This window comes from Sciurus vulgaris (assembly GCF_902686455.1).
Source record: "Sciurus vulgaris genome assembly, chromosome: 17".
NCBI lineage: Eukaryota > Metazoa > Chordata > Mammalia > Rodentia > Sciuridae > Sciurus > Sciurus vulgaris.
The window spans coordinates 27,707,623-27,768,394 of NC_136478.1; the positions used below are offsets into that span (position 1 = coordinate 27,707,623).

At 52.0% G+C, this 60,772-nt stretch overlaps 2 protein-coding genes across 18 annotated transcripts; both read right to left on the reverse strand.

The window, feature by feature from the left end:
- Positions 1-2,513: 2,513 nt before the first annotated feature.
- On the reverse strand, positions 2,514-13,430 carry HERPUD1 (homocysteine inducible ER protein with ubiquitin like domain 1). Of its 2 annotated transcripts, XM_079116985.1 has the most exons (8): positions 13,171-13,428; positions 10,139-10,216; positions 9,971-10,045; positions 8,371-8,501; positions 6,246-6,368; positions 5,400-5,750; positions 4,000-4,102; positions 2,514-3,273 (listed from the first exon to the last, which is right to left on the reverse strand). In XM_079116985.1, exons 1-8 carry the CDS (start codon positions 13,315-13,317, stop codon positions 3,109-3,111), a joined length of 1,173 nt encoding a protein of 390 aa, XP_078973111.1. In that variant the 5' UTR covers positions 13,318-13,428; the 3' UTR covers positions 2,514-3,108. The 2 variants fall into 2 exon arrangements, with proteins under 2 accessions (XP_078973111.1, XP_078973112.1); XM_079116986.1 differs by lacking the exon at positions 2,514-3,273 and having other exon boundaries at positions 4,000-4,103; positions 5,558-5,750; positions 13,171-13,430.
- Positions 13,431-26,744: 13,314 nt separating this feature from the next.
- Positions 26,745-60,053, reverse strand: SLC12A3 (solute carrier family 12 member 3). 16 transcript variants are annotated; one of them, XR_013760356.1, is made up of 28 exons: positions 59,728-60,052; positions 58,680-58,826; positions 57,396-57,471; positions 56,612-56,707; positions 56,262-56,401; positions 55,831-55,941; positions 54,752-54,863; positions 54,422-54,552; positions 50,767-50,851; positions 49,701-49,855; positions 49,514-49,621; positions 49,026-49,149; positions 47,359-47,460; positions 46,326-46,481; positions 45,790-45,889; positions 45,341-45,452; positions 44,968-45,108; positions 43,478-43,584; positions 42,172-42,254; positions 40,736-40,813; positions 40,015-40,116; positions 38,629-38,740; positions 35,784-35,870; positions 35,022-35,157; positions 33,246-33,313; positions 32,054-32,088; positions 30,917-31,049; positions 30,192-30,287 (listed from the first exon to the last, which is right to left on the reverse strand). XR_013760356.1 is itself a non-coding variant. In XM_079118349.1 (27 exons), exons 1-27 carry the CDS (start codon positions 60,007-60,009, stop codon positions 27,066-27,068), a joined length of 3,084 nt encoding a protein of 1,027 aa, XP_078974475.1. In that variant the 5' UTR covers positions 60,010-60,052; the 3' UTR covers positions 26,930-27,065. The 16 variants fall into 16 exon arrangements, 13 of the variants coding, with proteins under 13 accessions (XP_078974473.1, XP_078974472.1, XP_078974471.1 ...); XM_079118349.1 differs by lacking the exons at positions 30,192-30,287; positions 30,917-31,049 and adding an exon at positions 26,930-27,163; XR_013760355.1 differs by lacking the exons at positions 30,192-30,287; positions 30,917-31,049; positions 32,054-32,088 and adding exons at positions 27,027-27,163; positions 27,929-28,247.
- Positions 60,054-60,772: the final 719 nt, after the last annotated feature.

Consider the following 60,772-nt stretch of genomic DNA (forward strand, 5'->3'; position numbering starts at 1 on the left):
ATTTTGACCTACAAAAAAAAATTACCACAGAGCTCTTCAGCAGTACTGGGGCTCCCTCACAGCTGTAGTGAGGTGCCCCAGGGTGGAGAAGCAGACAATACTTGGTAAGTTCCCTTTAACACTGCAGTCTCCATCTTTGAGGCCCTTGCTTTAGTATACCAAAGTAGTTCTGGAATTCCAACTTCTTTTAGTGGAGGCCACCTTTTGATCCTGGGGTCAGTCAACCAGGCCATTAGAGCCCTTCTTAACCCCTCACACCAAAAGCATTGAATCGGGATCTCTGCTTAGTGAGCCCTTATCAATAAATTCAACCGGAACCAACTTTATGTTCCTTCCACCATTACCCTACATTCTTCTTCTTATTATTGTTGTCCTTATTTTCTGCAAGGTTGGTAATTCAGTTTGCTTTGTACTTCAGTCACTTCCAAGATGAGACTTTGGACTTGGTTTCAGACATCTCAGTCCTGCAGCTACACAGAACGCAAGGGCTTCTTCCAGGGCAGACATTGAAGCTTTCGAGTTACTTACACAGACTCGAGTTGGTAATTTGAAGCCTGGGCTTATTCTTTTCTTTCTCAACTGAAAGTCCTTGAAATTAAAATTGAGGTTCCCCTGAGGAAGAAATTAGGCCTGGGGACTGCATCACTAGCTCCTGCCCACGATTTCAGACTTGCCCTCCTGGCCCCCACAATCATGTAAGTCAACTCTGCAATCAATAGAAGTCCAGTTATTCCCTTTATCCCTAGGTTCCAGGTACCCATAGCTAATCATGGTCCAAGATGATCATATGGGAAATTCTAGAAATAAAAATTGCATACCCATCTGAGTAGCATGATGGAAGCTCACGGTACCTCAGTGGGATGTGGATCACCCCTCTGTCCCATGCCTGCACTCTCGGTGCACTACCTTTCCATTAGTCACCTGTAGTCATTTTGGTTCAGATTGCTTTCATATTACTGGGCAACTTTGTGTGTATGGTTCTGGGGATTGAACCACAGCTCAGGACAAGCACTCTCCCACTGAACTACAGCCTCACTCCTTTTTATTTTGAGACAGTCTAAGTGGCTGAGGCTAGTCTCAAACTTCTAATCCTCCTGCCTCAGCCTTTTGAGTAGCTAGGATTGCAGGTGTGCGCCACTGTGCTCAGTCTACTGGGCCTTAAAAATACGCCTTATGGATTCATAGAAACCATTGTTTTCTCTAGAACTGTGGTTGATAAGAGATTTGATGCTAACAGTAGTCCTAGAGGAAAGAATCTTGAATATTCTGAATTAGTCTGGGGTTTCAAAATTGTTTCTCTATCTGATTAGATATAATGCCATTGGTGACTCTTTCCAGGAGTTGAGGACACCAGTAGATCATAGTATGATGTGACCATATATTTGATGCCTCAGAATATTTTTAGTCAAACTAAGCTGTATGAAATTGGTTGGCACTATTGATCTGGGGCCGTGCAATGTGGAGTTTAGCTCCCAGAGACCACAGAGGCGTGGCCCTGCTCCTACAGAGACAGGAGATGGGCACCAGCTGCCTGGGGCCTCAGGCCCTTGGTCAAGGTGAAGCAACAGGCTTTTCCACCTGAGACTTTACGAATTCTTAACAACTGCCTTCTTCAATCACCAAAACCTAACTCCCAAACATGCCCAAATTCAGGTTTTTGGCAAGATGGGCAAGTCCCATAGCTGCCCTTTGAGCTTGCTGTGACTTTTCTCTAGCACTCAGCAAACTCTTTCCCTCATTTCACACCCACCTCCTCACCTATAAAATTCTTTAAATAAAAACTCCAGTCTTGAGCCTTTTCTTCCTTCAAGCAAATACCATCTTGCACAAGTTATCAATATCATTACTGCATCCTGATAGCTCCTGTTCCCAAGGCACCCTATGATTTGAAACTTTTTGCCACTTAATTCTACATTATTTAGTTGGCATTTGCAAGCACAACCATACATAAAACATCTGCATCCAGCAGCATCCTGCAATGGGTTGTTTAGGGGATGTCTATTTGATGCATATGATATTCCCAGTAAAGACTAAGTGATCATGACCATACCAAAGGCCACCTGACTTTGCCCAAAAGAATATGACTAGGCCTTTAGCATCTACCTGTAACATTACTCCTGTGGCAATATGTAGAACTATGCTTTTGAGATTAGTCACAAATTAATAAATGATTAAAATCATAAAAGTAAGGTCATTTTACAAAAGCTGCTATCTGAGGTGAAACTACTACAGAATTGTCATAGTGGAAGGTACTAAAGACCACTGACTTTCAAGTATGGGAATTTAACCTTGATAGGTTCCTATATAAGCCAGTAATATCTAAATCAGGAAATGGGGGCAGACACAGGTAGAGTCTTAGTAAATTAAAACTTTCATGGTCTTACCTCATCTTTCTTCATGGTACAAATAATCCTTTTGTGAAACACTCAGGCTACTTAAAAATCAGCAACTCAACTATTGACCATCCAACCACAATGGACACAGTAAACTGCAAGGATAACAGGAGTCTCTGCCACCGCCATTTATAGTAAAACTTTATTGAACAGAAAACCCAGCAAAGGTTTCCACCTCTGCAAAGTTCCCTGTGGTTTAAAGTAAAGCACTGCATTTTAAAAAGCAATTATACAGACTTCTTTCCTAGAAAAGTCCTGCTAACACGTCTAGCAATTTCATTGATTATATAAAGTAGTACACTTAGTGTAATTTAAACATTCCAACAGGAATCAAATCGTACCAGCAGAACCATTTCTGCATCTATGACTTCTATGTACAAACACACATGCAGACACGCACATCTGGGAAAGTTCCTCAGGCATAACATGCGACACCTAATGCCTTCTACTTACAATGCCTATTAAACTACATACAGAATATATTAAAGCTCTTCAGAATAAAGACATGAGAAGCCCTGGGCATTTTTTTGTTCATCAAATTGTATCATGGCTTCATGTCTTACTTTCTGCTTTTGCTTGAGCGCAAAAGCCTATCATCATCCTTGTGGATTTTTAACAACTGTGTCACGTTGTGTCCAGGTGAGGAAGTCTAGCTGGAATCAGCTGATCCAGTCCAGGCCTGTCAATGCCTCTGGCTGCTAGAGCACAAGCCCCATCAGTTTGCTATGGCTGGAGGGCCTTCCGGAAGAAGAGAGGCAAAGAAAGTCTTGAAGACAAGCCAGGCCGTGCTCATAAATGAAGGGCTGGTCTGCTGAGCATCTAGCACATCCCGGTCTGGAGGGAGGCGGTTGGGGTCTTCTGTTTCAGGATCTGCGCCTTCCTACAGGTGATGGAACACAAGAACAATTAGGCTCATGATGAACACCAAGTAATGTCAGGAGAGAGCAGAGCAACATGGGGTGAGGAGAGGCCAGAACCCAGAATGACATCTTTGGCTGCCCAAGGCTCCTCCGGGCTTCTATGACACAACTGCACTGATGACCTTTCGTGGTTTTGAATATTCTTGGCAGCATGTGTCAGAGCAAATGAACGAACCATTATTTAAGTAGCAATTAACCACTTCATTAAATATAGATATTCTTCTACTTTTGGCAGTACTCTGGGTTTAGAAACTGACTATAGAAACTGAAAACAGGCTTCTGAGATAATTTTTCTGATTAAAGTATATCCTTTAGGATCATGCATTAACCCACCTTTTAAAAATTCTATTTTCAGGAAATCTATTCTGTGAGATGTGCTTGTGCCCATGATCCATTAGCAATTTCCATTGTATAATAGCTATAGACCATTGTATAATAGCTATAAAACACTGAATTTCAAAATGTGGGTCTAAAAAAACATTACTTACATATACAAAAATGCCAAATTGATTTTAAGGCATATTCAACATTTTAAAAACAGTTACTAGTCTAAGAATTAATTTAAAAAACAAAAACAAAAAACCAACAACATGAAACACTTGGCCTAATAAAATGGTGAACCACAGAGCCAGAGATCTCCAGGCTGAGGACTGGAAAGCCTGGTGCAGCATGTGCAGCTGCCGTACCTGTAAGTTATTGTTGGGATCCTGATTCATAGCTTCTTGAGGACCGTCATTCGGGAAGTTTTGAACCGGCCTCTGTCTAAATGGAAACCATCCAACGTGATGCCTTCAAAGGAAGCACATAAAAACGTCAATCTTAGCTAACATCACAGTGGGACCTATCCAAAATCTAAGTCTCTGCTCCCCTAATCATGATGGCACCCTGATTTTAAGGCTATGGCAAGAAAAACTGCAGGGCCGTCTCACACGGCACTGGCCCCTAGGCTTCATGCGGGCCTGTCAGGTCCTTGAAGCAGGTGCTGTTTTGTTCATCAACAACAAAACAGCAGCTGGCACACAGAATGCACTCACTAGATGCTTGTTTATAAACTAAACCTTCCACTCAAAATCTGAACAGATGATGTACTCACCCAGAGATGTTTTATACATATATATACATATATACACACAAATTATTATGTGTATATATATATATATAAAATAATTACCTACATTGGTCACTTTAATATGTGATTTTAGGGACTATGATTTAGGTCACTTTAATATATGATTTTCTGAAGTTTTATTTGGAAAATCAAATTAAGTCTTGAAACACACGTGATGAAATATTAACAACATGGACATATGAGTTTCTATTACATTATTCTAAATGTTTCCTTGTTCAATTTTTAAAAACTAAAATAAAAATCCATTTTAATTATAAAGGAAAAACTTCTTTCAATTTCGACCACAAAGTCCTATCACTGTAGGCCAGGCTTCCTCAGCTCTGGCACTAATGACATACTGAGTTGCACATACCATCAGGAACTGTCCTGTACATTACAGGACATTTAGCAGCATCCCTTGCTCTACCTACTAGATGCCAGCAGGATCACCCGCTAGAGTTATGAAAATCAAAAATGCCTCCAGACATTGACATATGTCCCCTGGGGATGGAGGAGAAACAAAGTTACCCCCAAACAGGAACTACTACTCTAGACCACAACTAAAGCCAAACATCAGGTCTGTGAGGGCCCCTGGCCCTTCAGGGCTATGCTAACAGCCAGTGCCTGACTTTTATCCTGGAAGGCAGTTGTAGCTTGATAAAGAAAAATACAACCTTATTCAAAATAAATACAATTTTCTTTTCCATACCATACTATGGCTGTGTTATTGTGGTCTGTGGTCTGGAAGATAATATTGTTCTTCTTGTATTAGTACATATAATTAATGTGTTCTGAATGATATACAACCAAACTGTGAACTCCCTGAATTGAAAGTGCCACAATGGCCTACTGTTTAAATGCATCTCCTTCAATAATGACTGAAACTACTTGAAAGAGAAAATATGGACTTGATGAGTCCAACACGTGTAATTTGCAGTAAAGAAAAATAAAAAAAGGAGAGAGAAATCATCTGCTTACAGGTACATAACGACGGTGGCCCCCATGACCATAAGGAATCTGCTCAGGGAGGAGTAGAAGTACAGGATACTGAGAAAAACAGAAAATGTGGCTGCTGAATAGGTCCAGTCCAACCAGTCTCGATTTATCTCATCATCTTCTTCCACAATAGGGCCTCCTTGTGCGTTCATCCGCAAATTTTGATTGGCTCCAGGATTAACAACCACTTGAGGAGCTGCATTCTGATTGGCTGGCTGGTTTTCCACTGGAAACTGGTTGTGAATAGGGGCTGGAGCAGGTGTAGCAACCACAGGTATCTCTTGTGCACTTGGGGATGGGACAAAAGCTCCCGACGCAGCAGTGGCAGCTAAACTAAAATAAAGAGAGGCAGACACTGCTGAGAGCGAAGTCCTTTGAAGACTGTGGTCTCATGAATTTATTTATTTAGGAGTCATTGTTAAGAATTATAAGTAGGCATATACATACTTGGTTTCTCTTCAACTTAGTGAAGAACTTCTTCACTAACAGTTTAACTATAAATGCCTTTCCTAAGAAAGGCCCCAGGGTAAATTTCATCTGGAATTAAATATCAAGACCACTATAAAACATGGTGTATTAGCAAATTAAAATTTTCAAAAAACTTTAACAATACTGCTAATTTAAAAGGAGGTAACATTCTAAATAAAGGCATTAAACCAGGCAGCAGCTATTGTTCATACTGTGCTCCATCCTCAGAACCACAAGGAGCAGGCTCTGCAAGCACTGATGAAAACACACTCATCCCTCCATTGTGAGCTTATAACACAGATGGGGTTCCCTCAGCTCCCAGGGGACTAAGGTCACCCCAACAAGGTGGGAAGGACTCACTATTGCATGTAGTACTGTCGTGCATAGATCTGCTGGAACCAGGAGAGCTGCAGCCACCCGTAGGTTGTGTAGCCAGAGAAACCAGGCCCAAGGCCTTGGAATGCCTGCTGGACAGCTTCAGACCTACACAGATGGAAACAAAATACTCAGTTTGAGCTGGTTATCAATAGATAAAAATAAATTACAATCAGGAAGTCAAATCAGAGAAACAGAAGAATGGGTCCTAAGTAGTTACACAGAAGATGGCCGTGTGGTGCGCCTACATAACACAAGCGCAGAAAGTGCTGAGTGATAAGCCTTCCTATCATGATCCGCATCCCATGTAAAACAAGAGCCCTTGTCCTGGGCTTGGTTCTCATCATGTCATCAACTGGGTGGGGGAGAAGGGATACTGCCCCATGTTTTGTGCATAGACATGCAAATAAGCTGAACCTTTTTGGGTTAAGTAGGTCCCCACAGCCCATTTTGACTGAGTCTCACAGCAGACCTAAATTCACTGGTCACCCTTTAGAGAGCAGCTCAAAAGTCACATTTCCCCTAGTCATTCCTGGGAAAAAAATCTCTCCCCTCCTCCTGATGCCCACTTCCCCCCAAACTCCTATATCTGAATCTATCCTGGAGCAGTTATGTGCGCAGGTGGCATTGTTTGCACATTTACTAATTGTTGGCATCCTATGTAGGTTGATGGATCCCCAACAGCCTAATGGGGAGAGACCACACCCCATGTTAGAGGGGAGCTCAGGAAAGATGAGAAATCTGTACAAGATCATGAGGTAGGTAAGGAGCAGGGCTGAACTTAAGACATGTCTGTTTGACCCAAACTTCTTCAATCATGCAACAGCTTTGCAGTACAGGTTTGGGGAGTCACTGTGGGCTTTGTGCTTCTTATACAGTGAATTCTTGGCAGCACATCACAAAATTGAAATCAGAATGAACTGTGGCAAGATTACAGGTTATGTGGTCATTCCTGCAGGTCAGTTAATATGATTAAGCAAAGTTGTATGCACTAGCTGTTCAACAAATATTTGTTGAATGAAATCAAGTTTAAATATGGTAACATTCAAGCAGTCAGATGTAAGCCAATTCTCAAGTTATACAACCAGAATAAACAGTTTTAAGTTTTTTTATTCAATAATTTTCCCAATTATCCAATGTATATTCTGACAGTCTTCTAAACAAGTTCCAAATCCAGAATATTTCTAATAGTATTCCAATATAAGTAAGTCTTGGTATAATACTGTTTTTGATCATTTAAAAAGTTACAATTCATGAAAATAAGATGACAAAATCTTCTAAAGTTTGTTAGATCTGATGATGACGACATTGTTATGCAAGATAACTGTTTTTACAGGTATATTGTGAAGTGTGGGAGAGATAAAATGGCAAAACTTTGATCATTATTGAACTGGATAATGGGGTAGAGATTCATTATATAATCGCTCCTACTTTTGCATTTGATATTTCCATTAAAGAAAAATAGTACACTTCCTCAAACACCTGCTTTATCAAAAATTAAATATAAAAACTACTAGGAGAAGGAAGACAGCGGAACTCGAATTACAAAATTTCAATTTGTAGTTATCAGACTTTGCTATGAAAATCACTTTTATAATAAGGTGTTCCAAGAGCTATAAAATCCAAATGTTAGGGCATGTAATCACTTCTGTCTTTGCTCCAAAGAAAAGTTCTAATTGCCCTAAAGAAATGGCCCTTTCCCCTAGCGCCTCCAACACCATCCTTGGCAAAGCACTTCTTAGTCTCTTCACCTTTGCCACGCAGCAAAGCAGGTTGCACAATGCTTAGAACAACTGTTTCTTCTGCAACAGCACTAATTTCCCACCAGGAGTGCAACCAAGTGGTCAGCATAATGACAAGCACGCTCAAGTGGGAGGCTAACATGCCTCCATTCTCAGTACATGATTCTCCTATTTTTTTAAAGTTCCTACAAGGCTGTGTATTAAGAAAAACAAGAGATCTTTAATGTGAAGATCTTTATAAAGCAAAATTTCATACATATCTTAAAAGTTCTCTGACTATACAGTATAACCACACTATATTCTTAAATTGATGCAAATAAGCGACATACATTCATGTTATGTAAAACTGGCTCTTTATTAACACTTACCTTGAGATGTTCTCCCATCCAGAGGGAGAAAGGTTCCGAAGAACTTCCCTTTGCCTTAAACCATCACTTGAGGAATCCCCAAGATACTGTCCCTGATTAGGACCATCGGGCTGCTCTGAGGATTCAGCAACCTAAGTGCAAGATGAACACAAGAACAAAGGATCTGATGCAACTCTGTGAAACCTAGTTAAAAGAATTATTTTGTTGTGAATGGCATATGTCCCATCTCCACCTCTGAACTTGAAAAAATTAAAAGCCAGTGTTTGGTAAAAAATTTGAAATTTGTTCAACACAACTTTTAGAGGTGAAGCATACTAAAATTAAGGGTCCCTCGGAAATTGAGGACAACTTCCTCATGCTCAGAATAAAGGCTGAAGGGCTGCCCACCCTGACCTGAGGGATATCAAGGAAACTGAGAATGGACACTGCTCCCTAACCCAGAGCAGGTCTAGCACAGGCTGTTAAATTTACGAAGCGATAACACCTGGCTTTCCTTTCTACACATTGTAACAGCTTCTATAGAACCTGAAGAGATACAATCTATCTGCTTCTCCACAGTTTGGTCAAACTGCATAAAATTCATTTTTCCTTTTTCATCTTTGGCCTATTCCTTATGCAGGCAGGCAGCTGAATCCAGCTACTTAAGACCCAGGTAGGGTCCCTGAGTTAGGTTACTGGTAACATATATAATGGGGGCTGGGGATGTGGGTCAGTGGTATAGCAGTTGCCTAGCATGCACAAGTCCCTGGTATATATAGATAGATAAGAATATACTGGAAATTTTTTAAAAATTTTAAAGATTCAGAATTTTTCCTTTGAATAACTATGTTTCAGTTTCACTAAAATCTTCCAATGAATAAGATTCATTCCAATGAATGAAGTTGGTGAGAAAAGTTTTCTGACAATGCTGTACATCTTATGGTGCTAAACTCACTAATTCTAGAAATTAAATTTGACCAATGAGACTTATAAATACAAGCAACCTAAAGGAAAGGGAATTTCCTGTTATATTTAGATGTTTTAGGAATTCCAGTTGTAATACACATTTAGACTACACCACCATTCTAAAAGTGTAGAATATTTAAACTATGTATTCAAATAAACATTGTGAAAGGTAAAATAAATGCTTTTGACAGTCAAACAACTCTTTAGAGATCAAGTAAATAAAAACTATGGCCTTTTCCTATTCAAATAAAAAATCATGATAAAAATTTCCAAAGGAAATGTGTTTGCTTTTTTTCTCTTTATAAAAATTAATGATTCCTTAGAAGAAACTTGCTATGTGCTAAATTTGAAAAAAAAAAAAAAAAAAATTTTTTTTTTTTTTCAAAAGCCTTGCTAGTTGAGGCTTCTGGGTACACAGTAGTTATAGGTAGATGACATCCCTGCAGACAGTGTGACTATACTACTACTAGGGCAAACTCTCACATGTGTTGATAACACAGTTCCTAATTCCCAATACACTCTGGGGAAGAAACGAAATATGACTTTGGTAAAAAGGCTACAAAGTCTTTACCAGACTTTGTTTTTTTTTAAAACCAGACTTTTATTCTTTCCTTGAGAAACTGAAGGACACAAATATAATCATGGGGAAGTATACCTTTGTGCTGGTTTCTGCCATTTTTGAGGGACTCTTCACGTTGCATACCAGATGCAGAACATGCCGTTTTTCCTGCTAAAATTAAGAAAGAGGTACCTCAGGATCTGAATTCAACCTGGTAAGTGCTTAAAAACATTCCAAAGTAAATGATTAAGTGACACAAAGTACCTTTGGAAGCAAGTCCCTGAGACACTGATGATCCAACAACAGCTTCCCAGAATAAATTAATCTCTGGTCCTCTGGACGCTGATTGTGGAAAGAGTAACACAGGTCAGCATTGAAGCCCCACCAGTTCCCCCAACAGGAGAAACTGTTTCATACAAATTATCAGAATATGTGCATTTTCCCCAGCATCACAGGAAAACACTTTCTGAACAGTCTCATATACAAAACTTTTATTTAGAAAGTGCTTAACTTTAAACTGATCTAGAACATGCAAATAAAGTTAGGATGGGTAAATTATCTCCAGTCCACAAAAACTATGGCAACATACTTGACCTTTCAACCCCCAGGGAAACAGCTGCCACTAAAAACACTAACTCTTTTGGGGGGCTCCTACAGCAACTAACTCTAAAACCTTGTTTGGCCTTAGGGAAAACTCAAGACTCCCAAGGTCAGCCAGCCTTCATCAAAACTACCTAAGCACTGCCTCAAAATAACATTAAGCAATTCTAAACCTAAGCCCCACAGAGGATTTCTTGACTTACAAATGCAGTTAGAGAAATGATGTATGAGTCACCTGACTGTTAGGGGCCTGGTGGAGTGCAATGGTAGAGTGCTTGCCTAACACTCTCAAGGCCCAGTGCAGGAAAAAGTGGAGTGGAATGAGTGGGAAGGGAGGAAGAGGAAAAAATACTCCATGACCCTGCCAGAGCTGTTATCCCTATTTTAGGAAAGTCTGAGAAACTAACTAATCTAAGGGCACCTGCTGCAAAAGAGTCAAGATTTTAACTCCTACTCCCCTACACACTAGTGACTTTACATTCATTGGGACTCCACACACTTATACAAATCTCACTTTTTTTTTCTTTTCTGTAGTTGTATATGGATAGAATGTCTTTATTTTATTTTTATGCAGTGCTTAGGATCAAACCCAGTGCCTCACACATGCTAGGCAAGCCCTAGCCCCACAAATCTCACTTTTAAAGTGTATTTAAAAAAAAAAAAAAAAATTTTTTAGTTGTTGATGAACACAGTATCTTTATTTTTATGTGGCACTGATGATCAAATTCAGTGCCTCACATGTGTCAGGCAAGTGCTCCACCACTGAGCCACAAACGCAGCCCTTAAAAATCTATTTCTAATTAATTTTAAACTTAACTTTAAAATAATGGCCTCAAATAAATAATGTACATCCAAGTCATTACGTTGGAGGTCACCAACTTGTCAACCTGCTCTTGCCAGAATAACCAATTATGTAAAACGGAATAAAGTTATTCCTGCCAAGAAATCTGAGATTATAAAGTAAGCTGTTTAAAACAAAACAGCAAAATTTGCATCTACTTATCAACATACTTTCAGACTTTTGACACTTTACCTAAAAAAAATGCTATGTTGTTATTCTCACCACTGACTTAACAGGTAAATGCTATCCACATGAATTTGCAAAATACTATTGTAAATGTGGGTCAGTCATCAGAAAAGACTTGAAAATCACAGCTGCCTGTGATTTTAATTGTTTTCCCTTTTAAAGACATGAACTGGCATTATGTCCTCACCCAGAGGGTTGATTAGAAGGAAAAAAAAAAAAAAGTTAACAACTATTATAAAGGAATATGCCATTTTATACTTCAGAAAACAGATGATAAGTATGCTTCCACCCCTATAATTTTTAATCACAGATTTTCATTCCTGAGAGACCTTTCATTTACAATTGGGTCTTCAGGTTCAACAAACAGGAGTGATGTTGCTCACCCAAGGAAAACACTTCTCAAAATAGGGCCTTTTACAAATGATGCAACTAGACTACACCCGCTGTGCCTATCTGTGTATCTATCAGCCCTTCTCCCAGCAACAAGGCCACCTAGTTTCTTGGAAACACCTATGGTGAAATGGCAGAGTGCCAAGGTGAATTCTAAAGGACACCGGAATGGAAGCTTACTGAATAAATAAGAAGACTTCATAGTAACAACTCAGAAGGAAAACTCCTATCTACAATTCTTGACAATATGAACCAAAAACAAACCTACACATGTGCTACTACAGGTTGGCACTCTTCAGATGACATTCGCCCGCCTCACTTTGCCACTGGATGCCCTTTCCTGTTTGACCAAGAATTACACTCCTGGGCTGCAAAGAACACTGCTGACTCTTACATAATATCAGAGTACAAAGTAAATACAGGAAGGTCCAGCGCACAGCCTCCATCACGTGGTGGGAGGGAAGGAGGGCGGGCGGTGCTAAGGGTGCTGTTGACAAATGTGTCCACCAAAACAAAGCAAGCAAGTCTAATTGAAAGACCAAAGTCTTAAAACCAGACTTGGAGGCAACTCCTGCCTGTTTCCCTTCTAAATCACCCTTTGCTATAAAGCGCATGGGCTTCTCCCGGGGACTAAGCAAGGACTCCCGTGTCCCGCGTCGGGGAGGGGCAGCTAGGGGAAGGTGGACAGGGAGGGGCAGAGCCACGTCTTGCTTCTGGGCGTGGGACCTTAAGTACACTGTGACTGGGTGCTCACCCCGACTCTCCAGTCGCTGAACTGGGGTTGGCATCTCTTCGCCCCTCTCCCCACTGAGAACACTCGTTTTCAGTATTTTTTCCCCTTATTTTTATCCATTAGATACAAGCCTAATTAGGAACACCCTATTCGTCGCCAGTTGTTTGGGGGGAACTGAGGCTTGGAGGGTGAAATGATTCACCAAGGTCATATTGCTGTTTCCCTGCTTTGGCTAAAGCCGAAGGCCACACGTGGAGAACAAGGAAGGGGTCTAGGGAGTGGGGCAGGACAGTGACAGCGGTGGGGGTTTGGGGACCTGGAAAGGGGAAGTGACAGGAGTAGGCAGCCAGTCAGGAAGGCGGGGTGATGGCGGCCAGGAAAGAAGAGATGACAGCCTCTGGGTAAGGAGTGGGGGCGCCGAGGGCGGCAGGACAGTAAGAGGGGTGGGACAGCCCTGCGGTAGGTGACCGGGCGAGTACCCGCCGGCGAAGGGAGCGGCTACCGGAAGGGGAAGGCAGACGTGGCATCCCCAGGGACTCCTCTCACCGGACGCTCGGGGTAGACGAGGCTCAGGTGGGCCTTGAGGCGGCCCACGCTCCAGCTGCGGTCGCCGCTCAGCTCCAAGTCGCGGTGGCGCTGGTTGGGGCTCTTCACCAGGAGCGTGACCGGCTCGGGCTCCGGCTCCGGCTCCATGTCGGCGGCGCTGTAGACTCGGCTGCGGTCCGAGAAGCCAAGCAGACGGCGTCGCCACCGCCTAAGGCTCTGCAACGACGGTTCGCTTCTCCAGGGCTCGCGCCCCAGCCTCGGGCACCTTTTATAGGTGCCCCGCGTCCGGGCTCTGCGGCCGGACCTCTCTGTGGCTGCTCTCCATTGGCTGAGGTAGAGGTCACTGCCCAAAGTGGCCCAATCAGCGCCCGAATCGGGGCGGCAGAGGGGCGGGCTGAGCACGTAGGCGCGGGGTGATGCAACCCGCCGCCGTTGCGTCATCCCGAGTCGCGGCTGCGGCCGGGGAGCCGGGGTTCGGTGGCCATGTTTGGGTGCGCTGCAGCGCCAGCTGGACTCGGCCCTGAGGAAACGGGGCTTCCCAGCTGCGGTGCTTTAAGGCCCTGAGCCGGGACCATCCGGGCCGACTCCCAGTTTAGCAGTCTCTGCAAATTGTTTCCTCACAAAGCTGCACCCCGCCCCTTTTGACCCCAGGTGCCAGGCCCACTTCCTCCCCACGGCACCCGCCGCCCCACAGCCGCTCTACCCCGAAACCTCCCCACCCGACCCCGAGCGGCCTCGGCTCAAAAAACCGCCGGGCTGGACCCTGCCAGGCCCGTGCGAGCCTCTGCCCGAGGGCCCCCGACGCTCCTTCGCCTTAGAAGGGCCTGGAAGCAGCAGCCCTGGAATTCCTGGGCTGAGCGGGATGAGGCACCTCCTCCAGGTTTCCCATGGCTAAGACTTGCATGCTGCACCCTCAGGTGTGCGACAAGCCGGCCACAGCCCAGCTTACACTGGGAGACGCTCCTCAAGGGGCGTCACTTTATAGGACATCAGCGAGTGCTTCCTTTAAGTTGGGGCTCAGACAGGCAGGGCGCATCCTTTGATTGCTGAACCACGGCCACAAAGGCCTAGGAGGCATTTCCTCCCTCCCTCTGTAGGAAAAAAGACTTGAAAAACAAAAGTGGCATTGCCCTGGTCCCGTCCTTGTCCGATGCTGGAACGTGCTGTCCCGGTGCTGTTTTTCCAGGTGTGTCAGGAGCCCATCCAAGGCAGGAGGAGCCTGTTCTGGTTGAGGGGCAGGGGTTGGTTCGACTGCCATAAGGAAGTAGCACAAACCTAGTGGCTTAAGCAACAGAAATCGATTGTCTCACAGTTCTGGAAGTTGCAAGTCTGAGATCGAGGTTTTGGCAGGGTTGGTTCCTTCAGAGAACTGTGAGGGAGAATCTGTTCCCAGCTACCTCCTAGCTTCTGGTGGTTGGCTGGCAATCCTTGGCATTCCTTAGCTTGTAAGTATATTACTGCTTCCTGTTCACATGGCAGTCTGTGTGTGTGGCTTCACATCATCTTTGCAGTATACACATCTGTCTCTGTGTCCACGGTGTCCCCTTTTATAAGGACACCAGTCATATGGGATTAGAGCCCAACCTAATGACCTCATCTTCACTTGACCATCTACAAAGACTGTTTGCAGATACCATTACATTCATAGGTACTGGAACTTAGTACTTCAACATCTATTTGAAAGACACAACTCATCCCACAACTTTTGGGAGTTTGCTGGCAATTGGCCAGCAGTATATCACAGAAAATGAGGTCTTTCTCAGCTATCCTTATATTAAGAAGGGAAGTTGAGAACTTCGGAGATAAATTGTCCCTCTTCTCAACCTTGTCCGATTGCTTTTCCTCTGCTGAGGGCAGCTCTGTCCCCTTTCATCAAGGTCGTCTTCAAGGGCGAGGGACCTGTGCAGTTGGTCCGTAGGCCCTGTGCTTGGTTTAATGCCCTGCAGTTCTCAACTTAAAATTCTTAACACATTTTTTAACAGAAGCTCTGCATTTTCATTTTACACGGAGTTCTGAAGATGATGTAGCTTTTCATACATCAGGATGAGGGAAAATGACTGCCTATGATCTGGTAGTCTTGCTACTAGCTAGAAGTTAGCCAATGGGGCAAGACAAACAGAGGCTTTTGGGGAGGCAGCCAGGCAGGGGAGAAGGACTTCTTTGCCAAAGTAAGACTGCCAATAGTATGCTTTCCTCTGCCCTGTTGTGACAAAGCTCAGGGATGCTAAGGCAGGTCATCCATTTCTGCTCAGTAGTAGTAGCTGCTGTTGTTTTTCCTAGGGAAAAGGCCATCCATTTGTTTCCCTCTTGGGTTATCTCTCAAAGAGATAGCTAGATATGACTTTGGTGATTCTGCTTATAGTACATTTAGAAAAATATTAAATTCAAGCCAACAAATGTGCCAGGAATAGAAAGATAAAAACAGCATGACCCTGTTCTCCATGACCCTACAAATCTAGTGGGGCAATAAGAAAAATACAGAAACAAAAGAAAATCCAAAAGTCTCAAACACTTCTAAGGGACTTATGATCACACTGAACCAAGAACTGGTGAAGAAGTTAGAGAAAAGTCCATGAAAGAAATGAAATTTAACCCAGGTGTGGTGTGCATTTATAATCCAGCAATTTGAAGACTGAGACAGGAGGATCTCAAGTTCAAGACTAACCTAGGCAACTTAGCCAGATCCTGTCTCAAAAACAGAAGAAAAGAAAATTTAGGGCTATCTCAGTGACAGAGCACCCCTAGGTTCAACTCCAAGTAACACACACACACATACACAAACCCCCCGCCCCCAGGGTCAAATCCCATAATACTGAACACACAAACCCAGTTAGTGCACTAAAAGGAATGGACTCAAGAGAAAGAAAAAACACATCAAAGACTTCCACTAGAATGTTCACAGCAGCTTGTTTCATAATAGTAACCAACCCTGGGGATAGTGCAAGTGTCTATCAACAGGAAACTAGATAAATTATAATGTTTCTGTACAGTGGAATACACTTAGTAATAAAAAGGAACAAACCACAGACACAAGTAACAATGTGAATGAACCTGAAAACCATGTTGAACAAAAGAACTGGGCAAAATGAGCACGGCCAGTCCTTTGCATCCACAGCTTTCAATATACATGGATTTGACCAACTTCAGATGGAAAATATTTTTAAAATGTTGCATCTGTACTGAACAGCTACAAACCATTTTCCTTGTTCATACAGTTATAACATCTATTTACATAGCATTACATTGTATAAGGTATTCTAAGTAATCCAGAGGTGATTTAAAGTATTCAGGAGGATATGCATATGTGCTATGCAAATACTATGTCATTTTATAGAAGCCCTGGAGCATTTGAAGATTTTGGTATGGAGGGAGGTCCTGGAACACATTCCCTGTGGGTACCAAGAGACAACTGTATATATTATATCATTCCATTTACATGACACTCTAAGAGCAAGCAAAAATATTCTTGGGTGACAGAAAACAGTGGTTGACTGGGGATGGGCTTGGCTGGGGCATGGGGATGGTGTGCTGAAGCTGGCTTATCCTGGTTCATTGCTGACTCACTGTGAGCCTCTCTGCCCAACTCTGCCTTCAGTGACATCACCCTGACAGTTCCAGATGACCAGGATGGGAATATTTATACCAGGGGAGATAAAAGACATTAAAAATCAGAACATTTGCCCCAGGGAGCCAGTGTTAAGTTTTTACCAACTGCCACTGGACATGAAGGAAATTTCTGGGGTGATGAAAAAATGTTCTCTGTCTTGGAGATAGCTGGGGTAACATCAGCATCAGCATGGTCAAAAGTGATCAAATTGTACACTTAGAATTCTTGCATTTTACTGCATTTATATGCTGCTTCCATTAAAGAATGTAATAAAGAAAAAAAAAAAAAAAAAAAAAAGGACAGATGGTGTGTACCATTTCAAGCTCATCAAACAAGCTCTGATTAACCCAACTGGGTACTAGCTCAAGGGCTGGGTTTGGGAGCCACTAGTGAAGCGTGACAAGTACAGGGTATGTTTTTAGATCGTAGTAATAAGGTTAATGTCAGTGAGAGGTCAGACTGGAAAGGAGTTTTGGGATCAGCTCAGAAAGACTGAAGTTTGGGCCTTGCTTGGTAAGCAATAGAGGGTGGGGATAGAAGAAGGGACAGGGATCCAAGTCATTAAAGAAGGGGAGAGACTTGGGGCCAGCAGGCCTGAGGAGGTCATCCAAGAGGAAAGGTGGATCAGCACCGCGATGGACCAAACAGGAAAAGTAGAAGAAATGGGGATAAACGCCCTCCCAGAAGTAAAGCAGAGGGAAGGAGGCCTGTCATGGAGACTGGCTCGTGAATAGAAATCAAAGCTAGCGGCACAGAGGGCTCGCCAGTGCCACACACAGCTTCAAGGACCTTGCATGGCTTCATCCAGTCCCCACAGCCACTTCATGGGCTGGAAATGCTGTTACCATTTCCACCTTACATCTGGGGAAACTGAGGCACCAAGTATTTAAGTAAGTCCTACAGGAGCTGGTAACATTTTTGAAATTGGTATTTAACTAATACTGAGGTGTCATTTACATAATCTGGAGGGTAGGGTTTAAAAAGTTCTGGAGGTGTGTTCGCCTGTGTAACCCAGGCCTCTGTCACCATATGGAACGTTCCCAGCCCCTAAAACTTCCCGAGTGCCCCTTCGCCGTCACCTCCTTGGCCTCCACCACTCCTGCCTCACTGATCGGCTTCCTGCCATTTCAGTCGATCCTGTGTAAATGAAATCACAGAGCATATATTCTTTTGTGGCTCTCCAAGATAGACATTCCCGCAGACCAGGAAAACAAAGACTGTGAGTGGCAGGGAGATCTGTGTTCTTACACAGGATTTCTGAAAATGTGGGCATGGAAGCGCTGGCTGGGAAGACTTGGTTAACTTGCTTGTTCTAGCGCTGTGGCCGTGCTGTCTCACGTTCTGAGAAGGGGAGAGGGACCAAGGAGCCAAAGGCCTGTCTTATTTTAAGTCAGGCCTTGAGGATCTCGAAGGAGCCTTTCCAAAATCACAGCAGATTGAAGGTCCTCAACCTTGCCCGTTTTTACTTAAAACAAACTGGTATCTTAGGCCCAGCTGAACTTCTGCATTTTGTTTTTGGAACTCTTGTTTTTATCTGGTTTCTAGAGATCCCCTAAATAATTTAAATGTCAAGCCAGAAACTTTGCCTTTTATGGCCAGTTCTGAAGTCCTAGTGTGGCCACGCACAGAGGCCATCTTCGTTAGCCCCGGAAGTGGACCTCCTTCCTGTACTCGGGAAATCCATCCCACTGCAACTCTCCAGCCCACGCTGAGCCAGAAGCAGCTTTCTTTCCTTACCAGAAGTAGCTCTGGAGGCAAACACTGCTTATCAATTGTGGCCAGTGGTAGGGAAGTGTTTTAGACTATAAGGAGGGGGAATCTGGCACTGAGGTTCTGTGACATCTTTGAGGACCTGTGACCCTCACTTCCCTGTTAGTTCATGATCCAACTACTTGTCTCTTAACAATGCGTTTTACATACATTTTTTTTCAATCACAGGAAATCAAAACTGAATTGTTTTTTGAAAACCTCAGCATGTATCTCAAATAGGAGACCCCAAGGGGCGTGGCTGGTCAGGATTGACAATTGGTGCTAAGCTACACATGCGGAATAAAGGGGCTGACAGTTTATTGCAAAATGCACTTTTAAACTTGGTTCTCACAAGGTTTTAAAACGTACTCGGGGTTCTCTAGTGTGTCAAACACAGACCTAAGCTATGACCCAGCAATTCTACTCCTTGGTATATGTCCAAAGATTGGAAAACAGGAGTTTAAACAAAAATTTGTGTATGAATATGCATTGCAGCATTATATACAACAGTCCCCAAGGCGGAAACAACCCAAACATCCATCAGCTGATGATGGTCAAACACAGTATGATGCATCCACACGATGCAATGTCAGCTAGCTGGGGTCAGAACGAAGGACGGATACGCACAAAACAGGTCCAGCCTCGAAAACAGTGTGTCAGGTGAAAGTCAGACTGTATGCCGTATCTTCTATATGAAATCTCCAGAACAGGCAGATCCGGAGAGACGGAGAGCAGATTAATGGTTGCTAGGGAGCCATTTGGGGAACAATTGATTAATGGATCTGGGATTTCCTTGCGGGTCAATAAAAATATTTGGAGTTACATAGTGGCAATTTGTTGCACAAACATTGCGATTGTGCTAAATCCACCAGATTGTACACCTCAAAGTAGTTAAAATGGTGACTATTATGTTATGTCATTTACCACAATTGAAAAAACAAAGTCAGGCATGGTTGCACACGCCTGTAATCCCAGTGACTGGGAGGCTGAGGCATGAGGGTTGCAAGTTCAAGGCCAGCCTCAGCAACTTAGCAAAACCCTAAGCAATTTAGACCCTGTCTCAAAATTTAAAATAAATAAAAAGAACTGAGAAGGTGGCTCAACAGTATAGTGCCCCTGGGTTCAACCCCCAGATCCAAAAACAAACAACAACAACAACAAAACCCAACTATTTAGGTGGTTCTGTTCTGTTGAATGTTATGTCCAAGACTTTCCTCCAATGGAGGGAGGGAACCCCCATAAACTAACCACTACCACACAACAAAAATCCTTACCAATTTCCCACAAAAGGAACTTAGGCTGTAGGTGGGCGGGTTTCCCTGATTAAATAGTCTCTAGAGGAAAAGCCTGGCTCTGTCTGGGTTTCTGTGTATCCAGCCGAGGTTTATGGCTCCCTGGTGCTGCTTAGGTTTGACTTCGGAGCAATTAAGAATCAGGTGTCCTCCTGGCCAGCACTGAGGGCAGGGTCATAGCTGAGCACTGAGGCCCCAGGTAACCTTAGAAACCCACATTCTTTTTCTCCCATAACAGCCTCCCACCCTGTCCAGCCCTTACTGAGCATTCTGTTGTTTTGTTTTGTTTTGTTACCAGGGATTAAACTCAGGGGCACTTAACCACTGAACTACATCCCCAGAACCCCCATTTTTAGGAGGCAGGGTCTTGCTAAGTTGTGAGTATTCTGGTTGCAATCCAACATTTTACTAAAGAGGAAAATTTTTTCTTTTTGAATTTCATGTATATTTTCTAGTACAGCCTTTTCGGTACCTGGAGTGGAATTTTGATTGTGTTAGTTTCTTCCCACACCCCCTCCACTTCCAGCAAAACTCCCACCCTGGCTGGGGTGTAGCTCTGGGGTGTAGCACGTGCTTAACCCGCGTGATGCTCTGGGTTCAGCCCCATGAAGAAACAAAAACAAAACCACCTTCCCCAAACTGCTTTCAGACCAGACCTGGCAATTCCGCAGAGGTGCTGGAGACCACAGAAAGAGCTTGCAGCAATCTTCTTGCTAAAATGGTGGGATTTTTCAGTCTCTTCCACGAGTTTATTTCTGCTTGCTCAGTCTCCCCATTCTACCCTGCTCTTTCCCTCCTGTCCTTCTCAGCCCAAGCACACCCCTCCAATCATTCCTCCAGCTCTCTGATCTCTGACCTGGTCAGGTCAGCCCTTGCCTGCCAGGCGTCAGTCGTCCTGGTCGTAGAAATTAACCCCTGGGTCTAGCTCTTTGTGAAAAGAATTCACAGCCTCCTCCCCTGTATCTTGCCCCACTACCCCAAACCTCCTCACCTCAGCCAATCCCACCTTTCTCCAGGAAAGGACCCCTGAACATCACCCCATTCAAGGAGGCTCCACACCCACCCCACTCCCCTCTGGTGCCTGGAGACTGATGTCGTCGACAGCTCGCAGCGGTCTCTGAACCCAGACCTACTCAGCAGCTCTGGAAACTGGCCCCCAGGCCTCGTTCCACTCCCGCCCCTCTTCACGACTCCAGCGTCCCACTCGCTCACCCTTGCTCCCACAATGCTCAGCTCCCCCGACCTTCCTCTCGTCTGCTTCTGTTCCCACTCCTATGTGTAGAATCCATCCGTTTGTCCTTCCTTCATTCACTGCCTAAACATTTATCGAGTGCCTACCTTGTGCTGCATACTAGGGCTTAAAGGTGACCCTGGTTTGCTCACCAGCAGAGCTGACCTGCAGCCACCTGCCAATCCAGTGGTTAAGAGATTGCGATGCCCCTGTGCTCCAAGGACCATCCAGCTGCCTGCCCACCAGGGACCTTCAGGCCTCCCTACTGTCCACTCACTAAAAGGCCCAACCCAGTTGCCGCCTTTGAGGAGCTCATAGTCAGATGGGTAGTCAGATGGTGATCCTCCTAGAGGTTGATAGTGTTCAAAAATGGTCGCCCCCTCCAGAACGTCAGACTCAAATGCACGCACACCGGCCACTGGTCCTTTATTCTCCGTCCTGCTCTTTCCCAAACCCAGGGCGCAACCCAGCCCTTCAGCTCTGCTTCCTGCCCCGCCATCTGCTTGGAGCTCATGGGGGCCACGTCCAGGTTTGTGTCCCCGTCCTTCCCTTGTGCCTTGCCCTTCCATTTCTCTCGCTTGGCTGGCTCCACTGTTGGAGAACATGTCACCCTCTCTCTCCACATTTGCTCTCTGACCTGGTGCTCAGGAGCCCTCCAGACGTCCCCGAGGGGTTTTCAGCCATGTGCCACCGACGGCACCTGTGCTTTTCCTGCCTACATCTTTGCTTCGCTCGGCCTCCTCCCTCCTCTGTGTTCTCTTCCTTGCATCTTAAATCTCCCCCATCCGACCTATAAGTCCTCTCTGGTCTCTATTAACTCATCCCCACCCCATGACAGGGACAGTATTGACTGATGGGTAAGGATTCCTAGGTTCCTCCTGACTTTCCCAGCATCCTTTGCAGCACCACGAGGTGCAGCCATAGCACTGCCTGGCTCGCGTGGGCTTTGAGAGGAGGTGTTTCACTTCTGGGCCGACTGTTTAAAAGCCAGAGCATGCCCCTCTAGCTCTCCTTTCCCTTTTTCCAGGAGCTGGAAGCTGCTGGCTGAGGGGGTCGCCTTGTAAAATGGAAGTAGTTTTGCTCACTTAGTCTTGACATGGAGGGCCCTGAAGAGCGGCTGACCATCGTAGGAATATTTGTAAAAGAGAAACAGATCTTTGTCCTGCAAGTCACTAACCCTCAGAGGGTCATTTGTTACTGCAGCACAGCCTAACTTCATCGAGACCAACAGGGCCCCGTGAAGACCACAGACAAAGCACCTGCCCTTGACAACAGAGACCCCCTCCAGGTCCCCCTTCTCCCTACCTCTCTTCATTGCTGGTTTAAGCTCGAAGCCTGCGAGCAAGCTTTCTGCTTTCCTCTCCTCTCCACACCTCTGTCCCTCACCGCCTGGCCCCGGACACACTATTTTACCAAATTATTCCCTGCCAGGTCCCAGGGATGCCCAGAACCCCAAACTCAGCAGCGCGTGCTGTGGCTTCAGCTCTTTGCAGCTACACGGGGCCTGCTCCGTCCTCTCCGCCCTTCTCTGGCACCCTCTTGCTATTCGAGTTTTCCTCCTGCCGCTTGGGGCTCTGAGGCTTCTCTGATGGCTGCCTCTCCTTCCCACTGCCCCTTAACCAGAGCCCTCCCGAAGCCTCGCTCGGCTCTCCATCCTTTGTGCATCCTCACTCCGGCGGCCCTAAGCGTGGCTTCAGTGCTCCTGACGTGCGTGTGACCCTCACATCAGGCATGGTCACTGCTCTCGCAGGGCTTCAGGCTGGCGATGGCATGCCCCAGCTCCAGGACCACGACTCTGACCACCTCCAGGGACGCGCCTTTAACCCTCCACGCCCAGGCCTACTTTCCCTCTCCCCGCCGCATGAGGCGGCAACCCTGCCCCCGCTGTTACATGGTTCCTTTATTCTCATAACTGCCCAGGCTCAACTTCTGGGGCCCTGGTCTCCGTCCATGCATCTATCTGGGCGGTTCCCAGCTCTGGAAGATTCTGTTTCTTCTGATTCTCCTCTCTACCCATCTCCCCACCTCTCTATTCCATCCACCTCCCTTGGAGTGCTGAGTCTCCTTGCAGGACCTTTAGAACTCTGCACAGCCTCTTCCCGGGGCCTCCTGCCTTTTCTCTTTCCCCTTCCTCCATCCCCTGTCAGCCTGCTTCCCGAGGCTTGGCTCTGCCCTTCACGTTTAGTAGCTGACACCTCTGGATTTCCTGGGAGCCTGGGAGCCCAGGCTTGTCCATAGGACTGCCTCGGTCTTGCTCTCCCTGGCTGAAGAACTGGCTGGAGTCTGGTCCCCCTCCTGCCGAGGGCTGTCCTTATGCTGGCCCTGCCTCAAGTCATTCCTTCCACCTGGAATGCTTCTCCCAATCCCAGCCCTCATTTCTGTCTCTCTGTTGAATCTTACTAATCTTCAAAATCTCTTATTTTATTTTATATTTTTTATCTTTTTCAAACCCCAGGAATTGAACCCAAGGATGCTTAACCAATGAGCCACATCCCCAGCCTTTTTTCTATTTATTTAGAGACAGGGTCTCACTAAGTTGCTTAGAGTCTTGCTAAATTGCTGAGGCTGGTCTCAAACTTGTGATCCTCCTGCCTCAGCCTCCTGAGCCAGTGATTACAGTCGTGTGCCACTTCACCTGGTTCTTTGAAACCTCTCTTAAATACCATTTTCTAAGTACAGACCTTCCAAATCTCCCTGACTGGGGGTTGGCTCCCTCTCCAGCAGCCTGCCAGTGCTGTATTTGTGACTCTAAGGAGTCTTACTAGTCCTGCCTCGCCACTCTTTCATCCCTGAGACATTCTGCTCTCTGACCTCAGCCAGGTGGCTCTTCTCGGGTATTTTTAGACACGGCATGTCTTCTGGTTGCCTCTCAGGAAGCAGCTACTTGGGTGGTGCTCACACTTTCAGTCCTAGGATTAAACTCTCCCGAGTGGGGAATCACCCATGAAGCCATGTCTGGGCTTTCCTGGCCGCGTGTCTGTGAACGTTCTAGAGATCCGCAGCATTTCTCTCCTTTCTGACAACCTGGGCTGTACACAGTCACAAGTGAAACCTGGCTGTTTTGCATGTGTCTGGGGCCCTCTCAGCCAGGTGGTTCTTCTGGAACATTCCAGCTGGTCTCCTTCCTGTTGAAACGCCCTCCTCTTTCCCTTGCCCACACTAGAAAGGCCAGGCAGGTGTCTAAAAGGGAATTCAGTACAAACTGGGACTCTCTATGTGCTAAGGAGGCCCACAGCTTTCTGCCCAGGGAAGGGGGACTCAGCAAGCCCTCTGGGTGGGAAATGGGCCACAGTGTGGTCACCTCAAAGTCACAGGAGGTCTGGGTGGGGGCCGAAGGAGGACACCACAGCCGAGGCTGAACCGCCAAGGGGAGATTGGGAGCTAACCATCTGGGCAGTGGGTGCAAGGGAGAGAAGCTAAAGCCCCTGCCTCAGGGGCTGGGTGGCTGTGGGCTGGGCAGGGCCTGGGCTCTGAGGACCCGTCTCTGTGGGTCAGGTTTTCCACACACAGCAAAAGGAAGGCTTCGGGGCTGACACTTCCCCCATCAGAACTCAATAGTGTGAAGCGTTTTGTCATCCGAAGGCAGGGAGGGAGAACGCAGTCTGGACGGAAATCTCCTACAGCATGGTTGCCCATTGGCCCAACCACACTCTGGAGCACCTTGGAGATCCCCTGCTGCAGGAGGAGGGGAGCTAGGAGGGGACTGAAGAGTGTGGACCCCTTTCCCCACCCCATGCCCGTTCCCGGCTACATCCGCAATTTTGCTCAACACTGCCTGGACCAAAGCACCATCAGACAGGCCAACTGGCTAGCAACACCTGTTCCCATCCAATTCTCTTACTGCATAGACCAAGGCCCAGAGAGGTCAAGGGATGTATCTGAGGTAACACAGCCATTTTGGAACAAGACAGAAACTCAAATGCAATTCTCCATGGCCTTTCTACCCAACCTCTCTACCTCTCTTTTTGAGATAAGACCCCAAATGCCTGGAGACTTCCATAAAGGCTGAGGAAAACAGATTCCCATGAGCTTGAAAATGCATGTATGAGACACAAAGGGAAAATAAATGGCCACTGTAAATATACATGTAGAAATCTGGCAACGTGACCTATAGAACCAGGAGAGAAGTTCAGTTCAGTGTCGAAGAAGCAAGAGTTAATTTTTTCAAAACGCTCAGCAGAGTTGAAAAAACAGTGTGTTCCAAAACAAGTAAGTTCTGTTGACTGAGCAAACATATTTTTATTCATTTCATTGTTCTGGGCCTCACTTGTAAAAAGACTTTTTTTTTTTTTTTTTTTTTCAAACAGCTATTCTCATTGCTAAAAATTTACTGCTTCCAACATAGTGAAGAAAGTTGTTGTAGATGCCCAAAGCCAAAGTATTCTCTGTCCTTGGACCAGAGACTCCCTGAGGTCTGAAGAGAGGCCCATTTGCCAGGGAACTGTTCTCCATGTGGCTCCAGAAAGCAAGTGTCCCCTGACAGAGCCCTGGCCTTACCCAGAGCTGGGGTTGGGCCAGGGGCCTGCTGCAAGCTCAAAGCCAGGTCCCTGGGGAGTTCAGCCAGTCCTCTGTCCAGCTTGGCAAGACAGAGGCAGCTCAAGGACAGCCCGGGCTCAGCAGCTGCAGGGAGCCCGGCCTTGGCTTTGTAGCAGGGAAGTCAGAAATGCTGAAAGGGCTGCTGCGGATTCCAACCCCAAGAAGGAGGCAGCCTCTGTGGCTCAGTAGCCTTGGAGCGACCTCAAAAGACTAGACAAAACACCAAGATGCCCCAGCCCTTCAGCCACCCTGGTGGCCCTGGAAGAAGGCCAGCCAGCCACGCCACCGAGGTGGTTAGGGTTAGTTGCCCCCCGCTGGCCCTCGGTGGGTGTCAGCGCACGGTCCACTCTGGTACCCTAGCTTTGTGGGTGCCAGGGCTCCAGGGTTCAGTCCGCGCTGATGGGAAAGCCCTTCTGTGAACCAGCCTCCACCTCCACCTCCGCCTCCTGCCTCCCTCCTGCCTGGCTCTTCTTCCATCTCTTCCCCTCCGGGGTTTGATCTGCCCCTTCCTTTCCGACCCTTTGCCCCTCACACCCCTCCCTGCTCCCCCCAGATGCCTCCCTCCTCTGTCCTCCCGGCTCCCCACGCCTGCAGACCCCTCAGCTGTCCCTGGGTTCCAGGCTCTTCCCCTTGCCAGCACCCCGGCCTCGCAGGTCCGGTTGGGCCCCATCCCTTCCCTGCACCATGAGCAAGCAGGTGGAAGGGAGGCCCAGCAGTGGCCCTTCCCCAGCCAGCCAGGCTCCCCATGCAGGAGCAAGCTCAGGGCCCGGAGGAGGGTCTAGCCTGTTTTTCAAATCGTGGGTCACTAAAAACCATTTTAGTGGATCACAACCAATATTGAAAAGAGAAGGACAGAACAGAAAATATCGGAGGCCATCGCCCACAGTAAGAAGCGCTGCTTTTGCAGTTCTGCTGTTTGGGTCGGTTCTGTGTGCGTTCTAAGTCTCGGTGTCAGACTTCAGAGGGAGAGGTGGCTGAGGACATCTGCATATTGTGCAGGCCCTGTCTCGCTCAGAGCTCCCAGAGGTCCTACGGGTGGGCTCCCACGCTCCTGACTGTTGGGAGGCAGGAGGTTCCCAAGGAAGGTGCCTGGAGACCCCCAGATGCACACCCAGCATGCTGACTCAATTTGCATACCAATCAAAGACAGAAATCTTGATTAATGATCATGGAGATCAAAGGAGAAATTTTAAAGAGACTCTTCCAAGGAATTTTCCCCCCAACCCCATCCGCTACTTCTCCGGTCCATAAAAAGGAGGCTCCAAGGACGTGTCCGGTGGACGTGAGGTCCAGCCAAAGTTTGGGAATCCACCATCTTCTGCAGTCAGATCATCAGATGCTATGACTCGACGCGAGGCGGGGCCCCAGACGGAGCTGGCCGAGTTCCAGCTTGTCCCGCACACCTGCGGCTGGGGCACGGAAGGCCAAGTGTGGAGTCACTGGCAGTAGAAGGTGAGCACATTTTCCTGGTTTCCTCGGATCAGGACGACGGGAGGCCTGAGGTCCTGGGACAGGGTCTCCAGCCAGGCCATGTACAGCGAGCTGGGACACTTCCCCTTCCTTCCGATGGGCAAGGTGCTGCAAGGCAGGAAGAGGGGACAGGAGGGGAGTCACCCAGGGTCTTCCCCACAGCCCAGCCCGCCGTCTGCTTCTGAACAACTCTGTTTATCCCTCCCTTGGGAGTCCCTTCTTCTCACCCACCCTGAGAAAGACCTCCCTGGCTACCCTTCAGGGCATTACTGAAAATGTACCTTCAGTCATGAGGCATTTCTAAACAAAGCCCCTGTGACCTGGTCCCCACCAAACCCCACAACTCGCCTCCTCCCATCCTCAGCCTCGCTCAAGCCTCTTTAGTCACAGAGGCTTTCTCTCCTTCCCCAAATAAGTGCCGAGTGTGTTCCTGCCTCAGGGCCTTTGCAGATGACCACCAGGAAGGCAGTGCCCCCAACTCTTCACCGGGCCTGCTCCTTGAACTCCTCAGCTCTCCGCTTAAGTGCATCTCCTCTGGTCATCCTCTCCTACGGAGGCCGCCCATGCCTCTTCACCCTCTCGCTCTCTTTTACTGCCTTCATAGACCTTTGCAATCTCAAAAGCATACATGGATGTATTTATCTGTGGTCCGTCTTCCCCTCTGGAATGTGTGCTGGCCTGCAGGCAGGCTGCGGCTGTCCTGTTCCCAGCCCCTTCCCCGGGCTAGAACGTGCTCTGATGCCCTCTGGCTCGGCGTGCATTTGAGGGAGAGGTCCCACCCATCGGCCACTCGCATCAGCCAGGCTCGCTTTTGGCCGTGCTTGCCTGTGGCCACCCAGCGTGTTGGGTTCGCAGGATGGGCAGTGTCCTCGCCCTGCCCCCACCCCGCGTCAGCCTGGGAGCGGATTCCGCCACTGCCTCTGGAGCCCTGCGTCTGAGCCGCGTAGAGCTGTGAAATACCAGATGCCCCTGGAACGCAGTTCACTCATGTTTTCATGGCTATTTCAGGAAGTGACTTTTCTTCCATCTTGGGAATTCCAAAAATGCTTCAGGATGGCCACAACAGCTGGCTGCACGGCTCCTGGAGGAGCCCCAGCTGGCGCCACGTGTGGCTGGGGCAGTCCTTAGGTGGGACTGCCCTTGCAGGTGTCTGCATTCCCTGACGTCCATCCACAGCCACCATTTCATCAACCTGGACACAGGGGACAGCATGGCCTCCTCGCTGGGGAAGCGGCAGGCAGGCTCTGGCCTCAGAGAAGCTGCCTGAGTCATGGCTTTGCCTGTTCGTCAGCCACGTGGCTTTGGCAAAGTGCCTGACTTCCCTTGAGCCTCAGTTTTCTCTTCCCCAAAGAACCCAGGTCCCACCCTCCAGGACAAGCACCCACAGGGTGGGGAGCCACACCTGGCACAGTGGAAGTACCCCGTCTTGTCAGCAGCTGCTGTCCCCGCTCATGATTCACCGGCAGAAGATGACTGACCATTGGTGACAGAGCAGGGACTCAGCCAGGGCCTTGGGATGGTCCCAGTCAGCTGGTTGTGCTCACCACAACCCCCACGCCCCGCTGAGCAGGCTGAGGGGGCAGCCTCCTCGTATTCACGATTCCTCACCAAAGCCTCACTCGGACCACACCACCCTCCACTGAAAAGCAAGGTCCCGAGGACTGGGGAGGTGGTGGGAACGAGGGCATCTCATTAAGCTACGGCCGTCCTCATTGGACTCTCCAGGAAAAAGACACAGGAGAATAGTAAAGCCAGACTCTCCAGATTTAACAGATGTGCCCCAAGCTGAAGAGAGGCAGTTCCAGAAACACCACATTGTTTTCCGGGAACAATTCACAAACTTCAAAGCCCATGAGGGAACCGGTCCCTGCACGATGAGGGACAGGGAACACCAATGACTCCTAGGTTCCTTTCAGGCTTCAGAACGAGGTTCCCTCCCCTAGAGGACCTGTCCACCTGTTCAAGGGACAGATGCCGTCCGGGCTCGGGCTACTAATCTTCAGACAAAGCCGCTCCACCACAAAGGAGCTTTGTGTTCCAGATTGCATCTCTTGGAGCTCACCTGGATGCCAAAGTCTTGCCCTGCTAGGGACCTGGGGACAGGTACACGGATTCCCTGCCCATGAGGCCCCCAGAAAGTTGCCTAAGCCCTGAGGCGGCTCCTCCTCTCTGAAATGAGTTCAAGGAGGTTGATTCAAACACAGTTTAGGACATTAGTAAAACCCGAGGCCTTGGGTATCACAGAGGCTGGCTTCATGAAATGCACTGTCGATTATCATTATCTGACTTGGAGGAGGTCATTATGTAAGAAAGAGGTATCTGGTCCCAACAGGAACACGTTGTTGGGATAGTGAAAGGCTGTCTGGCGTTTGACCAGGCTGCTTTGTTAGCTCTGCAAGCACAACCGAGCTCAAAGACCAATGTGTGTTGGCGGGGTGGGGCGGGCGGGGGTGTTAACTGGATAAACTGCTGATTAGTAGAAGCTGACAATCAAGGGCTGCCGGAAACAGGCTGTACAAAATTGCTACCAGCATGCTCTCCAAAATGTCAGTAATGTGATTTTTCCAATGTCATTGCACTGAGGCTTGAGAGTTTTTTTTTTTTTTTTTTTTTTTTTTTTATGATCTTCACAATTCCAGGGGAAGCCAGGCTTGGTGGTACACACCTGTAATCCCAGCAATCTGGGAGGCTAAGACAGGAGGATTACAAGTTCAAGCCCAGTCTCAGCAATTTAGCAAGGTCCTAAGCAATTTAGTGAGATCCTATTGCAAATTTTTAAAAGTGGGGGCGGTGGGGGCTGTTAGGGATGTGGCTCAATGGTCAAGTTCCTCTGGATTCAATCCCCAGTACAAAAAAAAAAAAAAAAAAAAAAAAAAAAAATCCAACAACAACAGAATTTCTGGGGAGTGCAGGGTCCTGGGCTCCATCCCAGATCCTGATTTGTAGGACTGAGGAATTTGCATTTTCTGCAGTTGCCCTGCAGTTCCGGTGAAGTTGACCTCTGACTGCACTCTGAGAAACCCCGGGCCTGCCTCCAACTTGGAGATCAGTAGCACAGATGCAGCTGTCTGTTCTCCCTGTGGAGAAGGCTCAAGAGCTGGGGGCCCCTTCAGGCAACAACTGCTGCTGAGTCGCGGGCAGTGGGGGTACAGCTCCCTTCTCCAAGGCGCCTGGACACATCGCCATTTTGTATCAGCTAATCCCATGAGGAGTGGGCTTTTCCTATGCAGTCCTGAGGTGCAGGGGGGAGAGGAAAGGAGAGGTGCCAGCCTGGGTCACCTCTCATGATGAAATTTCTCATCTTACAGCCCTGGACTCACAGCGTGTTAGCATGAAAGAGAATCTTGGAAATACTTGAGTATAACTCTTCTTTGGATCATTAGGGGAAGACACTGAGGCTGGAGAGAAATGGGGCCACTTACCCACAGCCACACAGTGAGCTCGTAGCAGAGATGAAATACAGCCCTGCTCCTCTGAAAAGAGGAGGCTCTGCAAAGCTGTGGTTTGCACACCCGTGCACAAGGAAGGGCACACACGCCCACCCAAGGAAACGTCTGGCAGCCGTCAGAAGGATGAAGCTGCTGTCTTGCCTTCTGACCCCGTCCACACCTTGAGTCAACTCTGCCCTGGGAACAGTTTCTGCTAGGCCAAAGGCCTGAGATAAACACAGTCCCTTTCCTTATCACCGTTCCCAGAGCAAGGAAACGTGGAGCACTTTCTTCCTAGAAAATCATCACCTCTCTAAACTCTCCAGGACCGACTCTTTGGGGCAGAATCTGTTTCTTGAGCACACAACCTGTGTGGTCACATGGGGTCTGGGCTCAGGAAGGTTTGCATTGATTAGGGTCCTGCTTCCATCACCTGGACATGCCTTAAGTGGCCCAGAAAAGTGCCACAAGTGAGAGGTCAACTCAGAAGATCCTGCCGCAAGTGGTCACCAGAACTGAGTGCGGGGCGCTCCCCTCTGGGCAGGGCCAGGCAGCTGTGATAACATCTGGGGGGACAGGGTGCTGAGGCCCAGGGAAGGACGCAAGGGCCCAGTATAGACTTCTATGCTCTCCGCTAATCTGCCCCAACGGTGACTTCCATACTACATAGGGTATTAGGAGTTCTCCAGGTCCCACTGGCCGGGCACATATGAAGTGACTGGGAGGGACCAAAGTTAGCAAGTCCTAACAGTTTGCTATGGCCTGAATACAGGTGCCCCCGCAAAACTCCATGTTGAAATCCTTACCACCTGGGCTATGGTGTTAGGTATTAGGTTTTAGGAGGCAGGACCTTTGTGGGGTGAGTAGGTCACCAGTGGAGCCCTCCTGAGGGGAACCAGTGCTCTTACAAAAAAGGCCCCGGGAAGCTCCCTGGATCCTGCCACCATGAGATGACACAGTAAGAAGGCGCCATCTATGAACCAGGAAGCTGGCCCTTCCCAGGCTCTGAATGTGCTGGGACCTTGACCTTGTGCTTCCCAGTGTCCAGAACCATAAGAAATAAGTTTCTGTTGTTTATAAGCCACTTGGTGTGTGGTATTTTGTTTTAGCAGCCTGAATGGACTAAGATGTGATTCCTAAACACTAATTGAGTTTGTTCATTCTTTTTTTCTTCTGTTTTTGTTTTAAGAGATCAGGTCTTGCTACATTGCTGGCCTTGAACTCCTGGGCTCAAGCAATCCTCCTGCCTCAGCCTCCCAGGTAGCTAGGGCTGCAGGTGCACACCACTGTACCTGGGATATCGAAGGGTGGGTGTGGGTCATGGCCCAGAGCCTCAGATCCCCTCTACATGAGCACACACTCCAAGCACAGTGTGTGGGGCTAGCTTTGGGGGCCTTCTCTATGGAGAAAAAGAGTCTTCATGGGCACTTTCTGCTCATGATATCATGACTGCTCTCCAAGGCAGCCCGTACCTTGCAGATTTATGGGAATATTCAAACACGTGAATGTTGAAATATTTGCCCTAAAGTCAAATGCCCACACCATCCATCTACAACAGCTATCAGCCTACCATCACTGTGTTCCACCTCTGCCTCCTCCTTCCCACCACCATGAGATTTTTTTAGGAAAAAAAAAGAGAGAGAGAGAGAGACCTTATTAGCCAGGTGTGGTGGTGCGCACCTGTAATCCCAGTGACTCAGGAGGCTGAGGCAGGAGGATTGCAAGTTCAAGGTTAGCCTGAGCCACTCAGTGAGACCCTGTCTCAAAATAAAAAAGGGCTGGGATCGTAGCTCAGTGGCAGAGCATTTATCTAGCACGTGTGAGGCACTGGGTTCGATCCTCAGCACTGCATAAAAATAATAAATAAATAAATAAATAAATAAAATAAAGGTATTGTGTAAAAAAAAAAAAGATTTAACTTTAAAAATAAATAATAAAAAGACTAGCTCAGTGGGAGGATGCTCCTGGGTTCAATTCCCAGTACTGTGGGGGTGGGGGGGAGTCCATACATCCTATGTGAGAATATAAGAGACATTGCTTTGAAAAGGAGGCCTGCATCTCAGCATGCTGATGAAGGGCCATCCATTTTCATTTTGTATTATGAGGCCTGCAAATTATGTAGTTGATTCCGGCTTCCAGGTAGGAACAAACAGGTTCTGCAGGCTTCTAGGCCTTCCTGCAGAATTTCCAAGTGGTTGTCCCCAGGGAATAAAAGAAAGTCAACCCCCCCTCATCCTCTGAGCTGCAGGCTCAGAGTGGTTGGCTGTCTGCAGTGTTCCTCTTGGTCTCAGATCAGCCCGAGCCACACTGAGCCTCTATCACCTTCCACTTGCTCAGCCCGGGCTGACACCCAGCAGGGACAGCTTGGAACTGGATGTAGATCCAATAGGGACAGTGGGGGCTGGGGTAGGCCTCTGTTTCTGCTGCCCAGACTTGGCACCAACATCAGGAGAGGTTTAACTGATGGCCAAAGAGGACTAGGCAATTCCCACAAAAAAAGAATAGATCAGCTTCTGGAATGAGCTGGATCCCCCTTTTGCCAAACCTGGTTTGGCAGGAAAAGGCAACAAAGCAAACCCAACAGGGAGAGGCAGTCAGCAGCTCCTCGGACACCTGAGGGCCCAGATCTCTGCCAGCTGACACTCAGGAGAGGCCAGCCACGTGCTGAGACTCCGCCCACTTCCTGATCCTCTCCCACCACGCCTGCCCGCTGACAGGCTCCTCCCACCGAAGGCTCCTCCCACCAGTCAGGCTCCACTTACATGACAACCAGAGCAGCCTCTCGGGAGTACTCCAGCAGAATCTCATTCAGTCTCACCTGCCGGAGGGACTGGGGCGAGGGAAAGCCAGGCAGTCACTTCCCGCATCCTTGAGAGCAGTGGTCCCCCTGCCAAGTCCAGCTGACACCCTGACTGAGTCCTCCTAAATGACTACAGACTCTCCTGCCCCAGAAGGGGACCCTCAGAGCAATGGAGCACCAAGTTCACCTGCTCCCAGAAGCCACCGGCGTTTTTCCTTGCCTGACCATGACCAGCAGGAGAGGGAGCCCTTGGCTGGGTTCAAGACTCAGCACTGACCTTTCACAGCGGAGAGAGCCTGCGTGAGTCACGAGGCCTCCCTGATAAGAAAATGTCCTGGGAGTGGGGATGAGGAGAGGGTCATGTGAGGGTCATGTGAGATAACCACGAGAAACCCCAGGCAGAGGGCCTGATACTTGGAAGAGACTCCACATTCAAGACGAGGAAACTCAGAGCAGGGAGGGGTCCTCCCTGTGACAAATTATGGGGGAACTTCCTGTGGACATTACACTTTATCCAGAATTTTCCAAAGTGCCAACTGGCTGCATAAGCCCTGGGGTCAGGGGCTTCTCCAGAGTGTGTGGGGCCTGTCTTTACATTGTTTAGAAGGGACTGATGCTCAAGAGAAGGGGCAGGTATCAGATATTGAAAATGGAAAAAACCCAACTTGGTGAGACCTGAGAAAAGGGAGTGAGGAAGCAAGACATTCATTGGTAGCTTTCCCAGTGCATTCTTTCCCAATGACAGAACAGTCCCAGAAAGGAAGCCAAAGCATTGATCCTTCCCCAAATAAATCCTCTCCCGTGACAGGACAATGGGACCCTGAAGGGAAGGAGATAAACGCTGACCCCAGGCCCTCCATTCTTCTCCAAGTAAAAAAACTGCCCAGTAAAAACAAATTTCAAATTCTCACAAATCTGTTTCCTGAGTGCCCAAACTGATACACTCACTAGACCACTCCTCAAAGTAACCTCTAGAAACCCAGTCCCTTTCTGTGTTCAGTGGCTCATTTTCCACCAGGAAAGTGGGTCAACCATCGCCACTTCATCCTACATCCCCTTCCTGTGTGGAACTTCGTTTCTGTCCTGCCCAGTCTTTTTGTGCTAACAAAGGGGTCACCCCATCTTAGAGAACAGAAAACTGAGGGTGGTGAGTTAGTCACATCCGGGATTCTCGGCCTCTCACTATGTGCATTTCAGGTGGACAGGTTTTTTTTTTTTTTTTTTTTTTTTTGGTACTCGGGATTGAACTCAGGGATGCTCCACCATGAGCCACACCCTCAGCCCTATTTTGTATTTTATTTAGAGACAGGGTCTCACTGAGTTGCTTAGCACCTTGCTTTTCGCTGAGGCTGGCTTTGAACTCACCATCCTCCTGCCTCAGCCTCCTGAGCCGCTGGGATTACAGGCATATGCCAGTGTGCCCAGCTTGGATGGACAATTTTTTGTTGTGGGAACCAGACTGTGCACTGTAGGGTGTTTAGCAGTGTCCCTAATCTCTATTCCCTGCCACTGCCGGGGGCATTAATGGCAGAAGGATCAGGCTCTCGTGCCAAGGACAGCACTGAGTTCACAGCCGGTCACCCCTCAGCCCAAGCATTGTGGCTTGAGGGTACCACAGAGGCTGGAGTCAAGGGCAGCTGGGCTCAGGAAGCTCTGATCCAAGGGACACATGGCCTGAGCTGGTGGCATGCCTTGGGCCCCACCCCCACCCAGCACAGCCCTTCCCTCTCTTTCACACCTTGATTCTGTTCTTGTTAATCTCTTCATCGGAGATCTTCCACGGGCAGTCCCGCCTCATCTCAGCCACAGTGGCCTCGTCCTTGAAGCCATCATTCAGGCGGAAGGGAGCAATCATGTCCTCAAACCGCTTGATGCTGGAGAGAAAGCAGGAGAGGCCAGTGAGATGGCCCCATCTCCAGAGAAACCAGGTTCCTGGAGGGAGCTGGAGGTAGTGCACAGGGACACAGGGTGGAAGCCAAAGATGCTGCCCTTTACGTGGAAGCGGCTTCCATGTGGAATTCAGCTCTGACACTTATACCTGGCATTCCGCCAGACTTCTCCGAGCCGTCCACAGTGATGGACCTGGATTCTACCTGCCCCCGCCCCTCCACTTGGCACGCGGTCACTGGGCACAGTCTGTGTCTGGCTCACAACAGCCTATGGGTCAGACTATGCCCCCCTCCTGGGACCCTGCCCTGCTGCAATAAGAGGCAAATAAATATAAAGAGGAGGATTTGTAAATGTCTACACGGAATCCTGGGACGGAGACTAACGGGCAGGGAAGGCCTTGCCAGGGCCTGATGCGTCTGTCCTGGACCCAGCTATGCAGCCGGGGGGTGGGTTGAATGCAAGTGGACGAGCAAAGATCCCCGGATATGGTGCTTGGCCTGAGTGAGCAGCAGCCGAAGAGCCAGTGGGGTGGCACGGGCGCGGGAGGCAGCGGGTCTGCAGGTCACACAGCTGGCCTTTCTGCCTGGATCCCCCGACCCTGAGAACTCACTGCTCAGCCCGTGGCTTCTGATTGATGTCAGGGAGGATGTGAACTTCATGGAATCCCAGTCGGAACTTGCTCAACAGGGAAATGATCCTGGGGACAGAGGCAGATTTTTTAAAATGTATTCATTTCTTCAACTTGTATTAAGCACCTACTGTTTAGATTTGTGAGCAAAAGAGACCCCACTCTGCCTGATGGCATTGACATTCTGACAGAGGAGTAGGGACCAACGATAAGGATTACCAACAAAGCAGGTCAGCTCATGACAAGTGACATGGAAAAGCCTGACCAGAATTGCCCAAGCATCTGGTGGCCACCTCTGTGTTAGTGCCTTTCAAACGTTAAGGTGTCTACACCTCTGCTGAGACCTGGTGACGGTGGTTCTGATTCAGCTGGTCTGGCTGGGGCCTGGGGTTCTGCAATTCTAACCAGCTCCCAGGGGACACAAGGTTTCCTGGCCTCCAGGAATAGGAAGGTTGGAAACGAGAAATTAAAAAGTGCCAGACGCAACAAAAGAACTGGGCAGCGAAGAAGGAGGGGCAGGCCACAGGCATGGATTTTGGATCTAACAGGAGAGGAGAAGCCAGTGTGGTGTGCAGCAGTCAGGGAAGATGGCGCGGGGCGGGTAGCCATCTGGCTGGGCGGCGCATTGTGGGGAAGAACGCTAAAGGGCCACGGGTGTCAAGCGGGGGAATGTCCTTTTTTTTTTTTTTTGCTGTACTGGGGATCAAGTCCAGAGCCTGCAGTCACTGGGCGAGAGCTATACTGCTGAGATACATCCCAGCCCAAGAGTCCATCTTGGAACCACCCAAGAAACCTTCAGACCTTCAGTCACAGTTCCCCTGGTAGGACAGGTCTTGGTAAGGCAGCACATGGTTCCAATGTGCCCCCTTCATTAGGGCCCGCTGTACACACTGGAGGGGAGCAATGGCATAGGGCAGGGACAGTGAAGAGCCAGCTGGGATAGCTTGGCGCATGCCAGGAGACTGGGATGGGAAGACCGGCCTGAATGACCAGCTGTACCCAGCAGTCAAGCGACTGCTGGTTCTTGAACTTGGGGGAGTAGAGTAAGATTTTGAAAGCAGAGCTGGGCAGATCCATCTTGGTGTGTGGCAGTGGTTGGGGCCAGCAGGCCTGGGCAGCACCTGGGCAGGAGGCAGCATAGGCCTGCTCTGGGGTCACCCTGAGAGCAGGTCATGTGGCCCATGAAGAGACAGTTGGGTGGCATAGGACTGTTCCTAACCTCTGTGCAAAGGACAGGCCGCACCACAGCCTCGAGCTTGACCAGCTGCACTGAACTCCTCCTGCCCAGAACCTGGACAGGAAGCTGAGGCCATGACACAGCCTCCTTGGCCTCTGCGCTTTCTAGAGACCCCAGAGGCCCAGAGCTACTGTTCCCAAGCAATGCTGTCCTCAGTCTCGTAGAGAAGGGACTTTGGGTGGCAAAGTCCTCAGCAGGGCGAGAACAGAGAGATGGGACTGCTGGGGTGAGCAGAGGAAGAGATCATGGCACAACCCACGCACAGGGCAAGGGCAGCGGCCAGGACTCCCCGCTTGTCCTGACCGTGGTGTCACCGCCAGGACAGCTGCAAAGGACACTAGAGGCCCCCGTGCGAGGGTCTGTTAACTATGATGGGGCGAACCGCAGATGCCATCCCACAACCTTGGACCTCCCTCGACCTTGCTGTAAAGCGTCAGTTGCCTGATTCCACCTGCCTGCAGCTGCTGCCTGCGGGCCACCTGCTCACGATCCACTTGCTTGTCGTTTACAGAGCAACATGTGTTCTGAATGAGTGCCATGATTTGAATATGGTTTGTCCCCTGAGCTCAAGTTGAAAATTTATTCCCCAGCAAGAGGTATTAGGAGGGTGGAACTTAATCTGACTGTGGCGTTTGCAGGGAGGAGGTGAATTTGGGAGGTGATTAGGACTGAATTAGAAGCTGAATCCCTGACTGAATCCTGTCGCTTTATATGAAGAGGGAGAGAGACCAGAAGCACACACTCCCTTGTGCCCTCCCTGCCTCTTGCTATGTGATGCCCTGTGCCATCTTGAGACTCTGCCCAATAAGAAGGCTATCACCAGATATAACCCCTAGACCTGCATCTCCAGGAGCATGAGCCAAAATAAACCTCTTTTCTCTATAAAGTAGATGGCCTCAAGTATTTCAATATAGTAATGAAAACCAACCAATACACTTAGGTACATTTCGTATTTAAACAGAAATTAGCCTGTCGTGGCAGAAAGAGGTGATAATTAAAATCCATGTAAATAAACCAATGCCACTAAATTCTGGTCAACCCTGTGAGCCCAGGCCCACTCCTCTTGCTTAGACAGGGAGCTCAGCATGACTACTGAGGGGAAGGACAAACCAACACTAAACAAAGACCTTTTCCCACCAAATCAGCCACAGCATTGAAGGGGAGTTAAAAATCACTTCTCATCAAAAGAATCAGTGGTATGGTGTTGCCCTATCTCCTGACCACTCAGGGCGTCTCTCTCGTCTCTGAGCCTGTGTCCTGCACTCTGGGGACGTTGCCCTGAAGGATTCTAACTCCTGTTTCCTTTCTCAGGAGGAAGGGGACTTCATTTCACATAGGCTTCTCCTTGAGCAGTTTGTGATTTTAAATCTCAACATTCCTTCTCCATCATAGCAAAGATAGGGTGTTGGTATCTGGTTAAAGGTGGACAAGAAGTCCTAACAATTCCTGAAATGGAGAGAAGCCTCTCCTGACCAGAGCCCCAATCACCATCCCTGTGGCCTGGAGAGACCCTGCCTGAGCTTTGGGACAATTCCAAGGCCCACGTGAGGGTGGTGGGGGAGGACAGGGGAGGTGGGGGCTCCAACTTACGCCTTCCTTTCCTGGTCCATCCTGTTGACCTGGCCCCCAACGAACACCCGGATCTTGCATTTGCTCCACCTCTTCTTGCGGCGAAGGAGATAGGGGATGAGGAGGGTGAGGCCTGGCAAGGAGGGTCCCCAGAAACCAAGAGGAAAATTCTCAGGGGACAGCTCCTGGTGGGTTTCTGTCCCATTGTGCCACCATGGGCAGACCCCTTCCCGTCTCTGGACCTCAGCTTGCCTGCCTGCCTAAGAACTCACCAGACTAAACCCCAGTGGCCATGGTACCCAGTGCCTATTTGGTCAGTGGTGTTTTTATTTTTATTTTTAAATTTTTATCGTATTTATTTATTTATTTTGGTGTTTTCAAATAAACAAGCTGGCACTGGATAATGGGGGGATTGCATATGGAGATCTATATTGATGGCATTTCCAGAAAATTGAACATTTGACCAATGGGTCAGAGCCCTCATCCTCCCTGTCATCCAAGTAAGGCCAAGGACCAGTCCCCGTGTTTCAAGGCCTCGTCCTCCATTCCCTGGTCTCCTCGTTTGTAGAAGAGATTGTGTCAGGTTAGAGAACTGGGCCAGACATAGGTTGGTAGTGCTCAGCCTGAATTATCTGTCATTAATAGAATATACAGTCCGCTCCGGTCTGCAGGGGTTTGTGTCCAGGACCCCCTTCATGCTGAGTCCACCTGTGCTCAAGTCCCATATATGAAAGGGCATAGTACCTGCATCACCTACCCACATCTTACTGTATACTTTAAATTGTCTCTAGAATACCAGCTCTATTGTAAATCTGCGTAAATAGTAGTTGTACTTCACTGGTTCGAAATAATGGTGAGAAAAAAGTCTGTCCCAGTTCTGAATATTTTTGGCCTGTGCTGGGTTGTAAGTATGGATGTGGGAACCTGGAATACTGAAGCTTGGTTGTACTCTTTTGAAGCAGGGATATTTTCTCTCCAGCTATGACTCTGTCAAAGGTGGGAAATATAAAGACAAGAATCTTGTTTTAAGGAAAACAGGAGAGGTGTGTTTCTGTGAAGAGCCTTCCTATCACTCTCCTGTGCACTGTCCCATGTCCCCGACTCTGGCAGTGGCTGGGACGCCAGGGACTATGCAGTGAGAAGGTTCTTCTCTTGTCGACCTCAGCTCACCTCCCCACTTCACAGCTGAAAAGGCAGGAGGCCAGGGACAGGGGCCCAGTTGGGCTCCCTGGCCAAGCCCATCCGTTACTAAACCTAGTCTGGGGACCCTGCCCACTTTGCTGGACTCCAGGTCCAAGCAGAGGCCTTAAGGAGAGCCCGCCAGGAAGGACAGGCCAAGAGATTGCAGGGACAGGGAGAGAGGACAGTCCCAGGGCATGGGGGAGCCAGTATCTGGGGAGTCCTGACCTCCATCATCAAAGAGCCAGTATATGTCCACGGTCTTCTTGCCCTGCTCCGACTGGAAGACGGTGCTGGCCTGCTCTTCCCGCACCAGGGCCTCAGGGTCCACTGCAGGAGAGGAGGGCTGGGTCAGAGCAGGCCAGCCTGCCTGGAGACAGCTCGCTGCCCGGTAAGGTGGGCCTGCCATTCACCCCAGGATGTGGCCGCAGCAGCAGACCCATCTGGGCAGGCCTGGCCAGAGCCCAGCTCATTCTCTCCTGGTGCCAAGACTCAGATTCTCAGGCATGTGGCCCTGGACACACAGGCTGACACATGCCCCTCCCTGGTTCCCAGCTTCTCTCTCCCCAGGTTCTGGTGGGCACTTAGGGGCCAGGGAGACCCAGTGCCCCCCAGGGCTGCCCACTCACCTCTTCACAAATGCCACAGGGCCCCCGCGCCTACTGCAGGTTCCCCTGCCTCCCAGGGCATTGGTGGAAGAAGATTGCCATTCTGCCCCTGAACACGTTCAAGAGGGGCCTTGCAGGGGACTTGGGTCCTGGAGCCCTGCTTCTCCCCGAGGACCAGCACTCTTTAACAGGGCCAAGTCCACCTGGTTACTCAACCCAGTTACTCAGGCACTGCTCTCCCAAGGAAAAACCATCTGCCCTTGGCTGAGTCCCCAGATGGCCGCCAGGAGCAGCCCGCCTGGGCCAGAACACCCTGAACCTCCGAGTGGGTGGAGACTGACATGTGCCCGACACAGATGGCCTGGCCCCGCGGGCGCTGGCTCCCTTGCCGTCCTCCGCAGGGTCGAACACGGGATTAACTGCAAAAGACCGGGGGCAGCTGGGTTTGCAGGCTCTCCTCACCCAGGGGCGCCCAGGGCTCTTCATCTATCAGGGCTCCCTGAACACTGGGAAGAACGTCCCCAAGCACCCGGGCGGCTCCCTCCGGCCTGGCCCGCCCCTAGCTCCTCCCGCTCCTCCTACAGGCTCAGCTCATCCCGCCTCAGGGCTGAGCCAGGATGCCCCTGTGCTGGGAGCAGCCTTTCCCCAGCCAGGCCCCTCAACGCCGAAGGCCTCCCCAGAACCCCCATTGTCTCCTCCAGACGCCAGATGACCTGTGTCGGCATGAGTGTCTGCTTTGCCCCGGGGACAGAGGCTGTGCTTGGTCCCTCTGTACCCAGCGTGAGCTCGGTCACCGACTTGGCAAATGCTGGCTGCGGAAGTGTTAATTGCCTCGCTCCCTGGGCCAGGCGCACCCTCGCCTCGGTGACCTGTTCCCTGCCTGCACGAAGTGCGGAGTCCCACTGCCAGGCTCCCAGTCTGCCCTCCATCTCTCCTCACGGATTTTCCTCCTTTCACACTTCTAAATAGTAGCAATTCAGAGTCTGCATGTTTGACTTTCGAATGTAAGACACAACCCTGTTCCGCGCCCCCAAAGATGTCCTTGGAGAACAAAAACATCCAGATTCCACAGCCTTGAGGTGAGTATTTTCCTACTCTGAGGTCTTCACGTGGACAAGCTCCTCAGCTGGAAGCATCACCTTGAGCTGGTCACTTCCCCTCCCGGGACCTTAGTTTCCCCCCTTGGAAACCCAGTGGTATCTAGAGACCATCAAGGGCTGATGTTCTGTGAGTCTGTGACCTTTCATTCCTTCTGGATTTTCCCTCTCTTCCCTCCGCCACTTCAGGTGAAGCAGAGGTACCCCCATCCCAAAGACCCTGGCCATAATTAAGCTTCTCTTGTCACAGATCAGCAGGATGTCTGCAGCGGTTATTGTGGTTGGCAGTTTCCTCTGTCTTGTAAATGCAGGTTTGCACACAAAAGCTGTGACAGAGTTAGTCTGCAAGCTTATTGTACAAAAAGACATTATCTCTGTTTTGTGGGTGAAAACTTGTGAAACCTGCTTCCGGTCTAGAGGATGGAACGGAAAGCACTTGTCCTGTGACCCTCCAAGTCCTGCCCCCAGCCCCTCTATACTAGATATAAAGTTCAAAGAATTTCCAAAATCTTTGTTCAGAGGAAGAATTTTTCAGCGAGAGTCACATCTGAACCCTGCCTCCCATAAACCCGCTTCCTGAAAATTCCTTGGGTGTCCAGCCTCTTCTGTCCTACTTCAAAAGACGTCGAGTTCCAGAACTTTTGGAATCCCTTCCAGTTTGGGACAGGGCATGCACTCACTGTGAGCCTGCATGGTCTCGGAGATGTTCAGCCCCTCGCGCATCCTCAACACGCACACGCCAAAGTTGAAATCAAAGGCGTCGCTGGAAAGAGGAGGCAGCATCAGGCTCCTCACGGCCCCAGCTCCACCCAGGAGGTGACCCGGCTCCCGGGAGGTCCGATGTCCAGAGTTGGCCCTGCTTCCCACCATGCCCCTCCTCCCCTCTGGGCCTCAGAACTGTAGCGTCCAGGGGACCCCTCAGGACACTCAGTTGGGCCTGGCTTCCAGTCACACCCTGTCCTCCTGGAGGACTGGGTTAACCCTCACGGCTCTGCCCGCAGCCGGGGAATGCTCAGCATCATCGCCACCTGACACATGCACAAGTGGGACGATTTGCCTCCACCACATAACAAAGGAAGCGACCTGCTGGTTTGGGGATTAAACAGGGGAGACCGTGAACGGAAGGGCGGGTGTGCCCACAGGACAGGACTCACTCGTGCCCTAGGCTGTTGTAACGAATGTCTAGAAGACGCCCGCCATCCCCTACTTATTGCTTGATTGACACAGTGTACAGCAGCCACCGCTGCAATGCGACGCCATGGGCCCAGCGTGTGTCCTGGGACTCCTCCACGTACACCCTCGGTTGTCTTAGGACGCTGCAGCTGGGGGAGCCCAGCGACAGTTTTCCTCCACCTCCTGATGCAGTTTCAGTAGAGGCAGTGGGAGGGAGGGTTGCTCTGAGCTGGTCGAACAGTGAGCAGTTAGCAGGTCCCAGGGCGTCAACTCTCAGCCTTGCACGCACGGCCTCTGGCCTTGGTCTCCAGACTTGGCCTCCGTGCAACATCAGCACAAAAAAGCACCCCAGGCAGGAGTTTTTAGCAAAGAGTTGAAGGAAACAGAGTGTGGAGTCTGCTCTGAAGTCCCCAGGGAGTTCAGTCCTTGGGGACCTGGTTTCACTGCTCTGCTCAGTGACACCCTCTCAGAGCTCTCTAAGCTGGTTGCCTGGGGGCCTTCTGAAGCCCACACGGAGGCTGTTGAGCTCAGACCTACACTTGCAGCTACTCTGAAATATTAAAAGATCTGGCAACAGGGGTGCCCATATTTCTGCATGGGGAGGATTGGTTAGTGCATTTCACCACAGTCCCCACTGTTCCCTGTTGTCCTACACCTGCCTGGTCCCTGCCAAACTTCACACTCCCTGAACCTTGAACAAGTGGACTCAACTTCTATAGTCCCCACTGGCTCTGGTCCACTTCCCCAGATCCAGGAAACCCCAATGGCCCAAATCAACAGACCCCAGGCCCCACCGCCTGTGCCCTGGCTCACTGTAGGATGTCGATGTAGTCCTCCACCGTGGCTGGGTGAGCAGACTGCCAGTTCTTCTTGAACCCAACCACCAGAATGTTGGGCTTCATTCTCCCCAGACCTGCGGCCTGTGGTGAGGGGTGTTGGTCAAAGGGGTGGGGCTGGAGATCAGGCTTCCAGCTGGTGGGGCTTTGCCAGTGACCAGGGTGGGGCTATCTTCAGCCCAGCCGCCCTCCCTCCATGCATCCCTGCTTGGGGGCCTGTCCACCTGGACTCACCACAAGAAGGTGGAACTACAGACAGGGTTGCCCAGGGGCTCCTCCAAGCCCGGGTCAGGCTTCACTGTCTCTTGAGTTCTGAATTGCCTAGTTCCTGCTTCTCTAAAAAATTATTTCTCACAGTGCAAGACTTGAATCTGCATATCAAATTTGGAGTACTCCTGGGTCATCTAATCCAGACAGCTTTTATATTTCTCCCCTATTAAATTTTTTTTGGTACCAGGGATTGAGCTCAGGGGCACTCGACCACTGAGCCACATCCCCAGCCCTATTTTGTATTTTATTTAGAGACAGGGTCTCGCTGAATTGCTTAGCACCTCACTGTTGCTGAGGCTGGCTTTGAACTCCTGATCCTCCTGCCTCAGCCTCCTGAGCTGCTGGGATTACAGGCAGGTACCACTGCACCCACCTCTTTTTTTAGAAAATGTTGAGGTGAAATTCACATAGCAAACTCATTTTTAAGTGTACAATTCAAAAAAATAAAATTCGAAGAATTTAAAAAACTCCAAAACAAAACACAAAAGATACAATGTAGTGGCATTTAGCACTGTTTAGTGAATTCACAATACCATCACCTCGACTTCCAAAATGTTTTTCATAACCCCACAAAAAGACCCAGGCATTTTATATTTTAGTTTTGAGAAATAGTTTCAACTGTTTAAGAGAATTCTCATATGTTGATTTAGAATCAGCAACCATGATTATTTTATCCATGGGCCTCATTTTACATTAGAAAACTGAGCAGTAAATGAACGGCCACGTGGAATGTTCTAGATTTTTTTTTTTTCAGTATTGGGGATTGAACCTAGGGTCTCATGCATGCTAGGTAAGTGCTGCTCTTCCACTGAGCTGCATCCTGAGCAAAAATATTCTAGCTCTTGAGCTGAGTGCCAGTCAGATGCCACTGGATGGCGTCTAGACCCACAAACATGTATTGAACTCTGCACTTAGTGTTTTTTCACTTTGCTGTATGTAAATTATATATATATAAAAAAAAAAAAAACTGAAAAACAAAACCAAGAACTGGCCAATGTCACAGAACCCCGCAGGCCTCCACATCTCAGCCCAGGTCCCAAGGCTGAGAACATGCCCCTTGTGAGCACATCTGGAGATGCAAGAGAGGGCGGGGCTTCCTGTTGCAGCAAACGGGGGCGTAAGCCAGGTCCCCAGGACTCGGCCTTCCCGGCACACCTGAGGCGAGAAGCCCCCAGGGAGGCTCCCAGACCACAGCACCTGCATAAGAATCTGGACGCCACTGCGGAGGTCCTCGGCAATGACATCGGAGTAGAAGGCCTTGATCCGCCTCTTGTTCAGCCACTTGGTGTGCCCATTGGCAATGAGCCGGAGCTCGGGCATCCTCTGCTTGCGGGGACCCTGGGGTGGCGGGGTGGGTGATGTCAGGGGCTGCCTTCGCCCTCTGGCCCAGGACTCAGTCCCCCTCCTGGCACATGGACTGGGAGCATCTGGAGAGGCCCGTTTTCCATTAGAGTGGGGAGGGAAGGAGGCAGGCAGAGGAGGAAGGAAGGAAGAGGAGAGGCCGGTGGGGGAGAGGGGCCGCCCTGGCCAGCCTCTGCTTGAGCCCACCCAGCAGCACAGGGACACTCACGATGAGCACATGGCCGCAGACCATGAGGCTCAGGTTCTGGGTGAAGGTGCCCACGAAGTCCACCAGGGCAGGGCGGAAGTTGGGGGGACCTGTGAGCACCAGGCACTGGGGGCTGCGGAGGGGCAGGGAGGGGCCTGAGTTCCGGAGGGAGCCCACAGGGATGCCAAGGGCAGGTGCCCCCGCTCTGCCCGCTCCTAGGTCACCCTGAACCCAGGCGGCCCCAGGCAGGACCCTGCACGCCTCACGACTCATCTTCTTGGCTGTGACTCAAGAGCTCTTCCAGATTTTGTGAAGGCCACCGCCCTAGATCTCCCTTGTCACTGCTGCTCAGGCTGCCAACCCCTGCCCGGTGTCCTTCCTTCGCCCTGCCCAGACCAGCTGCCCACGGAGGTGGACAGAGCCAAGCCACCTGGCTCGAGGCCCTGGGGGGCCCCAGAACCTCTGCTCACCGGTAGTTCTTGATGTGGTCTTCCACCTCGTTGAGGCCCACCGAATAGCTGAGGGCCAGGTTGTAGGAGCCGGCCTGCACCGAGGAGCCCCAGTTGACCTCTGAGGGTGGGAGCGTGGGGGACAGCAAGATTAGAAACCACTCCAAATTGTGATGGGAGGGCGTGTCGGCTGCCCGGCAGGTGGACAGCCCACTGCTGGGTCCCTAATGATGCGAGGCTGGAGGCCCCACCTGCAATAAGGTACCAAACTCTAGGAAAGGGCCTCCCACCAGGCAGACCTTCCCAAGGGTCCGAAAGCCCAGGGTCAAGTGCAGAATTCCCTCCTGAGCTGGGTTTCCTGTCTCAGGGCTCCGTCACCCAGGATGGCTGCCGACAGGCCTGCAGAGTCCAGGCGTGGTCCACCTGGCCTTCCAACGTCACCCTTGGCCACCCCTTGGCCTAGGTGGGAGGCCCTACAGGCCCACTGGGGGCCCTCGGGCTGGCGAGGCGGACCTGGGTCCCTAAGTCGAGCTCTGGGCTCGCGGGGCAGAGGGCACCTGGCTTTTTGTAGATCACGTAGAGCAGGAGGAAGAGCACCACTCCGATGGCGATGAGGGCCGCCCACCAGGTGAGCAGGAACATGATGAGCACCGAGACGGCCGCCCCGAACAGCGCCGCCCACTTGCTGTAGTACCGGAACGAGGGTCTCCACCCTGGGCGGGGACCGGGGTCAACAGCATGCCCGGCACTCAGGAATCTCCTCTGGGGCAGTGCTGGGCAGCAGTGGCCCCGGTGCCCAGGGCCAGGGTCAGGGTCCCAACTGTGCCCGCTGGCCGGGGACTCCAAGGGGCCCCGCCTGCCGTTCCTCCAGGGCTGGGCCTGGAGGCTCTGGGGAGAACCACATGCCTGCACTGGCCAGTGGATCCCCTGGTGACAGGCCACGCCGGGAGGAAGCATCCAACTCTGGCCAGCTATGGCCATGGGACGTCCTGCATCAGCAATGGCTCTGGCTCCCCAGGTTCCCATGGCAAGAGGGAGGGACAGGGACAATTCCGCTCCACATCCCTGCGTGCCAGGCCAGGCCAGGGCCACCAGCTAGTGAGAGCTGCCCCAGGGCACAACTCCAAGGCACCATGCACCTTGTGAGTGATGTAAAAGGTGACAATCTGGGGCTAATTGGGCTTCCTCAAGTCTCTTTACTGCCATCTGCCAGCAGTTTTTCATCAAAAACATAGAAATCCATGAGATCCCATTGCTAGGATCTGAACAGCCTCCTTAGAGCTGTGCAGTGCACAACCTGCAGTACTGTATGTGACAGCCCTGTCTGACTTTGGGAAATTCTCTCTTCCCTCTCTGGGGAATTTGAAGGAAAGGACTAGAAAAACCTCTACATTCTGTAAGCAATCAACGAACCCTTGTAAAATGCACCCTGCAAGGGCCTGGCTTTTAAAATGCTGCCGCGGGTGTTAGCAGAGGAACCTCTCTCCACATCATTCCACCTGAAGAGGGGAGCCGGGGCTGCCTGCCCTCCTCCCCACCCCCAGCCCAGCCCTCGGGCGCCTCCCCGTGGAGGGCGCAGGGATTGCTCACCGGGCGAGTTGGTGATGGAGGCGTGGAAGCAGCTGAAGTTGATGAGGGCGTAGGAGCACAGGAAGAAGTTGGAGATGATCGGAGCAATGGTGTTGAGCTCGGCTTCAGGGACAGAGAGAAAGGACGGCCTGTCGGGCAACCCCCCCTACCACCCCGGCCCCTCCCCAGAGGATGGACCCCAGCAGGCCACGAGGCTCTGTCAGTCTCAACTTCTCATCTGTGAAATGGGTCCTTCCTCTTGTGAAGCTCCAAGGGACAGTGTCTTACAGCTTGAAAGCTGCCAACTTTTAAGAGGACGAGGGAGCGTGGGCGTGCACCTGTCAGGCTACGGGATGACCAGGGGCAGGGCTCGGGACATTTTGGACCACAGATTACAGTAAGGAATACATTTTGCCATGTGACCCAGGACCCCTGAGAACATATCGTAACCACTCAAGACAGCCCCTTCCTTCCCTGTCACTGGCCCCCAGCAGCCCCCGGATAGACCTGTGCACGTGGAGCGTTATCTCAGGGTCTCTCTGGGGATCCCCAAACAAGGCAAGTGCCTCCTATGTGTCGGGTGCTTCTGCAGAGGATTCCATCTAATCCCACGAGAACTGGCCCCAGAGCATCTGAGATCATAGTCCTGAGAGCAGAACCCCCAGAGCCCAGGGCAAGGGCTCCGAGCCAGAGGCGGGGGCGAGCAGGAAGCAAGAGTGGGTTTGTGGAATGCCAGCCCTGCCTAGACTTTTCTGTGCCCTGGGGGTCACCTGCCACCTCTCCATTTGGTTCAGGATCCTGGAGAGCTTCCCTTTAGGGTAGCGGTGACCAGACCCTTAGGGCAAGTCTCACAGGTTGGGAACAGGTGAGGCCAGGCTGAGTGGCTGGCTCTGGCAGGAAGGGGCCCAGAAGCTGCAGCACAGGGAGAAGGACCATGGACATCCCAGCATGGCCGTCCCCTGCTCGGTGGGGCCACTTCTGTCCTGGTGCCTCCTTACTGCGTTAATCAGGAAGTGTCTGGCGTGTGCACCTGTGTGAGTGTGCGAGTGTGTGTGTTGTGCTCTCCCTGCCCACCTCTGGCTCACCTGTTATGCACTCTTGCTCCCATTCTGCAGATGGGGAAATCGAGACTCAGAGAAGTGAAGCCCAAGGTCCCACAGCCACCACGTGGCACAGCCAGGGTGGAAAGTCAATCTACAAACTGATTCCTGCCAGGAAGCCCAAAGGCCGAGAAAGTGGGTTTGCTAGCTCGCACCCCCAAAGACAGTGACCCGGCCCTGCGTATCAGCTCAAGTCAGGGGCCAGATCGAGTGGCCTGTGCCCCGAAGGTGTCCTGGGGGCTCACTTAGGTCTGGGAATTCAGGGGAGGGATGCAGAGCCAGGGAGAGCAGGAAAGATTTCTCCCAACCGGACGACCCAGTCGCTGCCGGCGTGGCTGGGAGCACTCGTCTGAGGAGGGCAGCGGGAGGACCTGTGTCTCCCAAAGCCTCCTTCCAGGCGCGGCCTCGCCCACTCAGAGCCATCGTCCGGGGCAGAGTCCGCTAAGAGGCGTGGCACAGGCCTGTCCCTGAGTCGGACTCCCAGCAGTGAAGAAAGTGTCACTTTCTGGGTGCACTCGGACCAGGCCTGGCTGGAGGAGAAGCAGGGGGAGCCGGGCTGGGGCAGGAGGCGGGCCGGCAGCCTCTTACCAATGATGATGAAGGCCACAGCGATGGCGTAGGCCAGCAGGTAGCCGCGCACGGGCTCCTTGTTCTTGCCGTAGCCTTTGCCAAAGAAGCCGATCAGTGGGTACAGCTGGTCCTCACACAGGCACTGCGGGCGCCGGACACTGTGGCCACTCCCTGGCTGGCACTTGCCCCTCTCCTCCCAGGGCCCTCTGGGCTCTAGCTCCTGCGTGGTCCCCTCCGTTACATCAGCGGGCACCTCCCCACCTGGGTCCCTACTTCTGGCCTGTTCAATGGGCGTGCCGCCCTCCCGGGGCTGTGGGCTCACAGGCAGCGTTCTGGGGGGAAGCGCAGGTGAGCCTCGGGCCACCCACGGAAGGGGCTGCTTCCCCCAGGAGCCCCTTTGCCTGGCCCTTTCTCTTTCCTCTAGACGCCTGTCGCGTGACCCCTCAGGCTCTTTAGGGCCGTCGCCAGGGAGCCCTCCCTCACCTGGGCCCCTCCTGCAGCCTCACCTGGAAGACTTTGGCAGCAGAGACGAGGCAGGCCAGGGCCGAGGAGAGGGTGGCCCCGAAGATGCCGGCTGTGATCAGGGGCGCAAAGCCTGACACCATGCTCATGGTCTGCGGGGATGGTGGGGACTGAGCTGGGGCCACCACGACCCCCGACCCGGGGCTCCCAGTGCAGAGCCAGAGCGGGTACCTGATAGTAGTTGATGAGGCCGTAGCGGCAGCCGTGCTGCTGGGAGCACCGGGTGAAGTTCCAGCCGTAGCCGCAGGCCAGCCCCTCACAGGCACCGGGGCCAGGTGTCACCGTGTCATTCAGGTCCCCGGAGGCATCGCGCACCACGCAGGAGCCTGAGAGGAGGCAAGGGGTGGGGGTGGTCTCCCTTCCCTCCTGTCCTGCCCCCAACATGCTGGCCACTGCTGCAGGGGGCGGGAAGCTGTGGACAGGTCAGCTCTTCCTTTATCACATGAAAATCACGAGGAGGGGGAGGGGCGGAGGGGAGGGGAACCGCTAACACACAGGTGAGCAGCCCATGTGCCAGACACCGCGCGAAGCTCTTTACAACATCCCCGGGGCAGGCCGTGTGGCTACGCTGCTGTCCTTCCCATTTTGTGGGCCACAGAAAGCTTTAGTAACCTGCCCAATGACCTCTCTAAAGCAGAGTCTTGGATCTCAGGCCCTGAATGGTCCTAAGGTAGGCCAAATCCCTTGGTGGACTGTGGACTCCCTGCTTCACAGGTGTCCCTGGGAATGGGTGTGCCTGTGAGGGTTTCCGTTCAAGTCAGGAATTGCCTGGCCTGGATCAAAGTTTGGCTCCAGTGCTCAGAGGCTCAAGTCCCTCAACCTCTCTGAGCCCCCATTTTCTCCTTAGTGACCAGATTAAATGTGGTGTGCTAGGTAAAGGGCTGGGCAGTGGAACGTCGTTTGCTACATCATTGCCGCCAGCACCCGCCCAGGCTCAGAGCATGGTGCGTCCTGCAGGATCTTCACCCTTGCAAATCTGGAACCTCGATGTTTGAAGGGACCAGAAGAACCTGGTCTGGGCCCACTTGCTATGAACTTGCTCTAGTCACCCCCAAGGTGACAATGCCTCAGAGGTAGGATTCCAGGACCCACTTCCAAGGGTCGCCCTGTCTTCCCGATCCAGGTCTTCCGAGGGTCAAACCCCACCCTGTGGCCCCCTCCAGTGTCTGGGCTTCACCAACCCTGCAGGTGGCACTAGGGTCCTGCCCTGCCCCAACCAGCTAGGCTGGCTACTCACCAATGGTGGCTGAGATGGCCAGGTAGGAGACCGTGGTCCAGAAAATGGCCATGAGTGTGCCCTTGGGGATGGCCACTGCAGGGTCCTGCAGCAGGGAAGGTGCATCAGGCAGCCCTGGGCCTCCTCCAGGCCCCGCCCCTTGTCAAGGTCAACCCCTGACCTTGGCCCTTCAGAGCCCGTTCTGGCACAGAGAGGCACCTGTGATTGAGGGCTCACACGGGAGGGACATGACCAAGATCAGGGCACGGGGGCCACATCCAAGGTGTAGGGAGCCCAGGGTGGGAGAGAAGATCCCCCAGCTCCAGACCTGGGCATGGAGGACCCTGGGCCAAGGGTGGCTCTGGGGATGGGAGGAAGGGCCAGGATGGCAGGGCCCTTGTCAGCCTGCCGGACTCCAGGTGACCAACCGGGCAGTGGCTGTTGTTCCACATCTGGCCTCGTCTGAAAGTGGGCTGGCACTGCACCCACAGCATGGGAAAACAAGTGACCCACATCACGCTCCTGACCCAGCCCAGCTCACCGCCCGCTGCCACCCTGTGAGGTCGTCGTGCGTGACTAATCTGTCTGGTTCCACCACAGTGAACGGGAGTGGAAGACAAGCCCCAAACCCCTCCTCCTGTCGGGCTCTCCTAACAGCGACCAGGAATCCACACGCACGTCTCCGTCCACACTTCAGGCGCATTCCCAAACACAACTCCCTGAGATGCGGCCTGCACCTGCCCCAGCTCCTGGGGAAACTGAGGGCAGGGTTGGAAGGGGACCCAGCTCACAGGGCCTCCATCCTGACCCCACTGGGATCCACAGCCTCGGGATCTGCCCACAGACCAGGATGGCAACAGGCTGGGCTTTCACGGTAACTTCAAAACCAGTTCCGCCCTCCAGACGCAGACCCCGGTTGGGCGCAGGGGTCAGGTCTGCTGTGAGAAGTCCACTTTGGACGTCCCCAGCTTACCCTGTCAACAGGGGAACCAGAGGCTAGAGACAAACCACACTGAGGAGGAAGGATGTGGCAGGCCAGGGCAAAGGGGAGCAGAGGCCCGGAGCAGAGGAAGGCTGGAGCCTCAGGGGCCCCCAGGGCTGCTGGGCCTCTAATCTGGAGTCTCTGCCCTGGTCCTACTCAGCTCTCCGGATGGTTTGACCAGGTCATGCACAGGGAGTCCCTGGTCCCAAAGCTAGGCCAGGCCAGCCTCCCATGCCACCTCTTGTGCAATCAAATTCACATCCACCCAGGACCTCTGAATATGACCTTATTTGGAAACGAGCCCCTTGCAGATGAGATTAGTGGGACAAAGTCATGCTGAATTACGGTGGGCCTCCAATGCAACGGCTGGCGTCATGATAAGAAGAGGAAAGGACCCGGAGACACAGAGGAAAGAAGGTCACGTAACTGGAATGATGCAGAGCCTAGAGGGAGGAACTCCAGATCAAGAGTGACATTGTCAGGGGCCACCAGAGCTGGGATGAGGACAGGCAGGGCCCTGGGGCCTTCAGACAGAGCGTGGCCCCATCATTACCTTGATTTTCAGTTTCTAGACTCCTGACCATGAGAGGAGATATTTTTGTATTCTCAACCCCCAACCTGACCCCCACGTCTTGGTTTGAGATCTCAGGAGCTGGCTCAGCGGTCAGGCAGAGGTGGTCCACAACCCAGCCCACTCGTTCTAGCCGTGTGCCTGGGAGAGACCTCTCCACATCTCAGAGCCTCAGTTTCCCCATCTATGAAGCAAGAAAACAACCTGACTCAGCAAGTCCCCTGCGTGGAGATCCTGGGAGTGGGCACAGCATCCTACACACGGACAGGTCTTGGAGCCACACAAGAGTCTGTCAAGTGACGTATTGTTGATGATTGTGGCCTCTGTTCTACAGACCTGCACTTGGGTGGCTGTGCTCTGTGTGGCCTGGGCCAGCCGCTGTTCCTCTCTGAGCTGGGCTTGACGGTGCTTGCAGCTAGCGCGTAGCACGTCCTCAGGACAGGCCCTGTTCTAAGCCCCTCGAGGGAGTGAGTTCTTTGAATCCTCACCCTGCCCTCCCCCGTTGTACATCTAGGGAAGCTGGAACCCAGAGAACTTGTAGGGAGACTTGCCCAAAGTCTCACAGCGAGGTTCCATAAATGGGAATCACTGAACTCACTGTCCCACAGAATGAGCAGAACCAGGAGCCAGAGGCCCCTTTCAGGCTTGGTGACACTTGGGAGAGCCAGAAGGTACCCTTCTCACCAGCTCAAGGCAGCTGCTTGGCCCTGGTGCCTGCAGCTTGATGGAGCATCTAGGTAAATTCCCAGGCAACCATCTATACTGGGGCTCTGAGGGGCCCCAGGCTGTCTGAGTACATGCAGGACCTCTGCAGGGAACTCAGAGCAGGCGGACCAGCCTCTGCTGGTGCTGTCCCAGGAAAGGAGAGGAACTGGACAAACAATCCCACATCTGGGCCCTGTGGTACATGCCTGGGGCGTAGCCAGTTAGAGCCAGGCTGACTTGAGGATTGTCTCCAAGGCACAGTTCTTAATTCACTTAAGAATGCCTTTGGGCCAGGCTCGGTGGCGCACGCCTGTAATCCCAGCAGCTCTGGAGGCTGAGGCAGGAGGATAGCGAGTTCAAAGCCAGCCTTAGCAAAAGCCAGGTGCTAAGCAACTCAGTGAGACCCTGTCTCTAAATAAAATCAAAATAGGGCTGGGGATGTGGCTCAGTGGTCGAGTGCCCTAAGTTCAATCCCTGGTACCCACCCGGCCACACAAAAAAAGAACACCTTTAGGGGGGCTGGAGATGGCAGGGAGGGTGAGCTGATTTCCAGCGTGGTGCTAGTCTCCACACCGTCACCCCCTCTTACACGCCATCTCCTTGGATTTCCTACTGGCAAAGACCCTGGCTTCTCAGCCTTCAAAGTCCTGCTCCAGCCCCACCTCCACCCAGAAGTTTTGATGGAGCCTCTGCCAACATCCCTCTGTCCTTCTCCCCGATAGCACAGCTTCAAACTTCCTCCAACAGTACTTTCACCATTATTCAATCAACAAACAGGTATGGAGCACCTGGCTTGGGTCAGACTGAAAACTGGGAACGGAGACATAGAGATGGGTGGACTTGGTTACATAGGAGAACCATGATCCATGGAAGACCTGCCAGGGAAGTCGGAGGAGGTGTTTGAAAGAGGAACAGCACTTTGAGAGGTCAAGAAACAGGCCAGGAATTCCCAGGGAGCGGGCCCAGCAGTGTCGTAAACACCAGGGCTGCGGGGCCAACAGCGGCGAAGCCTGGGGCAGAGCGACGGTCATCACGGAATAAGGACAGCATTAGGGAACGGGGCTCCACAGGGCACCACAGTGGCCGAGGAGATCCAGGAGACCAGGCCAGCACAGGTGTGCAGGGTCGAGACTGAGTTTTGGGACGTCTCAGCTGGGCTCGTCCTCCCTTAGGCCGAGGGTCCCAGGAACTAGCGGGGAGCCCAGCCCATACCAGGGGCTCCACTGGTCTCAGGCACAATGACCTCGACCAACGGCCTCAGAGGAGAAGAGAATGGGATGGATTTGGGTGGGACTGGACTGGATGTCAGCTCTGACCCCTCCCCCGGCTCTCGCCCACCTCCACGCCCAGCAGCAGATCCTGGTAGGACAGGGAGCAAGACTGTCCTCACAGCCCTGCAGTCTCGACGCTCTGCTCACCCTGAGGTCCCCAGAGATGTTGGCCCCTGCCAGGATGCCGGTGGCTGAGGGGAAGAAGATGGAGAACATCCCGAAGAAGCTGCCCTCAGGGCCCCGCCAGTCAGGCACCAAGTTCTGAACGAAGACGTCCCCTGGAAAACCAGGCCTGCGTCAGGCTGCCTGGACACTGCAGCCCCTCGCTGGGAGCAGCCGGCAGGCGCGGGTTCCCCGGCAGCTGCTGGCTGTGGGAGGAAGGGAACCCAGTCTCTGGTGCCCCCTCAATGGGCCGGATCCATGGACAAACTGTCCCTGTCCCCAGAGATATGGTCAGGGACCCCAAAATTCACATACCCCGGTAACTGAAGAAGCCCTTGGAGGCCTTGTCCTCTGATGGGGGTATCAGTGTCCCCACCAAGTAGTTGGCGAAGGAGACCATGATGACCAGGAAGAACAACACCTGGGCCTGGGGAGCGAGGACCTGAGATGAGCCAGCCGCACGTCTCCAGGTCACCCCCGGAGCGTGCCCAGCCCCCGCCCCAGTAGATGCTCTGGTCATTCACAGCCACGTGCAGTGGCTCTGCTGGAGGGGCTGGGATCGCAGCAGCCAGCCAGGGGCCCTGGCCTCTTGTCTTGGCTGATCAGTGGGATGAACTCAGAGCAGGGACAGCGGTGTGGAGGGACTGGGCTGGAGCTCCTGGAGCAAGGTGGCCTGGGAAGGTGACATCGAGGAGGAGACTCTTGAGCAGACGTGTGAAGAGGCAGACCAGCGTGTTCCATGGAAGAGCACGGAGACCAGCAGAGCCAGGTCAGAGGGCCACAGAGCGGAGGCCGAGGCTGGGCAGGCCTCACCCGTGGGCCCCTTCTGGCCGAGTCACGGGCTGTGTTCCAGCCCTTCCTTACATGTCACAGCACCAAGCCTCTGACTCATGGCTGGACGCGTGACTTGAACAAGGACCACACTTCCCAGCTGCCCTCTCAGCTGTGCGTGGCCTGAGATCAGGTTCTGGCCACGCAGGAGCAACAGGCGCAGTTCCCAGCCTGAGCCACAGAGGAAGGGAAGGGGCTCCTCCCGCTCATCCCACCCTTCTTCCCTGCCCCTCTCCGGGACTGTGGGAAGCATGAGGGCAGCCACATGGACCAGGAGGACACAGACCACAACCCTGGGATACACAGGCTACAAGATGGGAGGAGTCTGGGCGTCCAACTACCCCGTGGAAGCCTCTACGCTGGCCCTGCACCACGTCCACCTGGACTGCCGCGTGAGAGAGAAGCAAAGTCTCTCTTGCGGAAGGCAGTGTCACTCAGGTCTCTGTCACAGCAGCAGAACTTCAAGACCAGCCAATACACGTGAGAAGAGGCAGGACCAGGGCCCAGACCCAAGGCCTGGGGCTCGCTTCTTTCCCTGCCCTCCCCCCCGGGGTCTTCCCTACCTTGGACTCCCACTCCATGCCAGCCAGGGAGATGGCCAGCAGCACAGTGACAGTGACCACCCCGATGATGCGGATGTCATTGATGGGGTCCACAATGGGTGTGCCGTACTCCTGCGGAAGGGAGGCAGGCGTCCTCTGAACACCCCACTCCTCCAGACTCCCCCACTTTATTTGGGGTGCACTCTGATAAGTCCACCTCCAACACCTTCCCAGCCAACAGGCCCCAAGGTGGTGGCTCTGCATAGGCTGGACAATGTGGCCCCAAAGGCAGCACTGCCCCAGGAGGGGACTTTTGGGGATGGTCTTTGTTTGATGAGCTCATCATTGTCACCCAAAGTGGCCAGATTGTGGCCTCGGTCCCTGAAGAGTGGACTGGGCGGTGGGGAGGGAGGGCAGGCCCAGATGGGACGGCAGGGTCCAGCCCACCTCACCTGCAGCAGGTCACGCACGGTCTCTGCGAAGCCCACTGTGTGCATGGCCACGCCCACAGCGTTGGCGAAGGCAAAGATGAGGCCGATGGAGCCCCCCAGCTCAGGGCCCAGACTCCGGGAGATGAGGAAGTAGGTGCCACCTAGCAGGGCCGGAGCCAGGAGCCAGGAAACCGGAAGTCAGTGGTGGGTGGTGGGGGGGTGCCGGGGCAGGCAGAGGAGAGGTGATGTGGGGCTCCCAGGACCAGAGGTGACCCAGGCCGTTCCCCCCGGAACCCCAGGAGCAGCCTGGGGTGTCCTGCCGGTGGGGACCAGTTCAGAGACCCATTCCCAGGGTGGAGCCTGGGACCCACCTGACTTGACCTTGCCGTTGGTGGAGATGGCCGAGATGGAGAGGCCTGTGATGGAGGTCACCATGACCGAGAGCAGGATGATGACCCAGGTCAGCACTGTGCGGGGGAGGGGAGCCCCGGCTCAGGGGGTTTCCCAGGCGAGGAGCCCCAGAGGGACCTGAATCTGCCTACTGCTCAGTGCCACCCCAGTCACTTCCCTTCTGAGTCTTGCTATCGTCATCTGAAAAATGGGTCTCTACCTCCTGACATGTTCCGACTAGTCAGGGGGCTCGGGAGTCTGCTCGGCGGGGATTGCTAAGCAGAGGAGGGAAGGGAGCTCCCTTCAGTGATGAAAATGAAGTGATCGGTGCCACCCGATGAGCACCTCTGGGCGCAAACCCTGTGCTGCTCTTCCTACATCCGAGAAACCCCATGTGGCTCTGCCACCGGCACTGTTACCAGCTCCATCTTACTAATGAGCAGACCGAGGCTCAGAGAGGTTAAGAAACTTGCCCAAGGCCACAGGGCATGATACAGAACTAGCTTCTCTGTCTTCCAAAGGCAAGCTCCTAATCTGCACGCTCTGCTGGAGAAATTGGCTCATGTGACTTTCTGAAGGCAAACAGGATGAGCCCTGGCACTGCCAACCGCACGTCTGTTGAGTCATGCCACCCTCACGCTGGTCCCCGAGGGGGTCGGAGGCTGTGCCAGGGAGGAGCATGCCTGGCCTGTGGTCTCTGCAGGCCAAGTGCAAGCCTGTTTCCCAGGGACTGCTCCCTCCCTCCCTTCCCCGAGGGACACTCACCAATGCCCGCTTGCGCTGTAATCCAGGGCAGACGCAGGTAGAGGATCACACCCCAGATGTTGAGCATGCAGCGGATCTGAGAGGAGGGTGAGGTCAGGGCGCCCGGGGAGCAGGCGCCCCAAGGCCAAACACACAAGTCCCTGTCCCTGGTCATGGCATGGCTCCCGGCTGCTTGGCTGCATGAACACGGCATCCTTTCTGTGCTTTCCCCATTCGGCAGGCTCAGTGGGCAGGGGGGAGAGCTGCCTCTGCTCTCCCCTCCTGCCCACTCCCGCCCGTCCCCACTACGGAGGCCTGAGCTGGGCTGTAAGTACAATTGCCACTTGCCCTGTTTCCAGCCTGGGAGCCTGTGCCCACCAGCCTGGCCTTGGCCCCAGCGGCCAGCTGTTGGCCCAGGACTGACATTCCAGGCAAGCTCAGCAAATGCGACTGAATGGCTGTCCCACTCACAACAGAAACCAAAGCTCAGGTCGCTGTGACCTCAGCTTCGAAATTCAAAGCCAAGTCAGAGGCCCCACGAGTCTGAAGTTCCAGGTGGGAAGGCCTGGTGTGGTCCTGGCTTCCACTGAGTGGCAGGGTGGGTAGGGACATGCAGTTTGCACAACTCCGTCTGCTCTGAGATGCTAAATAGGACCACATCAGGCTCTGACCAACCCAGCTCAGGAAGGAGATCCAGGCCCTGAATGACCCTCTGGGGGTCAGAAAAGGGCTTGGGGTTTAGATAGCGAAACAGTCAACAGCCACTGGACAATTGGCAGAGTTAAAAGAAACTGGGCCTCTGCCCCCCAGAGCCAGGCTAGAGCTTTCTCCTATAGACCCCGCGTGGTCCCCTCTGGAGAACTCGTAGTGTCTTACAAAGCAGAGTTCACCTGATTATTTTATGTCTGCAGATTTATTTGTGCTGAAAAGGGCAGCAAACCTTTCTCTGCAAATCATAAAGGGGAGCGGATACCAAAACGAAATTAGCCGTGTCCGTGCTGCCCTCTGGTGGCGTCTTGGGGAAAGAGTTTTTTCTCCTAGGCTTTGACTCATGTACCGCTAATTTCACAGCTGAGAAAACTGAGGCAGGGCAGTTAAGTTACCTGTTCAAGGCCACACGACTAGTGTGGCCAGACCTGTGCTAGGGCTGGGTCTCAGCCTAGGACATGCATGGAGGTTGGAAAACCCAACCAGAAAAAGTTTGGGTCACTGTCAGATAGGGGGACTGAGGTCCAGGCTGGGCCTGGGCCTGCCCTGCCACTGAGGCCTGAGAGTCAGAGGCCCCGTCACCCGCACCCCACTCACCATCACCCCCTTGACCCAGCCGAAGCGCACGGGCTCCCCGGGGCTCTTGTCACTGCTGGTGCCTGCCTCGTCCTCCACCAGCCCGTCCGTCATCTCACGGCTGGGCCGGCTGTCCAGGGCCAGGGCATGCAGGTGGCTGCCTTCCTGCTGGGAGCCGAGTCCACAGGTCAGGTGGCAGGGTGCTGCGCCGCCGCCCCCAGGCCAGCTGCCCCCACGCAGGCTCACGGGATGCAGGCTGTTCAAGGGACTTTTATAAACTCCGCATCGGGAAGAGCCGCCACCAGAGCTGGATGCTCTGGATGCTGCTGTTCGCGGCACCTCCTCTCTGCTGGAGAGCAGTGGCCTTGGAGCTGAGTCGGCTGTCACACAGCCTGGGAAGGGGTGGGCGGGGTATTGTCATCCCAGCAGGTGAAGCAGCGCGTCCAAGGCTGCACGGTGGCTCCCTGGCAGCCCGGGCCTCTGCCCAGGGGTGGTAGGCCCCCCAGCTGTGTCCCCACTGACAGCTCTTGTGGGGCCTTTCTTTCCGACCCCTCACTCAGCAGCCCTGTCTGGAACAACCGGGGCCCCTGCCTGGGGGGCCAGGGCGGAGGTTTGCTCCAGGGACAGAAGGGTCCTGTATGTTCAGCAAGTCTCGGCCCAGAACCAAGGAGGATTCTGCCCAGTTGTCAGGTGGGGAAAGTGAGGCCACACCAGGCTATGACAGCCCAGCACCCAGCACTCACCCTTCTCTGTCCCACCTCCGAGGCTGCACAGCCAGCAAGTCCTCTCCTGCCTCTCCAGGAGTGTGCACTGACTGAAGGCGCCTTTCCTCTTGGGCAGCCTGCCCTTTCTTCAGGTAGCCAGTGACGGGACAAGGGTCACAACAGGCACCCAGAGCTTCTTGGCTCCCCCTCTCTTCCACTAGTTCCTTTGGGCCTCTCAGACTTTGAGGAAGACACTTGTCCATCCCCACAGCACAGGTGACAGAACTTAGGCTCAGAGATGTTAGGTAACTGGGTTGAGGTCACACAGCAGGGAAGTGACCCATCTTCTGAGAGGTGGACCTTACCTTGAGGAAGGAGTGCAGGTCGGCCAGCGTGGGCCGGACCTTCCGGGGCTCCCCGGGCAGGGCGCTGTTAGCGTAGTGCTCATAGGCAGGGACCACGTCCATGGTGTTGTAGCCAAAGGTGCGCATGTGGAAGGTGCTGCCATGGGTCAGGTGGCTGGGGTGGCTACTGTCATAGGCTGCTGGTGGCAGGGGCTCGTCGCCCCCCAGTAGTGTGCTGATGGTGAAGCGCCCTCTGCACAGAGCAGGGTTCCCGGGCGACTCCGTGGTGGGCAGCTCTGCCATTGTGGCTTTGGGTCTCTCGAGAGGGGTCCAGGGTCGGCAAGGACACACGGGGTGGTTTTATAGGCTGGGCCTGCCCCAGGGAGAAGGCAGGGAGGTCGGCCCAAACCGCCCTCAGCTGGCCAGCAGGGTCCCCAGACAGGGTGGGAGGTGGGGCACGCGCCCTGCCGTCCTGCCCCCATTCCACCTCCGATGCGGGGCCCGCCTCAGACCGGCAGGGCTGGGCAACCCCCAGATGCCCGCTGGGTCCTGGAACAGCTCTTTTGAGTCTGGGGTGCAGGGAGATCCTCAGCCAGGACCCGAGGAAGGAGCAAGCAGTCACCAGAGAGGATCCTGTGAGGGAGGGACCCGAGAGGTGGCCGGGGTCTGAGGAGCCCGTCCGATGCAGGCTGGAGGCCTCTCACTGGGGAAGGGTGTTGTTTGGATTTATTATACTTTAATGGATGCGCGGTGTATTGAAGACAGATGTGTATGTAAGATGGGAGCCTCCCGCTCCAACAGCCGGCTGCCAGCCTCCACGGTCCTTCCACAGACAGCTCAGCTTCTAGACGCCATTATGTGCAAGCGGCCCCAAGGCCTGTGGCCACCAGTGGACAGATGTGCCCTGAGGGCTCCCAGAGCAGAGAAGCCACCTCCCGCGCCGCCTGCAGGGCCAGGGGTGGAGCCCAGGGAGCCTCCACCCCTCCCCAGCCTCCCAGTCCCTCCCCAGCTCCCAGGGGCTGCCTGGCCGCTGGACCAGGTGGGGTCCAGTTTGCCAGTCCCCTGA

Excerpts from the sequence above, each read along its gene's own strand:
- SLC12A3 (XM_079118337.1), bottom strand. The coding sequence starts at position 60,009 with ATGGCAGAGCTGCCCACCACGGAGTCGCCCGGGAACCCTGCTCTGTGC. Across the intron at positions 57,472-58,679 it reads GCTGGGTCAAGGGGGTGATG|ATCCGCTGCATGCTCAACAT; the intron begins GTGAGTGGGGTG and ends CCCTCCTCTCAG. Across the intron at positions 40,117-40,735 it reads GCCATCTGTGTCGGGCACAT|TGGACCCTGAGGCCCTGGTG; the intron begins GTCAGTCTCCAC and ends CCTCTCCTGCAG.
- HERPUD1 (XM_079116985.1), bottom strand. The coding sequence starts at position 13,317 with ATGGAGCCGGAGCCGGAGCCCGAGCCGGTCACGCTCCTGGTGAAGAGC. Across the intron at positions 10,046-10,138 it reads TCAGGGACTTGCTTCCAAAG|CAGGAAAAACGGCATGTTCT; the intron begins GTACTTTGTGTC and ends TCTTAATTTTAG. Across the intron at positions 6,369-8,370 it reads GGATGGGAGAACATCTCAAG|GTCTGAAGCTGTCCAGCAGG; the intron begins GTAAGTGTTAAT and ends CCATCTGTGTAG.